Raw genomic sequence first — 72,089 nt, forward strand, 5'->3', positions numbered from 1 at the left:
CTAGCTGTGAGAGTCACTGCAGAATGACAGGTAGAACAATTCGAAGCTACTGATCTAAAGACAGAATAACAGCTTATATGTTTGAAGGGCTCAGAAGATGAAGAAATAAAACAGACTCAGAGATAAGACATGGTTAAACCTTTTAAATTTCATGCCCAATTGTCAGTATCATTTGAATGGTGGTGTACACATTTTTTCTACCCTGAAATCATGTGATTGAGGGAATTAATCCCATAGCTTATTTTATGCTTTAGGTGTCAGATTTTTTTTTAAAGCTAAATTAGAATATCACATATAGTATGGCTGTGTAATCAAAAATATATGTTACCGGTTTGCTAGTCTTAATGGTAAGAACTCATACCTGGGTAACGTTATGTTAGTAGGAAAATTAAGCCATCTGAGTTTTGCTTCGGTTTCAAAGAAGACATTTTCACGCTTAAAAGTCATTTTAATTTTATATTTATCTTTTACTTATTTATTTTAGAAAGTAAAGAAAATTATCAATTCTTTTTCCCCTCCCAATAAGCCCTTTTATCGGCGAAAGGACGCACTCCAGTTACTGCTGGAAGCAGTAATCTGTAATTGCTGCTTTCAGTCCTAATTTGGCCTGTCCTTACTTTTTCATCTCAATCTAATCTAAACCTATTTGAGCAAATAAAATGATATTTACCTCATCCTCTGTTACAAGCTTTCAAGATTACAGGCTTCAGGAAAAATCAATACAAAATACCATCTTAGCAGCAGGTTTGTGCTCAGTAAGAATGCTAACTTTTCTTCCCCATGTTCCTGACGCTCAGCTATCCTGGAGAGAAAGCAGAACTCACACCAGTAAAAAGAGAAAAAGAGAGGAAAAAATGGGGGGTGGGGAGCCCACTTCATCGGTGCGCTCGGCGCTGGGCTAGTGACCACTCTGAGTTTCCCACGCAAAGTGGAGCGTGTGGTCAAGCTCCCAACCTTTAACTCTTGTTCCTGCGACGGCAAGTCGTGCAGAGTTCACAAAAAGGAGGTTCCTGACCTCGCAGATGATTTCTTCAGACTCAAATACCATCTTCATTTATTATTTATGTGCTTCAAGCAGTTGGGACTTGAGGTATGATCATACCTGACTGGTTGGTTTAAGGAAGTGGCCACCTCGCTGCAGGGGAATCTCAGGAGAGTAAAATCCTATTACTTTCCAAAAAGATTACTTCATTTACTTCCCAGAATAAGCTTTTGATGAAAACATTAGAATGTTGAGTTTGTAAACAACCAAGAATTCTCAGAAGTATTACCCTTTTTTTTTTTTGATGCTTTCAATGAAAGCTTATTTTGCTTTTTTTTTTTTTTTTGGTTTGTGCCCTTTTTAAACTTAGGACTTGGTGAGCACAAATAGGTTAGCTCCTATAAGCAGAGTTCTTGCTGGAATATTGAACTCTAGCGTGTCTATGTTCTTTAGTGGTTGGCCAATAAGGTAAAACTCCTACCTTTTCAAACTTCTGGTAGGATTCTGCTTGTTTTCATTCCCTTCCATTAACCTCCCTCTATTTTTGAATAGATTCCGTTTTGAAGAGTATGGAGGTAGATTAGTTTGTCTCTATAGGGCATTAAGATGCAGGATTAGAATACTTTTTTAAAGCAAGCTGTAGACAAAAATTGTTGAAAAGTGATGTCATCCCTCACTCCAATAAGAAAAGTGGAGGAAAAGACAGATGGTTTTTGCTTCCCTAAGCACTTAAACAGAAGGGTAAACACTATAGAATTCTTGGTACATTTTTGAATAAGGAACATATGCTATTTCTTTCATGATTAATTGGCATTACTTTTAAGAATATTATATTGTACAAAAAAAATAAATAAACTACTATTTAAGGAAAGCTAATAGACAGAATACTATTCATTCTCATAATACAGACAAGTTCCACTATAACAAATACCATTATATAAATGCTACTGACTCAACAATATGTGACATTAGAAAGGACATTTTTCAAGGTATTGTTTAATAAGAGCTGTTACCCTTAGTATAAAGATGATTTTAAGGCTTCCAAACGGTAGAAAGAGTGCCATTCAATTGATATTTATTAGGTTTTCAAAAAAAAGATTAAACAAACATTTTCTGGTAACACGTTCTTTTATATTAAGGAAAATATGTGTTCAGTGATAACCTCAGGTTAAAGAATTTTCAGACTTAATTTGTTACATAATTAGTTTCAGAAATATTCAGTACAACAAAGTAATAATACAGCAAAGTAAAATAGTTTTGATTATACTTTGGTTCTTGTCATAAGGCAATTTTACACCTGCATTTATGGCCTAATTACTGGATAAATACGTTAAATTTTTTTCCAGATCTCTAATATTAATTCTTATATCACCTCTGAGTAATCATATCTAAAAATTCTCATAATGTAAAATCATACCCAAAATGTTGGATAAATATACAACATATCCAGTTTAAAATTTTATAACTAAAACATGGATATTTAAAAAATGAAATAAGACAGAGCAAATGCAAGGCTTTTAATTTATTGTCCACAGTTATATTTATCATTGCAACAACCTTAAAAAGTGTCCAGTAGAATAGAAAATATTCTATTGTGTGCTTACACACATATAATCTCTTATCTAAATATATTCAATGATCTTATATTCATATAAATCTAAAGCAAGATAGTAGTTTTTATGAATCTTTCTGAAACCTTGATCTTATATGACAAATTTTATCTATTTTATCATTTTAAATAGCTTATAAAAATGGTTAAATCACAAGAAATTTTCTTTTGGTAAAAACATTTATGCTGCTGCAAGAAATATAAAAGGATTTTTCTTATCACATGCTGCAGTTTAATGTGAAAAGCCTAAATCAAGCATTATTTTGAAGGCCATCAGCAATCACCTAGATATAAAAGGTAGCTTTATAGTTTAAAGAAAATAATGATTATTTGAATATGTTGGTTCCTCTGCATTTACTCTGTGCCATGTTGGTGGTGGTACAGACCTTACTGAACAATTGTGGAAATCAGACGAGAATCTATTTCCTAGTTTACATTCCTTACAGGTAATGTCCTCACAGAAAAAATGATGAGCTGTAATTAATGTCAGGATTATTCCATGATTCCTGAAATTATGAAGCAAATTGGAAAGTTTGAAATCATTCTTATTAGACTAGTAAAAAGGGAAATTCAAGAAATCAATGAAAGCATTTCTTTCAAATTTTAAATGATTGGTAAGAACATACCATAGTAGTACTAGAAATTATATATGAGTGTATTTATCAACATGACTTTAATACAATTGAAGTTTTAATTTTTTTGATGAAAGGAAATGATAATTTCCTTTTATGTGTGTTGATGGAAAAGCACATAAATAATATATGCACAAATATGTGCACACATGTGGCTATAGACACATTGCCCTTCATCAGAGTTCAGTGGGATGTGTCCCGTGTTTGGCCACAGCAGTTGTGAATTCTCCAGTGTTTGTTGGTTACATGAATACCAACATTATTTAACAGACGTTGACACTTAAAGTTAGGTGGTGGCTTTTCATATAATATTACCTATTTGGGGGCCGTTGTAAATTTAAGCTGAGAATTTTTATTGTATTGGACATTAAACTTTTGATGTCCATTTTGAATTTAATTTTTGTCTCTAACAGTATTTCTAAGAACTAAATGCATTTCTGAGTATTATTTTTTTTTAGTAAGAGAAAATATTTCTTTAGGAGTTTTCTTTTATTGAGTTAACCACCACAACAGTTTTAGGACTGTTTTTTTACCTAACTTTCATGGCTTTGAATATCTTACTAAATTTAGAATAATTCCTTAATATCCATTCTATATTCACATTACGCTGATTGTCTCAAACGTTTGTTTCTTATAATGGGTTCGTTCAAATAAGTATCCAACATCCACTTAGCTCACGTATTTTTTCCCAGTTTTATCAAGACAGTTAACATACAGCACTGTGTAAGTTTAAGGTGTGCTAGCTGGCATATTTCTAAAGTATTTCTATAACTCTCATTTTATTTTTCTCCTTTTATTTCTTCTTTTTCTTCTTTTTGGCCTTTTTTTTTTTTGGTAAAAACAGTCACTTGAAGAATATTCAATTGTTTCTTTCGGTATTGCTTAAAGTGTTCTTTTATTCTCAGTATTTGAATGGATTAGATTAAGGTTTAATTATTTTAGGCAAGAATGATTCATAGGTTGCTTGGCATCCTTCCTGCTGCATCCCACGAGGCATATAGTATTAGTTCATCTCATTTTGTGTCCGTGAGCTATTAGCACAGTAACACTGGTAGAGAAAAGAAAGCCACAGGTCTCAGTGGTGTCCAGGAGTGTTTACTCTGGGGGATCTGAGAGTCAGCTCCGCTTCAGCCCATCTGCACCCCGGACAGTGGTTATCTATCGAGGTCTGATGACTGAGGGAGCCCTGCTGCAAATGTCTCTCCTTCCCCTTGGAACATCAGCCTTACTTCTCACGGCATGGAAAGGGCATGGAGGGATAAGGGAAAACCCATTAAGTTTCTTAAAGCTTAGGCTTGAACCTGGCACAGTATTTCTACAAATGTGCAATTGGCCAAAGCAAATCAAATGGCCAAGCCAAGTTAAACTTGGCAATAAAAATGGATATAAAAAGGGCTGAAGAATTGGGACCATTCATTCAAGCCACCACACACTTTGAGTGATGCTAAGATGAATCACTCGGTTCATGTAGTATTATGCTTATTTCTCTAATAAAAATTTGCCCATAAGTTTTTTACAACGTGGTTTAGCACCTATGGATAATTGTTATCTAGGTGCATATATTTTATTTTTCAGAGGTGGTGCAACGCTTAATTTCTATTTTACCATTCCTTCTGCATTTAGCAGCTAGAATTCTTGTATAAAAAGAACTTTCTTTCATTGTTATGGATTGAAAATTTTATCCCTCCAAAACTCATATGCTAAAGCCCTAATGCCCAATGTGAGGAATTTGGAGATGAAGCCTTTGGGAGGTAATTGGGGTTAGATGAGGTCATGAGAGTGGGGCCCCGTGATGGGATTAGTGCCCTTTTAAGTAGAGACTAGAGCTTGTTCTCTTTCTCTTTGCACTGAGGAAAGGCCGTGTATGGACACAAAGAGAAGGCCACCTTCTGCCAGCCAGGAAGAGAGTTCTCACCAGAAGCCACACAGCCAGCAATTTTATCTTGAAATTCCTAACCTCCAGAAGAGAGAGATACATTTCTGCTGGTTAAACCACCCCGTCTAGAATATTAGCAGATTAATATATTCATAAACTATTTTATCATCCTAAAATATACTGCATAAAAGAAAAGCAAGATAAATGCTTGATAATATCCTTTTATTTATTAATTTCCTGAATAATATTTTTAATCCTGAGCCATATTTTTAATCTAGTATTTTTAAGTTCTAATTACATTAAGTATACATATTTAAGGTATTTCAATCCATTTTGCTCATTTTTTTTTTTTTTAAACTGAAATTTTTGCAGGTTAGACCATTTAAACGCATTTCTTTTGCCACAAACCCATCAGTGCTTGGTACCTTTTTTCTTTTAGGAAAAGCAAGATATCGCAATCTTATCTTTATACATTTTCTACCCAATACATGGAATTAGCCATTTGCCAAGCATCTCTGGTTCCTTTCCATGGGAAATGGTATTTAGAGACTATAATCTGAGTATTAGAGATAGGAAATACCTTTCTAAGAGGAAAAAAATCACAAGTTATTACCAGTAAGAAATCTTAGAAAGATTTTCTTTGATTTGTAAGCAAATAACATTTTCATTTGCATATAAAGATGATGCTACTACTGTCATTAATCTGACATGAAAGCATGTTTAACTTTTGAGTGGTTTATTGAGACGTCCCTGCTGGAGTGTGTGTGTGACTGTGTGTGTGTCTAATGCTGCCTAATTTAGATTACTGATCTGGACTATGCTTGAAATCTATGGCCATGGAGTCAAAAGAGTCTGGTGGTCCATGCAGTAACAATAGTCACGGCATAAACATCATTAAATTATAGCACTTTTAATTTGAAAATCACTTGAGAAAACATATGGTTTAATTATCAAATTTAAAAATTCAGAAAAAAGGAGGAAGGGCACAAGGGAAGTTTTTAGAGTAACACAAATGTTCTATATGTTTATTGTGGTGGTGGTTATAGGGGTGTGTGCTTTTATGACCACATTAAGTACATATAAAATGGGTTAGTACTATTGTATGCAAATTATATTTCAAATATAGTAATTTCAAAAAATCCTTTGGAGATCGCAGTCAAAATTTGTATGCCAAACATTGCCCTTTCTGATACAGTCGATTCCGGACTCCCCAAGTGAAGCTGTTGAGAACTAGTTACCTCATTTTAAGATGAAATAGGGGAAAGAGAGAAATTGGACGGTTATAGCCATAAAGACAAAAGTTAACCCTGGTTGCTATGGCTCAGCGGTTAGAACGTCAGCCCAGGCACCAAAGGGTTGAGGGTTCAAATTCCGGTCAAAGGCACATACCTGGGTTGCAGGTAGGTCACTGGCTCTAGTCAGGGTGCATTCTTTGGGAAGGCAACCAATTGATGTGTCTCTCTCACATCAATGTTTCTCTCTCTCTTCCCCCCTTCCACTCTCTCTAAAATATCAGTGGGAAAAAATTTTTTTAAAAGTCTGTAGACTCCAGTTGAGTGTTTTTCCTACAGTAACAACAAATTGAACTCACTGCCCTCTAAGCCTGTAACTGAAGTCACTTTTGAGCCTTATAATAATAAAATTGGTCAAAAACTAGTGGTGAAAAACAAGTCAGTCTGGAACTATTATCCAAGTTATTTTTTAAGTCTATTTTTAATTTATTTTTACACCTATTTTTGTAGGAATCCATGACTAATTATATTTTTAAACACATTCTCCTTTCTATGTAGTTGTAAAGAGTTCCAAATATCAAAAATATTTTAATGCTTTTGGAAACATTATGCTGCTTTTTCTGGAGAGAAAATACTTTCAAAGGCTATTTTTAGAATACTTTGCCTGAAGCAGATGGATTTAGATAAGACTGTTAAATAGAGAGGAGATGTGATATATGAAATGGCTGTGTGAGTAACGAATCAGTTTGAGAGAACCGTGAAATAATGACTGTATAAACAGCATCACTGTGTTTGATATTTGTACAATTGTGATTTAAAAATAAAGATATTGCCCAGCCAGCATGGCTAAGTGGCTGAGCATCTATCCATGAACCAAGAGGTCACGGTTCAATTCCTGGTTGGCGCACATTCCCGGGTTTTGGGCTTGGTCCCCTGTAGGGGGGTGTAAGAGGCATCTGATCAATGACTCCCTCATCATTGATGTTTCTATCTCTCTCTCTCCCTCTCTGTCTCTCTAAATCAGTAAAAACATATTTAAAAATAATAATTATAAGGACATTGAGACATCTAAGAAAATCTGAATTCCATGACAGTGGAACTAATCAGATGGTGGACTATTTTAAATTAATTTAACTGCTATTGACATTTAACATTGTTAAATTATGAACACGTGAATTACCTCAACAGAGTGCAAAAGGCTTGTTCAAACCTTGGTCCCTATTGTTAAAATCTTTACATAGTGAGGATCAGGTGCCTTCAGTTCACCTTGGCACCCACTAGATGGCACTCTGGCACTCAGGGGAGCATAAACCGGCCAACTGCTCTCCTTGGTTTGGGGAATTCTAAAATGTCAACCACCCTCCTAAACAAATTACACTTTTTTCCCCCTTTGACAAAATATATCCATGGAAGTGACTAATGATTTCAAGTTCTTTTCAATCCACTCTCCAAAGTTCTTTTCAATTTTCCCTTATGGTACTTACTGAACATACTTTCATGCTGGTACTTAGCTTTAATTGGAGGTAAATTCTGGCCACATTCTTAAATATTAAGTAGTTTCCACTCTGTTAAAGTCTCTCAAATAGAATATGGCTTCTGTCAAACTTGTTCCACCATAGTTAGTTCTCAATAATATCAACAACAGAAAAAAATATTCATAGCACATTTGTAGGGACAATGGTAACTCTACTCATGCCCAAATCTAAGAGAAGCACCTGATTTTCTAGCCCACTCCTGTAAATATTTTCTGAAATTCTCTCAGTAAAATATTTCTGATGGAAAATAATCTATTTTTCTTTATTTTATTACTATGAGCATTAATCTCTCTGAATTTTATGATTCCAAAGTCTGTTGAAAGGAAAATACATTGTCTTAATAGCCTATTACATCAAGATAACTACACTTTTCACTTAATTAAATAGCAATTTAAATGTTACCATCTGTACTCATTAAAGGTATAATGTTAAAGGAATCTTGTATTTTTGTCCCTTCTTCAAATCTTTTACAAATTCAGTTACGTAAGTCAAAATATGGGAACTTAAGCCCTGGCCTGATAGCTCAGTTGGTTAGAACTGCCACCCAATGCACTGAGGCAGCAGGTTCGATGCCCAGTCAGGGCACATGCAAGAATCAACCAATGAATGCATAAGTAAGTGGAACGACAAATCTCTCTCTCTCTCTCTCAAATCAATAAATAAAATTATATATACACACACACATATATATATATGTGTGTGTATATATATATATATATATATATATATATATATATATAAACTTCTGTTACCTCCTTAAACCCATGACGTCTCTGTTCACCTCTGAGGGGAAGTGGAACATGGATTAGCCTGGTGTGAGTAACCTGTGCTTTGTACAGCCTTTTTATATTATATCTGAATTCACCTTTTAAATATAGAAAGAATAATTTATTTAACACAATATGGTTAAAATAAACAAAATCTACCAAAGCTAAGATATAAAGTGCTTTTTAGTTAATAAAAACAACCTCTTGATCCAGCAACCTCTCTCCTGAGTAACTACCTGAAAAACTTGAACACGTGTTCGCAAAGATACATGCAGCCCTATGGTCACTGCAGCATCATTCGCGGTGGCCAAGACCTGGAGACAACCGAGGTGTCCTTCAGTAGAGGGCTGGATAAAGAAGGTGTGGGACACGTACACCATGGAACACTACTCAGCCATAGAAAGGGTGAAACACTGCCATTTGTGACAACATGGAAGGCCCTTGAGAATATGCTACGTGAAATCAGTCAGTCAGAAAAAGCCGAGAACTATATGATTTCACGCATATATGTAATATAAAAACTGAAACTCGTGAACACAAACTGCAGGGTGGTGGTTGCCAGAGGGAAGGGGCTGGGGGGTGGGAGGTGAGAGGGGTCTTAGCACATGGTGGCAGAAGAAGATATGACTTTGGGTGGTGGGCACACAGAGCAATGTACAGATCTTGTGACATAGAAACCCACACCTGAAACCTATATGTTCACAGTAACCACTGTCACCCCAATAAATTTAATGAAGTGTTTAAAAACAAACAGTTTATTTGGTAATAAGAACTTCTTACTCTGTTTCTCAAAAACAAAACATAGGCAAAGACAGAAAATACCATTTGCTCCGCAGTGCCTCTCATGAGTGGGTTAACAGGAAAACCATTTCCACAGAACAACTGTTCAGACTGTGCATGCTGCAGAGGACCAGGTGCTTAGTGTTCCAAAACTAGACTTTTGCAATTCTATGCAAAACAGCCCAAAAGTATTCCAAGTAAACGTTTCTTGGAAAAAATGAACTGACAACTTTTTTACTTAGCAAATTATTCAAATCAAATTTCTGATTTGGTATATAAGCATTACCTCAACAGTATTTTAATAATGTCACGATTGCATTATAATTGAAAAAAATGAGCAATATGGCTTTGTTCTGGATTCTTGGGATGGCAGAGCAGGACTTTTGGGGGGATTGGGATAATTACATATCTCAATAGATTATCTCTACATTTACTGCATTGGAGAAAACTCTTTACACTAACTTGGTGACTTTACTTATTTATTTTAACTTGGTGACTTTAGATGTGCCCTTCTCTCTACCTTCTTTTAACAATAATCTATCTTTGAATTTTCTTCAGGGAAAGTATTCAGTGAATTCAGAATTTTACTTTGATTTTGTTTTGGGCTTTGTTTTATTACTTTTCAATAGAGAAGATTCTGAAAGTAACTCTGTGAAACGCTGTAGCTGAAGCAGCCTGGATGAAAGAATCACCGAGGCCTCACTGGGGCGCTTCATAAGAAGGTAGACAGACAGGACGAAAGGGGACAGGCTTGGGCCCGGGCAGCAGGAAGGTGCTGGGCGCTTTCACAGGGCAGAGCTGGGCGAGTGGGAGCCGTCTTTCCTTTTTTCAATAATCATTATGCCTCCCCTATTTAAAAAAAATAAAAAGAAAATCTGTTTTAAAAAAGTAGTGTTGATAAGAGAAGGACAGAGACAGAAAAGGGAAACAACACAACCAATTCTCTCTCTCTCTCTCTCTCTCTCTCTCGGCCTTTCACAATTGTGTAGTGAATTCTTTTCTGTGTACCTAGACTGGAGAAAACAAGTTTGGGAATGAGTTAAGGATATTTTATGTTTCACAGCAGTGGATTAATAAAAACCTTAGTCACTGAATATATGAATGTACATAAATAAATTCTTTTATAGGGCAAAATTACTGGCTGTCTTATCAGATGTTCAACTGATGTAAAAGAAATAGAGTTTTAGAAACAGCTTTAAAATGTTTAGAATATTTTCCTTTATGTTCTCTAGAAAATTTGTATGTATATATTTTTATATTATCTACTGTGGAATTAGGAAAAAAATATAACAGCCTTTTAGATTTTTCATTCTGCTCTTCGACCAGAAAGTCATTTTTTTAACAATGTAATTTTCAGGAGATTATTGAGTACATTCCATATGCAACCCTTGATTTTTAAATAACTATGCTTCATGTTTAAAAAAGAAAGAAAGAACTATACAATGCAATATTGTGTGCACTAAAAAATACACTTGTTTAAATAGAGTCAATATCAGGTTCTGACATAGAATTTTGTTTTCTTTATGGGAGGAAAATGAATTTTTCCCTTTAATAGACTATGTATCCCAAGATGATTTCAAAGTATTTTCACTTAGAAAAGCTAGCGGCTATTACACATAAATTTTCAAAGCTGGCCAAAGCTTTGGAAAAATGATGAAAATTACTATTGCACGACCTTCAGGTTTTCTTTGTTTCACAAAGGGCTAAGATAGCATTTTTGTCATTTTTCTTTCAGCTCTGGTCTTTCATCATAAATATCAAAGCATGCAATTATGCCTCCTCCTACCCTACCATATTCTGCCTGTTTTTCTGTTTATGGTGATGCTGTTTTCTCTCTTTTTCACAATAATTTATTTTGTTTATTGAAACCTTAAAAGCAATCTCATAATTTCTTGAATAAAAGAAATTGTGAACATAATGAATATCAGACTCAAAAAATATTTTTAAAACAATAATGACATTTGTATGAAAGGCAACATCAGACACAGAGAACATTCTCTACCTGGCTGTCTCATGCACTGCATTAATAGTAGGATGATTGGACCGGTAGGTGGGATTTAATTATTAATGTTATTACGAGAAGTATGCTTGTCTAACCCCATGCAGTCTTGAATTTTTCTATTTTCACTTTACTTCTCATAGTAAACCTGCCTTCTAATGAGTCTTATTATTCTATCTCAATATATCACAAATATTTGCCCCTACACCTATGGTTCCCAAATGCTTATTTATTATACTTATCTTAATTGAGAACTATGCCAAAGAGGTCAATGTGATAAATTAGCAATAATTTTCTATTTAATTCCAGAAACTGTAAATTAAAATAGCATGCAAGATAGATTAAGGCAACAGACATAGTAATAGTTTTGCACATAGTATGTCCTCTCTCTAAGAATTAGATAAAATCCTGAACAGTTATAAATTAGATGACTACATATATTGGAATTTATTTCCACATTTGCTCCCATTATTATCTCAGAGATTACCTTTCTAAAAAAGATAAGTTGTCCCTCAGTATAGTAGAAATTAGACTTAAGCATTTGATTATTGACTGAAAGGAGAGAAAAGAGTATATAGCTGGGCTCTGCCTCTAGACAGACCTGAATTGAGTCCCCATTTCTTTTCTTATAAATGGACATCTTTTGCCAAGTTATTTAACCTTTGTAGGCTTCAGTTTCCCAGCTATAAAATGGACACAATAACAATAACAAGCTCATAAAGACATTGGGAAGATTGAGAAAATTCATCAAAGAATTTAGCCCAGCGCAAAGCAAATAATGAGTTCAATTCGTTACTAATATTAGTTACTGTCATCTTGTTGATCTTGTCGGTTTACTGTGCTCAGTTTATGCGTGTGAGAAATTTTGATGTATAATTAGGTAAAATCGGTGCATTTTATGACCGAGACCATTCTACCTCAGTAAGGCAGCTGGCTTTAGAAAGCTGAGCTGAGCCGAGAGAGCAGGCTGCTGCTGTGACCTAAGGTGGGGAGGTCCTGCAAAGGTGGGACAGCTGAAGTCAGGGGGGTCAAGCAACACGTGCCCGAACCTGACGTAGCGAGGCGTCGGGAAAAGCAGCGAGAAGGGAGGCTGGGTGAAGACAGACCCACGCAAACGCTGGAGCGAGGGGGCATCAGGTGCGTGCTGGGTCTGCGGCCAGCTGGACGGGGGGCATCGGGTGCGTGCTGGGTCTGCGGCCAGCTGGACGGGGGGCATCGGGTGCGTGCTGCTGGGTCTGCGGCCAGCTGGACGGGGGGCATCGGGTGCGTGCTGCTGGGTCTGCGGCCAGCTGGACGGGGGGCATCGGGTGCGTGCTGCTGGGTCTGCGGCCAGCTGGACGGGGGGCATCGGGTGCGCGCTGGGTCTGCGGCCAGCTGGACGGGGGGCATCGGGTGCGTGCTGCTGGGTCTGCGGCCAGCTGGACGGGGAGCATCGGGTGCGTGCTGCTGGGTCTGCGGCCAGCTGGACGGGGGGCATCGGGTGCGTGCTGCTGGGTCTGCGGCCAGCTGGACGGGGGGCATCGGGTGCGTGCTGCTGGGTCTGCGGCCAGCTGGACGGGGGGCATCGGGTGCGTGCTGCTGGGTCTGCGGCCAGCTGGACGGGGGGCATCGGGTGCGTGCTGGGTCTGCGGCCAGCTGGACGGGGGGCATCGGGTGCGCGCTGGGTCTGCGGCCAGCTGGACGGGGGGCATCGGGTGCGTGCTGCTGGGTCTGCGGCCAGCTGGACGGGGGGCATCGGGTGCGTGCTGGGTCTGCGGCCAGCTGGACGGGGGGCATCGGGTGCGTGCTGCTGGGTCTGCGGCCAGCTGGACGGGGGGCATCGGGTGCGTGCTGCTGGGTCTGCGGCCAGCTGGACGGGGGGCATCGGGTGCGTGCTGCTGGGTCTGCGGCCAGCTGGACGGGGGGCATCGGGTGCGCGCTGGGTCTGCGGCCAGCTGGACGGGGAGCATCGGGTGCGTGCTGCTGGGTTTGCGGCCAGCTGGACGGGGGGCATCGGGTGCGTGCTGCTGGGTCTGCGGCCAGCTGGACGGGGGGCATCGGGTGCGTGCTGCTGGGTCTGCGGCCAGCTGGACGGGGGGCATCGGGTGCGTGCTGCTGGGTCTGCGGCCAGCTGGACGGGGGGCATCGGGTGCGTGCTGCTGGGTCTGCGGCCAGCTGGACGGGGGGCATCGGGTGCGTGCTGCTGGGTCTGCGGCCAGCTGGACGGGGGGCATCGGGTGCGTGCTGCTGGGTCTGCGGCCAGCTGGACGGGGGGCATCGGGTGCGTGCTGCTGGGTCTGCGGCCAGCTGGACGGGGGGCATCGGGTGCGTGCTGCTGGGTCTGCGGCCAGCTGGACGGGGGGCATCGGGTGCGTGCTGCTGGGTCTGCGGCCAGCTGGACGGGGGGCATCGGGTGCGCGCTGGGTCTGCGGCCAGCTGGACGGGGGGCATCGGGTGCGCGCTGGGTCTGCGGCCAGCTGGACGGGGGGCATCGGGTGCGTGCTGCTGGGTCTGCGGCCAGCTGGACGGGGGGCATCGGGTGCGTGCTGGGTCTGCGGCCAGCTGGACGGGGGGCATCGGGTGCGTGCTGCTGGGTCTGCGGCCAGCTGGACGGGGGGCATCGGGTGCGTGCTGCTGGGTCTGCGGCCAGCTGGACGGGGGGCATCGGGTGCGCGCTGGGTCTGCGGCCAGCTGGACGGGGGGCATCGGGTGCGTGCTGCTGGGTCTGCGGCCAGCTGGACGGGGGGCATCGGGTGCGTGCTGGGTCTGCGGCCAGCTGGACGGGGGGCATCGGGTGCGTGCTGCTGGGTCTGCGGCCAGCTGGACGGGGAGCATCGGGTGCGTGCTGCTGGGTCTGTGGCCAGCTGGACGGGGAGCATCGGGTGCGCGCTGGGCCTGCGGCCAGCTGGACGGAACAGGCCAGTGAGGTTTTCCCACCGGGGCGGTGCGCGTCTGCTGTCACTGAGTTAGAGCATTTCAAGGCTAATCCGTGTTGCACGAGATGGCCTCAGACATCACTTGTGTGGGGAGGACACGAGGCTGGGACCTGGGCTACATCCTAGCTCACCATCCCCTTTACCATCAGTGTCTGTTTCAACAAGCCCGTCACCTCTCTGGTCCTGCTTCTTTGTAAACGGATGAGGCAGGTCAAGGGGAAGAGAGGAGAGGGAGCCTCGGTCAATAAAAGGCGCTGCCTGGGTGGCAGTGGAGGGGTCCGTGGCAGCGTTTCGGAAGAGTGAAGAGCCTGAGACACCTGCGTGTCCGCCACTGAAGGAATATTAGAACAGAGGACCTGACACCCATGCTGTTTATGTTAGGCAGGCATTGAAAGCACCCCGTCATATCTGCAGTTCCCAAGCGAAATGCTTCTATTGGAAGTAAAGCCAGATGTAAGAGACTGTGTTTACAAATAGTCCATTTTCATTTATTTTTATTTATTTATTGTTTTTTTAATTTTTGGAAGGAGACTTTTTAAAAAAATATATCTTTATTGATTTCAGAGGGAGGAAAGGAGAGGGAGAGAGAGATAGAAATATCAATGATGAGAGAGTCATTGATCAAGCCCACAACCCAGGCATGTGCCCTGGCCCCCTATCTCCTGGATCCGAGGTCGACGCTCAACCTCTGAGCCACGCCCGGCCGGGCCATTTTTATTTATTTTTAAAAAGAAGTTCTGGAAGGCTAAGTAGCAAAATATTCATAGTATCTAAGCTTGGAGATTGGAAAAGGAAGAAAAGAGAAAACTGTCACCCCTTAGTAAATTATTTGGATGGACATTGACATTATTTATATCTGCATCTGTATTCATACAGCAAGCTTTGGAAAAGCTGGCATTTCATGTAAATGTCACAACTGCTAAATATTACTAATTAAACAAATCATGATTAAATATTATAAATTACCAAGTATATGCACAAAGATTAACATGATTGGGAATGCCCAGTGCTGAAGAATATAAACCTATTTAGAGGTCAGCCTGCCAATATGTGTCAAATTTTTTTAAAAGCACGTTATTTTATTTAGGTGTTTAGCTTATGGAGCTTTATCCCATGGAAATAAATCCTACAGAGAACTGTACATATAATAATTCATTGCAACACTTTTCCTATTTTGGAGAAAATCTACATTTTGTTCAGTAGGAGATTATGTATGAATTGTATATATTGCATAAAACTGAATACTTTGTAGTAATTAAAAATAGTATGGCAATTCTCTATGCATTAATACAGAAACATGTCCATGATCATTTTTGGTGTGAAAAAATATGGTTCCAAAATAAAATTTAAGGTATAACAACATTTGTCATTGTGCTTTGGATGGAAAATTTATATGAATGGCCAGACTGTTTGATTAGGCCTGACACATGAAAATACCAGGGGTGGGAGGGTAGAGAGTTAACATTCTATTGTTCGTAGGTTGTGTTTTTAAAAATTACATTTATATGACTTTAGAATTTCAAAGCAATAAGTCCATTTAGGAGAAAAGAAAAATGAAGTAATGTGTTTTCTTCTTTGAAACGTGTAGGACAATAGAGGAAGAACATTAGCGTCCCCCCACACCCCCAGGTATCTTCACCTTCATGCCCTTCTGAGTAGGGTGATGAAATCACAAGGGCTCTGCTTCCTCCTGCCCCCGAGGTGACACATCCCTTTACCAGGGACCCAGCCTGTGAATCACTGAGTAGCCATCCAGGTTATCAGATGGACGATTGGGTATCACAGGGCTTGTGTTCAAGTCATTCTTATTTTACTTAATAAAGGCCCCAAAGCTCAAGGGTAGTGATGCCGACAATTCAGATATGTCAAAGAGAAGCCATAAAGTGCTTCTTTAAAGTGAAAAGATGAAAGTTTTTGGCTTCATGAGGAAAGGAAAAAATCTTATGCTGAGGTTGCTAAGATCTGTAGTAGAAATGAATCTTCTATCTGTGAAATTGTGAAGAAATGTATGATAGTTTTGATCAGTCGAAAGGTCAGTAGTAGCCAAATGCCAGCTCCTCCACGATGCCTATGTCATTACCTCACTTCATCTCATCACGTAGGCATTTGTTTCATCATCTCACCTCATCACAAGAAGAGCAAGGGTGAGTATAGTATCATAAGGTATTTTCACCGGAAACTACATTCGCATAACTTTTATTACAGATTATTCTAATTGTTTTATTTCATTATTAGCTATTGCTGTTTATCTCTTACTGTGACTAAGTTATAAATTGAACTTTATCATAGGTATGTATGTATAGGCAAATATACATAGTATATATAGGGTTCGGTATGATAGAGGTTTCAGGCATCCAAAGGGGTCTTGGAACATATTCCCCCAGATAAGGGGGCTGCTGTAGCCATCCGAGGAAAATCATCGATTGTAGGTGGCACTGTGACAGGTGGGATGAGAGAAGACAGACATGGAAAACCCAGGGAATCAATCCCCAGGGCAGGGAAAGCCAATCTCAAAACAGAATAAAATCAGAGTTTAGTGAGGCAAGGATTAACCCACAGATTTATGAGTATAGAAGTAATTTCAAAACCAAGACCCAGACAACAAAGGGAATGGCAGGTGGGTCATAAGGTCATCAAACAAAAGTAAAAGTTAGGCTCCTGATAAGTGGGGCTTCTCTCCATTCAGGGTAAGGGAGACTGGGGGAGGGGGGAAAGATCCAAATATAAGGTAAATTGGTCAAGAACAGGGCATCTAGTTGTCAGCAACAGAGAAACTGACAAGCTCTACTGCAACCAAAGCAAGGAAATATTATTCTGGGACAGGAAATTTAGAGGCTGAAGACACAAGAGAGACAGAGAACAATGACAAATTTACTTGAAAGAAAATTAAGTTTCCAAGAGCAAAATAGGCCTACCATTAATCTGACTCTGTAATAAATGTCTTTTTTAGTGTACTTTTTAATACCTTTAAATGAGTGTCCATGGTTGACTTCAACTTTTGAAAAAATGGTTAACCAGTCAGAAATATTAAAACATAGAACTGTATCCCTAATATTGTATAATTATATTAAATTATAATTTTATGTGTAATTTAATATTTATTACAATATTGCATGATTAAAGCCTCCCAAAATTTAGTTTAAAAAACAACAACAACCCATACTAGAGAATAGCTAGACATCATGGCTAAAATACAGGCAAGAAATATTTTTAAATGCCTTTCAGAAGGCACAAAAACACAAGGAAATCCTTCAGCCCAGAAAAGCACCTCAAGGTAAAAAGCAAAGTGCGAGTCAGTGTTGAAGCAACTGTCCTTCTGTGGAAGTTCACCAGGCCCAGGGCAAAGTCTTGGTTTTCTAGGATGTAAAATTTAGGACTCACACATGGTGGAAAGTTAGAACCATGACTTTGTTCATACATCAGAATCCTCAGAGAACCATTCTTTAGTTAGAGTGAGCTAGAAAAAAATATCTTGTGCTGGCCAGTGAAGCCAATAGGAAAACACAGTTCTCTTAACCTTAGCTCTGGCTGGGAAAAAAACAACAACAATCCTGCCCCTCTCTGCCTCCCACTCTTCCCACAGAACCCCCTGAGGATTTCTAAAATCCCTTTCTTCACACAGGTTTGGGATTTCAATGGCACTACCCACATGCAGGTGTATGTGTACCTTGTATATTTTGGGTATTAATCCTAATCCTTTATTGGATATGTGGTCTGCAAATATTTTCTCCCATTTCACAGATGGCCTTTCATTTTGTTAGTGGTTTTCTTTGCTGTTCAGAAACTTTTGAGTTTGAAGTAGTCCCACTTGTTTATTTTTGCCTTTGCTGCCTTTTCTTTGGTGTTAAATCCAAGAAATCCTTTTTCAAGTCTAGTGTCAAGGAATTTTTTCCCCTATGTTTTCTTCTAGAAGATTTATGGTTTTCTGTCTTATATTAAAATCTCTTTTTTCCATTTACATTGGATTTTCGTGTATGATGTAAGATAGTGCTTTAGGTTTCAAGTTTGAGTGTTTTTGTGTATTATTCAAGATACGAGTCTAGTTCCATTATTTTTCATGTGGACATCGTATTTTCCCTACACCATTTTTGAAGAGACTATTCTTTCTCCCTTACCTCCTTTGTCCAATATTAACTAACCAGATATGGCTTGGTTTCTGGGCTCTCTATTCTGTTCCATTCATCTATGTGTCTATTTTTATGCCAATATCATACATTTTTAATTACTATAGCTTTTTAATATAGTTTGGAATCAGGAAGTATGATGCCTACAGCTTTGTTATTTCTCAAAATTGCTTTGAACACTTGGGGACCTTTGTGGTTCCATATGAATTTTAAAATTGTTTGTTTTATTTCTGTGAATAATTTCACTGGGATTTTTATAGGGAGTACATCGAATCTGTATATCAGTTTGGGTAGTGTGTACATAAATATTCTTTTCCATTTATTTGTCTTCTTTAATTACTTTTGTCAGTTTTATAATTTTCAGTGTACAGGTCTTTGACCTTCATAATTGAATTTATTTCTAAGTATTTTATTATTTTTGCTGTTATTATAAATGGGATTGTTTCCTTAATTTCTCTTTCTGATAGTTTATTTTTGTGTACAGAAACACCACTGTCTTTTGAACATTGATTTTTTTTTCTACAACTTCACTGTATTCATTTATTAGTTTTAACAGATTTTTTAATGGATTCTTTAGGATTTTCTATATAACAACATGTCATCTGCAAATAGAGACAGTTTTATTTCTTCTCCTCTAATTATGATACCTTTTATTTATTTTTCTTGCCTAATTGCTCTGGCTAGGACTCATGATACTATATTGAATAAAAGTAGAAAGAATGGGCATTCTTGTTGTGCTCTTGATCTTAAAGACTTTCAGCTTTTCACTATTAAGTATGATGTTAACTGTGGGCTTGTCACATACGAACTTTATTACGTTGAGATACATTCCTTGTATAACCAATTTGTTAAGAGTTTGTATCATGAAAAGATACCAAGTTTTGTCAAATGCTTTTTCTGCATTAATTGAGATGATCATGTGATATTTTGTTCTTTTGCTAATGTGGTATGCCCTATTTATAGATTTGTATATAATGAACCATCCTTGCATCCTATGAATAAATCCTACTTGATCATGGTTTATGATCCTTTTAATGTACTGTTGAATTTAGTTTGCTAATATTATATTGAGGATTCAGTTCTTATACTTTAAGTAGTTCAGTTTATTGTATATTAATTTACTTCAATAAAGCTCTTTGAGAAAATAAAAAGATCTACCTTCTTACTAGCTTTAGTTTTTTTCTGAATTTAAAATAGGCTCAATTATATTGCCTTACTTCATAATTTCACAAATATGATTAAAGGAAAAATACATGAGAAGCATCTGACACTTTTTTGAGTGGTCAATAGATATTTTCTTTTGTGTTAAAGTATTTTGACATTTCTATTGCATTGATTTTTCTCCTTATTTGTACACTATTACTCCAAGAATTTTAAATGTATTACAGTTTTATAAATTCAAAATATACAGGGTGTCCCCAAAAATGTATACACACTTTGAATAACTATTCATTCCAATGGGTTACATGTGAAAAGAAAGAAACATCAATTAAGCTATCAGCTGTTAAATGTGTATACATTTTGGGGGGGTACCCTATATTCCTTAGGTGTCCTCTATTACTGTTGATTTCAAAAATGTATTTTCTACTTTTGCTTCGTAAGTTTTTCTTTACCATCACAAAAAGGATAACTTTGTCTTTTTCATTAGTGGCTATTTTTATTGAATTGCATTACCGTTTAAATTATTTTGAAGAATAAATATTATTATAAATGTATTTTTTATAATTATCATTCTAGATATTTTTAACCAAAAAAATTTTAATGAAGTTATAGAATGGTTATTTGTTGATATGATGCTGAACAGCTGGTTTAACTTAATTTTTAACATTTAAATCTGTTATTCAAAATTACTATATGAGGTGGGATTTAGTAAAGGAATTAGATATGTGCAGCAGAATCACCTTTTTGAATTTAAACTTGCTTCTGTTATTGTTTGTCATTCAATAGATCCTGCCACTGTAGCTCGCTTTGGAAACATTCTGTGCTGGATGAAAAGCACCACTGCATTTAGTTACTATAAAATCATTTTCCCCCCAGATTCACACTGAAGTCAAACAAAAGACCAAGCATAGATCATGGGAAGTCTCTCCTCCAAAACTTAACATATTCTGCTGATCTTTGTATCGTAGTCCATGGCTAGGAGTTAACACATCAAAAAGAGTTCTTAATGAAGACCAGCTGGTATCTCAGTATAAAATTACAACAAAGCTGAGATTTTCAATGTGTTCCTGTAAGAAAATGATCAGACTATGTGGACTCAGCTTATTATGGTACCTGCTGTGGCTATGACTGAAGTGAAGAGGCTGATAGATGAGCTTTGCCTATTCGGGTCTTAAGGGCCTTGAAGTCACTTAGATGGATGACTGCTTAACAAGAGCAACGCAACGTTTTTGTACAGGACCAGAAATCTAGCTTGGCGCCAATAGACTGCGATGCTTGCCTAAACTCAATATTCAGATCATGACTATTTAATTTATCTGTCAATGACTTGCTTCTGATTTGCATTATATCTATTGGCATTTACATGCAGAGAGTACAGCACAGTAGTTTTATATTCACGATAATATAGAGGGAGTGTTTGGAAACTTTAAAAAATGTTATTTTTCCTAATCCTATGTTATTTTATTGAGACATTTATATTTTAATTAATGCAGCTAGAAATTAGATATGGTGACATAGGAAACGAAACTCATAAATATTCATTTCAACAACCTGGCAGTCTCAAGGTGGTTTAAATTAAGATATGAGATTCAAGCGTTAAACCAGAACATAAAACAAAAAAAGTTAAAAAAGGGAGAGAGATTATTGCAAACAGGTCTGATATTATACAGAGAAATAAATTTTAAAATTTATCCTTGACTGGATAGCACAGTTGGTTAGAGCATCATCCAGATACGCCAAAATTGTGGGTTCAATTGCCAGTCAGGACACATACAAGAATCAGCCAATGAATGCATTAATAAGCGGAACAATAAATCAATGTTTCTCTCTCTCTTTTTCTCTTTCTCTCTCTCTCAAATCAATTTTTTTAAAAAGAATCTTTTTAAAAATGTATTTAATAGATAAATCCTGTTTGTAATTAAACAGAATATAAGGCCATATTCCTATAAACTTTTGGAAGAGTATGCTTCTTCTAAGTGATCATAGAACAATGTTAAATCATGCATTTATCATATCAAATAATGTTTGCCAATGGCTTGAATATATAAGATCGTGTTTAGTTTCATTTTATTTTAATAACCTGTGTTTAAGTTAAGTTATTATTAATTTGCTTTCTACTGATACCATAGACATGTGTAAACATCTGAGAAAACTGAGAACCGGCATACAAAATGATGGTTAGAATAATAAATTGTGATAAACATAATGTATTAGTCTGCTCAGGCTGCCATAACAAAATGCCATAGACTGGGTGGCTCAAATCAGAAATTTTTTTGTCACAGTTCTGGAAGTTAGGAAGTCCAAGATAAAGATGCCTGGAGAGTATTATGCTAAATGAAAGAAGCCAAGAAGAGAAAGACAAATATCACATGATCCCTCTTTTATGTGGAATCTAATGAACAAAATAAATTGATGAACAAAATAGACCCAGTGATGTTGAAGCATGTGATAGACTGACATAGAGCAGATGGAAAGGGGGGGTGGGGCAGGAAGAAATGAACCAAATAATTTATATACATATCTGCATAACCCATGGACACAGACGGCAGTGTGCTGAAAGCCTGGAGAGGGGGAGGGAGAAGGGTGGAGAGGGTCAATGGAAGGGAAAAGGGGACATCTGTAAAACTTTCAACAATAAAGATAATTTTTTTTTAAATGGGGGGAAAAAAGATGCTGATCAGTTAGACTGCATTCTGAGGCCTCTTCTACTGGTTTGTAGGCTGCCACCATCTCTCTGTGTGCTCGCATGACCTCCCTTGCATGTACAAGAACGATCCCTCTGGTGTCTCTCCTTATAAGGACACTAATCTAATCAGACCAGGGTCACATCCTCATGACCTCCTCTAACCCTCATTACCTCCCAAAAGGCCCATCTCTAAATAGCATCACCTTGGAAGTTAGAACTTCAACATATTAATATATTAATTAATATAATAATTGGAGTGACACAAACATTTAGTCTATAACATGTAAGAAGAGTGATAAACCTTTCCAATCATACAAGTTTGTAATAAACAATATATCATTGTATCAATTATTTATTATAGGAGGTTTGTGTAAGCATTATAAAGATGAGCTTGATATTTTTCTTGCTCTGTGGGCATTTATAGTCTAGTAGAGAAGGTAAATATGTATGGATCCAACTTTCATATGAGTTGAATTAAATGCTATAATAGAAATAGAAACTAAATATTTTCACTGCTTAGGGAAAGATTAGGTTTTCCTGAGATGGTCAGGAAAAGTTTACTGGCAGTGATCTCACCTCTGCTTGCTGTTCAGGATTGAATGTAAATGTTCTAGAACCCACATGAGAGGACAGACCTATGTGACTGAGATTAAATCCAGTTTAAATGAGCACTAGGTTGTGATTGATTGAAAAAAAGGATTTTATTATTATTTGTGCTTTTATTCTCTTCTCTCTCTCTCTCTCTCTCTCTCTTTCTCTCTCTCTCTCTATATATATATATATGATGGATTTTTAAAAAATTTTCATACTGAAACATGCTTTCCCTGAATCCATTTGTGCCTTCCCAACACATAAACATTTAGTCAGCTTATAAAATCCAATAAACACATCACACTTATTATTTATTTACTATATGGAAACAGGTAATTCATATAATTATGAAGAAACATTGGCAAAAATCACAAGTTTCAAACATAAATTCTTATACACCATGGCAAACAACTTGCCATTTTATCATTAAATATCATTTCTTTCCTAATAAAAAAAAAGTGTTGCCCTTCTCCTGTGATGTTAAGTCCGGCAGACATGGGCAGAAACTGGACAATGATTGTGACTCACTTTTGCCACCCGTGATGGCAAACAAAGCGTCCAGCGGTGGTATGCAGTCCTACTCTGAATCTTGCTTGACTTCTATACCATCGCTTGAAATTACTATGTTTGTAGAAATTAATAAAATAACGATAGGGGTAAATTGAAAAGTGTCCAGCTGCCTCCTATATAAAAGTCAAAGCTCAAACATCTACTAATTTAATCAGCCGTTAAATTTTTTTATTTGTAATAAATATTTAGCATCCTATAGAATGTATGACGGTATCTGTAATATTTGAATCTTTGTGAAGTTTCTTCCAGAATTGGTTTAATGTGATTTGAAGTGGTCAATTAAATAAGCTGTTCTATTGTTCTGGCTGAATAATGATTTGATTTCCCAAGCCTACTAATCCATTATTTTAATTAGCATGAAATTCATAAAAAAAAGAAAACCTAAATAGGCTTTAAAGGATCTTAAGAAGCCTGAAATAAATACCACAACAGCAATTATGAGAAGGAAAGACAATAATAACTCTCATTTGTGTAATAAAATAGAACTGCTTTCACAGAAAATAATTAGAGCAGTAAACCCGCTCTTTAGATGGATTTGAAAGTGTTTGAATGCCACTTGCATTACCGCCACCTTTAGGAAGATACTTGGAAATGTAGGTGAGAAGGAAGACATTTATTGACCTATTCAGTGCAATCCATGGACTTCACATAGAAGCGACAATCTAGTGTGAACTGGAAACCACCAAAGGCTCTCATAGACAAAAAAGAAAGAAAGAAAGAAAGAAAGAAAGAAAGAAAGAAAGAAAGAAAGAAAGAAAGAAAGAAAGAAAGAAAGAAAGAAAGAAAGAAAGAAAGAAAGAAAGAAAGAAAGAAAGAAAGAAAGAAAGAAAGAAAGAAAAAGAAACTAAATGTCAATCTATATCTCGGGAAAGGCATTCGGAGGCAATTTCTTAACCCAAAGAAGCTATTCTGATGTTGGAGGAATATAAGGCACCACAGCAGTGTATGTCTAACTATATGTCACTGTACCTATTTAACATCACAGAAAGCATCCGAACATGGAGAATTTGGGGAAGGAGACTCATGTAGAAATAGAGTCTTGAGAATCAAGTAAATAACAGTATTAACATTTTTGAATGTGCTGTTCACATTTATTATTTCCATTTTCTCATCACCTATTGACTTTTGACTCATGTCAATCCCTTATTCTAAAATGCCTTTTTACTTTATCTTAACTTTTTCTACTAGAAATAATGTATTATAAACAGTAATTTAGCTAAACCTCTATGCACATTTTATGTTTCTTTTATTGAAGATAAATTATTAGAAGAGTTCGGATGACATAGATGAATCATGCAAACATGGAATAAATAGGGGAGCTCATAAGAAGCAACAGATCTCAGTTTCACTTTGAATATTTCATAGAGATTCTTTAGGAATCCAGAGATTACCATAGGAAGGGTCCCCCAACTGCTAGGACCACCTGAACCAGATTAGTGCCTAGTTACGTGGGAAGAATTCTGATTGGTCAGTTTCTTGTCAAAAGATGCTGACCTGAAGAACCCTGTGCAAGAGGTTTATGAAGGAGTGCTGTCAGCAATAACACCTGTGACGGAGTGAGACAAAGAGGACTGGGCAGGACGACAAGGTGAACTTCATGCAGCTTATCCCACAGGCAGCTCTGACATTAGTACAGACACTCGGTGTTGTCCTGAATGGAGTTAAAGCAGCTGATAGCCTTTGTATCCCTGCATTGACCAGTATGGGAATGGGACAAACCTTTGGCAGGTAGCTCCTTTTTATAATTAAATTTATTGGTGTGACATTGGTTAATAAGATTATAAGAAATGTTTCAAGTGCACATTTCTATGATACATAATCTCTATATTGCATTGTGTGCCCACCAGCCAAAGGCAAATCACCTTCTGTCACCATGTATTTGACCTCCTTTTACCCCTTCACCCCCCCCCCCCCGCTCTCTGGTAATCACTATGCTGTTGTGTGTGTTTATGACTTTCAGTTTTATATCCCATATATGAGTGGAGTTATATTGCTTAGCTTTTTCTGTCTGGCTGATTTTTTTTTTTAAATATATCTTTATTGATTTCAGAGAGAGGAAAGGAGAAGGAAAGAGAGACAGAAACATCGATGATGAGAGAGTCATCGATTGAGCCCACAACCCGGGCATGTGCCCTGACCGGGAATCGAACCCCGATCACCTGGATCCCAGGTTGACGCTGAGCCACGCCCGGCAGGGCTGTCTGGCTGATTTTGCCTAGTATAATATTCTGAAGGTCATCCACGTTGTCACAATTGGCAGTATTTCATCTTCTCTCATGGCTAAGTGGTATTCCATGGTATGTATGTCCCACATCTTCTTTATCCAATCATCTATCGAAGGATACTTTGGCTGTTTCCATGTCTTGACCACCATAAATAATACTGCAATGAACATATGGGTGGATATATCTTTGTGAATAAATGTTTTCAATTTTGGGGGGTAGATACCTAGAAGAGGGATTGTTGTTTCATACGGTAGCTCTATTCTTAATTTTTTGAGGGACTGCCATGCTGTTTTCCATAGTGGCTGTACCAGTCTACATTCCCACCAGCAGTGAATGAGGGCTCCTTTTTCTCCACACCCTCTCCAGCACTTGTTATTACTTGTCTTTTTAAAAGTGACTCTAACATTTGTTATCACCTGGCATATCACTGAACATTTGACTTGCATTTCCCTAATGGTTAGTGAAGCTGAACATCTTCTCATATATCTGTTGCCCAGTTATATGTCTACTTGAGAGACGTGTCTATTCAGGTTCCCTGTCCATTGTTTAATTGGAATTTTTCTTTGTTTGTTTGGTGTTGAGTTGTATGAGTTCTTTATATATTTTTTTTGGATATTTACCCCTTGTTGAACTATTGTTTGCAAATATATTCTCCCATTTTGTTGGTTGCCTTTTTGTTTTGTTGGTGGTTTCTTTTGCTGTGCAGAAGCTTTTTAGTTTGATATAGTGCCATTCATGTATTTTTGCCTTTACTTCCCTTGCCTTTAGGGGTCACATTCATAAAATCTTCTCTAAGGCCTAGGTCCATAAGTTTAGTACCTATGTTTCTTTCTATGTAATTTATTGTTCAGGTCTTATATTTAGGTCTTTGATCCATTTTGAATTAATTGTTGTACATGGAGACAAACTGTAGTTTCATTCATTAGGTTGTGGCTTTTCTATTTTCCTAGCACCAGTTATTAAAGAGTGTTTATTTTCTCTATTATATGTATTTAGCTCCGTTATCAAAAATTCTTTGCCCATGAACATGTAGTTTTATTTCTAGGCTCTCAATTCCATTCCATTGGTCTGTGTGTCTGTTTTTCTGCAAACACCATGATGTTTTGATTATCACTGTTCTATAGTATAATTTGAAGTCAGGTGGAGTGATATCTCTAGCTTTATTCTTTTTTCTTAGGGTTGCTTTGGTTATTCAGAGACTTTGTGATTTCATTCAAATCTGATGATTTTTTGTTCTACTTCTTTAAAAAATGTCATTGGGATTTTGATGGGGATTGTACTAAATCTGCATATTTCTTTGGTTAATATGGACATCTTAACTATATTGATTCATGCAATCCATAAACACAGAATATCTCTCCATTTCATTGTGTCTTTTTCAATCTCTTTCAATAATGCTTTGTAGTTTCCAGTATATAGGTCCTTCACCTCCTTTGTTAAGTTTATTCCTAGATATTTTATTCTTTTGGTTGCACTTGCAAAAGGAATTTTTTTTTATTTCTCTTTCTGAAATTTTATTGTTAGTATATAGGAATGCAGTGCATTTTTGTACATTAATTTTGTATCCTGCAACTTTACTGTATTTGTTTATTGATTCTAATAGTGTTTTGGAGGAGCCTTAGCATTTTCTGTATAAAGAATCATGCTATCTGCAAAAAGTGACACTTTTATTTCTTCATTCCCAATTTGGATGTTCTTTATTTCTTTCTCTTGTCTGATTGCTCTGGCTAGGACTTCTAGTCAGAGTGGTGAGAGTGGACATCCTTGTCTTGTTCCTGATTTTAGAGGAAAAGCTTTCAGTTTTTCACCATTGAGTGTGGTATTAGCTGAGGATTTGTCATACATGAATTTTATTATGTTGAAGTACTTTCCTTCTATACTTATTTTATTGAGTGTTTTAATCATAAATGGATGTTGTATCTTATCAAATGCTTTTTCTGCATCTATTGGTAAGATCATATGATTTTTATCCCTTATTTTATTAATGGGGTGTATTGATCGATTTATGTTCCTTGAACCATCCTTGTGCCCCTGGAATAAAACCCACGAGATTGTGATGTATTATTTTTAATGTATTGTTGTATTCCATTTGCTAGGATTTTGTTTAGGAGTTTTGCACCTGTCGTCATCAGAGATATTGGTCTTTAGTTTTCTTTCTTTGTGCTATCCTTGCAGTGTTATGTTGGCCTCATAAAGTGTGTTAGAAAGTATTGTTTCTTCAGTTTTTTGGAAGAGTTTGAGAGGGATCGGTATCAGATAAATCTTCTGTGAATCTTTGGTAGAATTCATGAGTGAAGCCATCTGGTTTTGGACTTTTACTTTTTGGGAGGTTTTTGATGGCTGTTTTAGTTTGCTCACTGTTAATCAGTCTATTTAGATTTTCCAGTTTTTTTGTGATTCAGTATAGGAAGTGATATAGTTCTAGGAACTTTTCCATTTCTTCTAGGTTACTGAACTTGCTGACATACAGTCTTTCATAGTATTCCTGTCTGATCCTTTGTATTTCTGTGATGTCTGTGGTAACGCCTCCTCTTTTATTTCTGATTTTGGTTATATAAGTCTTTTATCTTTTTTTCTAGCCAGGGATTTGTCAATTTTATTTTTTCGAAGAATAAGCTCTTTGTTTTATTAATTTTTTTGTATAGTTTTTGTATAGTTCTCTATTTCATTCAATTATGCTCTGATTTTTATTATTTCCTTTCTTCTGCTGGCTTTGGGCTGTTTTTGTTCTTCTTTTGTTCTTTAAGATGTGATGTTAGGTTGTTTACTTGAGATTTCTCTTGTTTCTTGAGATAGGCCTGTAATGATATAAGCTTCTCTCTTATTACTGTTTACACTGCATCCCAGAGTTTTGATATGCTGTATTGTTATTCTCATTTGTGTCTATATATTTTTTGATCTCAGCTTTTATTTCTTCTTTGACCCAGTCATTTTTTAGCAGTATGTTGTTTAATCCCCACATATCTGTAGGTTTTGGCTTTTTCCTTCCTTTTTGCAGTTGATTTCTAATTCAAAGCACTGTGGTCAGAGAATATGCTTGGTATTCAATATTATTACATGTGTTGAGGCTAGTTTTGTGACCCAGCATATGGTCTATCCCTGAGAATGTTCCATGTGCCCTGGAGAAGAGTGTATAATCCAATGTTCTGGGATAAAAGGCTCTGTAAATGTCAATTATGTCTATTTGGTCCAATGTGATCTACCTAGAGCTGTCAGTGGAGTATTTAGGTCTCCTACTATGATTATGTTTTTGTCAGTTTCTCCCTTTTTTCTTTTAGTAGTTCCTTTATATGTTTCGGTGCATCGTGATTGGGTGAACATATATTGAGAAGTGTTGGGTTTTCTTGATGTAGCTCCTTTTAGCTGAGAGCAGCAGCCAAAACTCTGGGCAGAAGAGGGAATGACTTTCTCAGCCCTTAAAGGGAAACCTAGATGGTACCCCATCATCTATTATAAACACCTTCTCTCAACCAATACACCATTGAAGGCTGATGTTCAGTGTACAGACATGATTTTTAGGTGTGCTACATTTTATATTCGACATTTCTAAATCATAAACGCTTATTGTTTTCCTCCCTCCCAATGATCTCCTCCCCCCTCGTTCACCATCCTCTTGCTCCTACACTCTTTGTTGTACAGGGTTCCAACATCTGAAGAGACTTTATTTCTAAATTCAAAGTTCTTCAATATAAACAACATTAAATGAACTCCCAAGCCTAACTATCACACAAGTATCCCATTCTGCAGCATCACCTTTACTCCTAAGTCACATGTCCTAGACACTTCCAAAAAAAGACAGATTTATTGTACATTTTGGTATTAATTATCATTTTATTTATTTTTTCTAGAATCTTACCACTAGAATCATATTGCTATTGTTTTTTTCTGTGTTTCTTTTTCTGATTTTTTTTTTTAATTTATCTTTATTGTTGAAAGTATTACAGGTGTCCCATTTTTCCCTCCCAATTGACCCCCTCTACCTTGCTCCCACCCCCTCCCCAGGCCTTCACCCCATCATTGTCTGTGTCCATGGGTTATGCATATATGCATATAACTTCTTTGGTTAATCTCTTCCCACCCTCCACCTCCCTTCCCTCTTCCCTCTGAAATATGATCATCTGTTACATGCATCAACGTCTCTGGATCTATTTAGTTCGTCAGATTCTTTTGTTCATTATCTTCTTGTTAAAGAAGACCCTTTAACATTTCCTGTAGTGCTGGTTTGATGGTGATGAACTCCTTTAGCTTTTCCTTGTCTGAGAAGCTCTTTATCTGACCTTCAATTCTAAATGATAGCTTTGCTGGGTAGAGCAATCTTGGTTGTAGTTCCATGTTTTTCATCACTTTAAATATTTCTGGCCACTCCCTTCTGGCCTGCAAAGTTCCTGTTGAGAAATCAGCTGACAGTCTTATGGGTGCTCCCTTGTAGGTAATTAACTGCTTTTCTCTTGCTGCTTTTAAGATTCTCTCTTTGTCTTTAACCTTTGGCGTTTGAATTATGATGTGTCTTGCTGTGGGCCTCTTTGGGTTCCTCTTGTTTGGGACCCTCTGTGCTTTCTGGACTTGTAAGTCTATTTCTTTCCCCAGGTAGGGGAAGTTTTCTGTCATTATTTTTTCAACTAGGTTTTCAATTTCTTGCTCTCTTTCCTCTCCTTCTTGCACCAAGTAATATGAATGTTGGGCCTCTTGAAGTTGTCCCAGAGGCTCCTTATACTATCTTCATATTTCTGGATTCTTTTTTCTTTTTGCTCTTCTGGTTGGATGTTTTTTGTTTCTTCATGTTCCAAATTGCTGATTTGATTCTCAGCGTCCTCTATTCTACTGTTGATTCCCTGTAAATTATTCTTCATTTCAGTTCCTGTAACCTTCATTTCAAATTGATCCTTTATTATGTCATCGATTTTCTCAATTATTTTCATCATACTCTTACTAATATCCTTGAGCATCCTTATAAACAAAATTCTGAACTCTGTATCTGTTAGCTTGCTTGGATCTATTTCATTTAGTTCCTCTTCTAGAGATTTCTTCTGTTCTTTCCTTTGTGACATGTTTCTTTGCCTCCACATTTTGGCTGCTTCCAGGTGTTTGTTTCTGTGTATTAGGTAGAGCTGCTATGTCTCCTGGAATTTGTAGAGTGGCTTTGTGTAGTAGGTGTCCTGTAGGGCCTAGTGGCTCAGCCTCCTCAGTCACCTGAGCTGGGCCTTCTAGGTGCTCCCCTGTGTGGGCTGTGTGCACTGTCCTGTTATAGTTGAGCCTTGGTTGCTGTTGGCGTCACTGGGAGGAATTGACCCCCCGGACAATCAGCTGAGAGGACCAGCTGCAGCTACAGCCAAAGAGCTGCAGTGCTGGAGACACCCCTATGGAGCAGGATTTACTTCAGTGGGGCTTTGGTGTTCACCAGGTGCGCCCCTTGAGCGTGTCACTCGTGGATGTGTTAGGGCTGTAATCCAGCGTGGTCGAGTCTGACCACCAGGTGCACTGTCTCTGGGGCCTCCCGGGAGGTGCAAAGTCAGCCTGTGCCAGTGCCTTGCCCAGGGCCACCCAGCATGAGCTACACAGCAAACCGTAGTTGGCTGCCACTTGTGCTGGGCTTGGCGGTGCCCAGGAGAGGCCCAGCTATGAGCCAATGCAGCTGCCACTAGTGCCAGGCCTGGGGCCGCTTATCAAGCAGTATGGGGCCCGCTGTCGCTTGTTTGAGAGATTTTAGGAAAGTCCTAAGCCTGAGGCTAGAGAGGCCACTTGCACAGAAAAGCCCCTGGAAATGGCCTGGATGAGCTGCAGGTGGGGAGGGGCGGGGCCTCCGGGAATCACGGGGCGGGGCCAACGGTGAGTCAGGTGCTGGCGATTCAAATATGGCGCCTGGCTGCCGGCCCTGTGTGGGAGGACTCGCCACAGGAGCCATGGCCTCCGCCAGCCCTTCTGCCCGGGAGGAAGCCGCCCCTCCAGCTCTCGCCCGGATCTCAGGCAGGTTAGTTCCCCCCCGAGTGTCCCGGGTCCTTTCCGGCCGCTGCCCGGCGCTGGGCTCAGAGGGAGCGTCCGAGTGAGTCTGTGCCGGGCCCTTTAGAGGAGCTGCTGGGGCTCCGCAGCCTCCGCGACCCTCAGGGACAGTCCCCGCTGGTCACAGCCCGGAGTTGTGGGGATGTCTCTTCCCGGCCCTGGAGCCCTGGGCTGGGGGCTGCTGTGGGGCTGGGACCCCTCGCTCCTCGGGAAACCCCCACCGCCGAGATTCCCTCCCGGGTTTACCTGGAGGCACCGGGTGTGGGCCCGCGGCCGCGTCTCTGTGATTCAGCCCCGATCCGCCTGCATCTCTGCCCCCCCTTCCGTCTCTGTGCTGCTTCAGCTCCCTGGTTGTGGGGCTTCTGTGCAGCCGGATCTCAGGAGGCTCTGAGTGCTGGGGGTTCTGTGTTTGAGTTGTGATTCTGACGTGGTTGCGGAGGCGGCGGGTGCAGCCGTTCCCTGCGCCGCCAGCTTGTTCTCTCGTGTTGCTATTGTTTTTAACCCATTGAGATAGATGTTTGTCGGTGGCCTTGAGTTTCTGAAATGGCAGTGATGAAAATTAGACAATATTTTACAGTTTAACCATTTCAAATATGCTTAGTATTTAAAAATAAAACAAAACAACACTTGTAAATATAGTGCCATTTTCTCAATAGTTCTAAATAAAAAGGAATGTAAAACTCAGTGATACCTCAAACAGAAAACATAAGAATATCAAGGAATAGTTAAATATAAATACCAATTTGTATTAGCATTCTGTTACTTTTAAATAATTATTTCATAAATCTCTTAAAACATTTATTAAAAGGATTTCTAAATTAGGAGGTCAATAGTATATAAAAGGATGTTTTAAATATCAGTGTTCTTTATAAATTCATGTCATATTATGGCACACTGATCTGTTATACAGGAGAAAATATATCATATTACATTAATGACTTTGATCCTTGCACATAAATATTCATGAAGAGTCTCTTTGTTTCCTTCCATTCAGAAAAAAATATATATATATTTAATGCTACTTGCTTAGAAAACAGGACACCCTCATGTCACCCTCATCAGCCAAAGCGTTTAGTAAGCACACATATAGTGCTTTCCTTTGGGGATCACCTGATACAGGGCTCAAATTCTCTCACCATGGCAGTGTTTGATTCAGAAAAAATACTGAAAACAGGGCCTATCATGCCCATGACAGATACTGTGTTTAGGTACACAAATTCCTCACATAATGGGAGTATATACATTTCAGAGCCTGGACCAGCCCTTCATCATCATTATTATATTAATAGCCTGTGGCTGTGATAGTTACATATCCTAAATAAGTCTTTGAATAGCATTACCTAAGGAATTACTGTTTCCTAGAATAAAACAGCTAGACCAGGATGAAGTATCTGGTGAAGTCATCCTAACTCTATGGCTTTATTATTATTATTATTATTAGTAGTAGTAGTAGTAGTAGTATTAAGATATACTAGACACACAACATTATGTTAGTTTCAGGTGTACAATATAATAATTTGATATATGTATATATTGTGAAATGATTACCACAGTAAGGCTAGTTAACCTCCATTACCTATATATTTCATAGTTACAAATATTTTTTTTGTGATGAGAACTTTTAAGATCTACTCTCTTAGCAACTTGCAAACATACAATACAGTATTACCTATAGTCACCATGCTGTACATGACATTCCCAGAACTTATTTATTTTATAACTGGAAGTGTGTACCTTTTGAGCCCCTTCACTCATTCGCATCCCCCCCCCCCACCTCTACCAACCATCCACAATAAAGTATTTGGTTTTATTGAGACCTCTAATCCATTGACCACAGCAACTTTACCTTTCAACTCCCTCCTGGTATCATTACTGTTCTTATGTAACACAGATTTCACAGTCTATCATCATCTATACTTTGTTTCAAATAATCTCAATTTGTCTGCCCTCATTCCCATTATTTTCAATGCAGAAATCTCCACCCTGGAATGAGTTTTACTTGCCAACTTTTTCTAGCACACAGGACTACTTGGGGAAATCACCTAGCTGGCTCTCCCGCTGATCTCTTATTAAAGATCACGTATCACCAATGGGCGTTCAATACTGTTTTTTCTACTCTTAGATTTCCCTAAACCCCAATAATATTCCCAAGCCCCTTTTCCCTGTTCTCTTAAACCACCCACCTATTCTTCACTCTCACGTTCAACTAACGATCCATTCTTACCTCATACTTCTTTTAGAAATCACAATCAACCAATGTGAATTTCCATGTCTTCTCACCACCAAATTTAGAATTCTAATTGCATCTCCAAACTTTTTCTCTTTCCTGTTTCCTGTTACAGTGGACGTGATGTTTATCTTTATTGCACCAAATGCCAGTCCTGTCTTCAATGCCAGTCTTGTCCCCTGTGCTCTGTGCCATCCCTTCCCACCCAAGGATCTCTTTTCCTGAAGGCATGTCTTCTCCAGGTTTCCAGCCTTTCACTCTCTTCTGGTTCATTCCCATTGTTCATTTCCTAAGCTTATACCATCCCATGATGAATCATATTTGTCAATAAAACAGCAAGAAATCTATCCCTTTATTTATAGTATCCTTTTAAATACTATTTTTTCAGCACCCTCTCTAGGTAAAACATTTTAAAAGTGTTCTTGGATGTGTTGCCTTGGTTCACTGACACCATTTCCTCACCTCCTATTGACTTTTTTACTCAACCCAGTCTGATTTCCTTAACCACCACATCATTAATTTCCCCCCCCAAAATACCACTCTCCTCTATGTTGCCAGGTTTAAGGGAACTTTCTATCTTAAACTTACTAAATCTCCTATGAAAAGTTACTTGTTCACTATGCCCTTTTCCTTGACATCACTCTTTGCTTCAATGACACCGCATTTTCCTGTTTCCTACCTTTGTATTTGCCTGTATTTTCCCCGTCTCTATTTCTCTGTCAGCTCATAAATGATAGCATCCCTATGGACGTGGACATGGGTCCTTTACTTGGTTTGTTTTATAATATCTTCTCATCTAATTCCACAGTTTTAAATGCCATTATATGGGGACAGTTCATAAACTTATATTTCTACCCAAGATCTTTTTTCTGCAACCTAGATTAATATATTCAATGTAATAGTTAACATTCCCATTATATATTTTATAGCTCTCTCAGATCTAGCCTCTTCAAAATGACACACTTGATTCACAACATTGTCCCAAATTAACCCACATAGAGATCTCCTCATCTTAAAAAATGGTGGGCATTATAATCATTTCAGTTATCGAAGTCAGAAACCTGGCAGCCACACTTCCTCATAATTTACTATGCCTTCTAAATGTGCTTACGTCCATGCACTTTTTCCCATCTAGCCTGCCTCCTCCTTCGAAGTGTAGTTGACATCATCACTCGCCCCTCTTCGTAGGAGTTATCTTTTTGCCATATAAATTGAATCACGATGCTCCCAGCATAAAACTCTTCAACAATTTCCCATTGTGTTTATAATAAAATCCTGCATATTTAATGGTTTTCCATAAATATATACTCCCACTTCGAGGCGATTTCAGTCTCACCACAATCCGCAAATAGCCTTTATGATTCGCTTCCATCTTTATTTTCACTATTCTCTTTGGGCTCACTCTACTCCAACCATACTGACTTTCATTAGTTCACCGAATCCTTTTTCCCATCTTAGGGTCTTTTCAAACTGTACCAAGAACATTTCTACCTCTTTAGGCCGGTCTTTGCATAGCTTGCTCCGTCTTATATATCAGAAGGATCATTGGTGAATATGTTCTTCCACTCAGTAGGTTGTCATTTTGTTTTGGTGACAGTTCCCTTTGGTGTGCAAAAACTTTTTAGTTTGATGTGGCCCCATTTTTTTGATCTTTTCGGTGGCCTGACATTTGCCCTAGAAAAAGACATTATCTTTATTGCACTGGACAGTAAACAAACCTGCCATTTTCTCTGGAGAGATGAATATTTCTGTCTTTCAAGGTTGTTAGTTACACATTCTTGAAGAGGTAGTTGAGAACAAAAGCAGTCAGTACCTGTTACGAAACATGTGAAAATGCAAGAGACCTGTGGAGAATTGTCATCCACCACCGTCAAACAACAATTGATATGTAATGTGGGTGAGAATTAATCCTAATTGTTGTGAACCCCTGAGATTTGGGGGTCATTTTTAACCATAGCATAACCTAGACTATCTTGGATTGTATACTTAGAGACGTTGATTTAGGAACCCCATAAACCTGAAGAAATTAAGAAAAAAAATATTTTATTTACTTTTATTGATTGATTTTAGAGAGAGAAAGGGAAAGAAAGAGAGAGAAACATTAATTTGTTGCTCCTCTTATTTATGCATTCATTTGTTGATTCTTTGTGTGCCCTGACTGGGGATCAAACCCACAACCTTGGCTAACTAGGATGACACTCTAACCAACTCACCTATTCAGCCAGGGCCAGGGGTATTTTTTATATAACTATATACAAATAGTTATTTTTCCTTAGTTATAAAGTTTGTAGCATTTTTTAGGTTTTGAAGAATTATTATTCTCTGCCTCTCCCCCCACATTCTAAAATAAGGCAAAACATACTTGACAATTCCCAAATATACACATTTTAACTTTTCATTTATATCTAATCAGAATGGAAGTACATTTAAAAAAAAAATCAAATGGAAATATAAATGAGTGCCATGAAGAAGGAAAGTCCAATTGGAAACTGGTAATTTTCCTATTAATAAACTTATTTTCTGATTAATTCATACTGATATTTTATTATACCCAAAAGGCTATAAAAAGTTTAATTGTTATGTTTGGAATATGAATGTTTTCCAACCGATCACACAATGGTCATTTGGGTTGTATTTTTTCCTTTCTAAAGTATTTGAGATCACATACACTGGTTTTAAAATAAAATCACTGAAATAAGAAAATGTAAGCCAACAATTTTTATGTGCATACCAAACTACCAATTCTCTCTTAACTTTCTTTGAAATATAGTAAGATTATACAATGAAATGGTGCTGAGTAGAAGGATTTTTCTTTAAATCTGGAAATGTTTTAACCAAATTAAAGAGTCAAATAATAGCACCCATAAGTAAATATGTAGAGATGACATACATTTTTACTTACTGACCTTTAATTTAAAATATAGATGAGTGTGGGTTTCTATGTTATAAGATCTGTATATTGCTCTGTGTGCCCACCCAAAGTCATATCATCTCCTGTCACCATATATTAGATATTATTTAAAGCTAATAACCAAGCATATATATTATTTTATCAAAATTCTTTTCTTAAATAACAGAATCTATTTTGATATCATTGGTTTCCTTTGCAACTTTGCAATGTTTTATTTTATGAATTTAAAAACTTTGAGAAGAGGTCCATGGCTTCACTAGATTATCATAAGTATGAATGACATACATAAAAATTAATAACCACTGACATAAATGTGTAAAGCTTTAGACTATTCAAAAGTAAAAAGTTTAAAAATTTAGAAATTGGGTTGTGTTTGCTATCTAAATTCATAAGAGAAATATTCTGAATTTTTATGAAAAGTTTAAAATTGACAAGTGCATTCTGGTAAATGTTAAAAATTCAGAATTTATTTTTTGTCCAAAAACATGCTCTTCTTGCATATACACAAAGACATCAGTAATGAATATTTTCAAAATCATCAGAAAACTGTGTACTGCTCATAATTACATCACTGTGCTACATGAAAAGAATCCTGGTTTAGGAATTCAATATTCAAGAGTCCCAATTCTGCCTCTAATAATCTAATTTCCCAGTCCTCAGGCTTTCTACCTGAGCCGAATGTCCTGGGTGATCTCCAAAGAGTCTTCCAATTCTATGGTTTAATAATTGTAGTATTTTCTTTAAAAAAGGGTTATTTCTGGTTTAAATTTAATAACACAATGAATTTTAAAAAGATTTTAAAACTTCCTATTTGACATAAAATAACCATTTTTATTTAAATAGGACAAAAATATATGTACATACCTTTTTGAGGTAGCACAAATTTATAGCTGCAAAGAAAGATCATTCTTAATGATATACTAAACCTACAGGTTGCTTTACTGTTTTACCATGTCAATTCACAGAGACACACAGCTGTGCAAGAAGCGGCTTTTGCTTTGTAGAAAGAGCGAGAGGATCTCCTTAAGACAGACCTCTTCCAAGCTTAATGCTTCATGGATGCATATTATGGTTCACATACGTCAAATAAACATTTCCTAGACTTGCAAAATCCATTTGACGTTCTAATTAAATAACCCCTAAATAAACTAAGCTCCATGGATGGAAACTGATTAGAGAATATTGCTAAACTTTACCTGTTACCTGAGCTTTCAGAAATAAATGTTGGCAAAAAACTGCAACTCAAGCCGTGAGTCAGGTCTCCATCATGCCTACTTCCCCATGTTGTTCAATTAAAAATTGGTCTTCGGAAATGCTATGATGGAGAAGGTTTGCGGTCTGACCTAGATAGGCAGTCTAAGAATCATTAAGGAAAGGGTGGAAAAAGAATTTTTACAAAGCATTTGAAACAGTGTCCTCCTAAAATGGACAAGAATCAGTATCACCCAAATGAAAGGCCTTAAAACCCGTTAGCAAAACAAGATGGGGTGAGATGCAGTTAATGAATCTAAATTGTAAAATTGTTTTTAAAAGCGCCTTTCTTATTACATCTAAATGCGATTTTCAGGACAGAGGCATTGTAACCTGACTCTGTGAGCTGCACTGTGTGCACAATAAAGCCGCAAAATTAATCCCTTCCCCTGACGACCTCTGGAAATGAAAACCCATTATAGTCATAATATTTGTACATGGGTCTTGATGTTTTTGTGCTGAATTTGAATGCCGTGAAATGATTATATGTAGTGGCTGATGTGGACGTATGTGCAGATAATTATATAAATAATCCTCTCTACATATGTGCAAGGTGACATTTTAGATCGAGTAGAAACTAGTTGCAACCTAATAAAACTCATAATAATTTTCTTTACTGCTGCAGCATGAATCTTACTATTGCAAAGGTTGGTTAGAGATATTTTACTTTTCGCAGAGATCCACTGACAAAATTTGACTAGAAGCTCTGCAGATTGGAGACATGGGTTACTGCATTGTATGTCAGAGCCAATCCACAAGGGGCTTCCACTTGGTTCATGAGCCTCCTCGGTAGGGTCATGGATCTTACAGTGTTTTTCACTCTGAACAGGAAGGTAACCTACAGGAGTGTGAAGATGAGCTTGATACAATTAATGTTTACACCAGGGTATGTTTCTCAGGTATAAGAGATGTCCCGCTGGAACCAAAGCACTCAACTACACGTGTTGACCCACCTTCCATTTTCCCTTAGCCGCTACAATTTCTTTTTTAACCTGTGATATGAGAGTTGCTTAGGTTCTTCACATTTTATTAAAAAAAATAATAATTCTACCCTGTGGCCTTACTTTCTTAATTATTCCCTCTTTTTATCATATTGCAAATTCTCTTTCAAGCCTCTTATTGACCAAAATACCTACTTTAAAAGTAGCCAATAATTTTCTAGCACAATACATTATCTTCCCCAAGCCTTAGTCCACTTGGCATAGTTTAAGTATTTTTTTATGTAAACCTCCTGCTTTCTTATAAATCTCCCCTCCTCTACTTTCCATAAGCGTTGAATAGTTATTTGTTGAGTGAATGAATGAATGAATGATTCTGTTCTCCTGGTTTACCTTCCAAGTAGTTCTCTGTCATCTGATGCATTGCCATGGTTTTAACATCTGCCTTTACAGATAATGCTTACTTTTCTTATTCTTTCGCCTCCAGGCCTATTTACCAAATTCCAGATTCTTAAGTCTAAATACCTGTTAAAAATTCTCTGTATGATATAACCATCAATAGATTAAGTTCAGTGTGTCTCACGTGCCTTTACAACCCCAAATAACTTCTCCGTCCTGTATTTGATTCACAACATTAACATCACCTTAGTCATTCAAGCTCAACATCTCAGTTTTATTTTAAACTTGTACTTTCCATTCAGACTTTTAGTCTTAAAGATTTTTCCTCTGACTTTCTCTTGTGTTTATTTTAATTGCCAGCACATAGTTTGTTTCAACAGTATGTTCTTTGTTAGCCTTCATCTAGTCACATACTTCGTTACCTCTCTGAACCCCTGGTACAAAACACTGTATATAGCATATTGTCATTGCTCAGGAGAAAGAACATGAAATTAATGGCTTTTCCTACCTAGCCTCTTCCTTTTCCAAACCTCCTCTAATGAATTTTTCTTCCTAAAAAACCAACTCTGATGATGTCATTCTCCAGCTAATAACAAAACCAAACATTACAATAGCTTCATATCACATAACGAACAAAATCCCAAACAATTTTGTCTAGTAATTCACAATCTTTCCCAACACTAACCTTATTTCCCAAACAGTAATCCCATCTATTTTGCTCTCCATCCCTGAACTACTGCTAACTTTTTTACTGTTTCAGTACCCACCAAAGCTGGCACTTATGTAAATTGTGCCAGTCTCTTTTTCAGAGATTAGAACTTTGATTCTAACTCTAAGGCTGTGAGTTTGAGTTTGTGCGATTTCTAAGAAAAATGTACTACCAGCATGGATTCCCTAACAATGGGCATTCCTCCCACCTCACTCCGCTTATATAAGTTTATAATAGTAAGTGTCTTTCTGTTTGTACTCACCATAATCAGAAATTGCCTAACATTCAGACACCAAAGTATACTAATTGTCCACCAGATTGAACTTGGCTGTCAGCATAAGGAATAAGTTAGTTTCCCCAAGAAGTCTTACCTCTATCCTGCCTTCCCATCCTACTATAATTGACTCTGTCTACAGATAGCTTTCTTCTGCTAAAATATCCTAGGATATGTTTTATTTCATTATCATAACAAAAATAACAAGCCTCCGTGAAGCTGTGAAACTATAAACTTATTAAGAACAAAGAATATGATTTGGTCTTTATAGTGTTGTTCACTATATTTTGTACATTTTCTCATACATAGAAGACACTCAAATATTGATCTAATGAGCCTTATACTCCTTTTTCCCTCTCTTTTACCCTTGCTCCACTACAACAAAGTTGAAACTGCCTTTTTATCTCTTGACTTAGGGAGGAATTTAGTATAGATACCTGGTCACGATTGGTCCTTGACTGAAAATATGTCCTAAAATAACTTCGGTATTAAGACATGAAGAGTCAGAGCTCTTGAAGTTTCACAGAGAAGACTGAGGATTATTGATGAACTTTAACATTTTGATGAATTTTGAGAACAAATTTGTTTTTTGTAGGACATTGTGAGGTTGCTCTATAGTACATTTTAAATTAGTGATATTTCTGTGCACGTGTAAAATTATTTTGTATCTATATAGTTAAATTCTCTATTTCTCTTACTTAAAAAACAAGGAGAATCACAGAATTTTAGAGGCAGAATAACATTTTCAATAAACTAGTTCAAACCTTTCACTTTGCCAAAGAAAAAACTAACACAGAAACAGAGTGACTTCAAAGCTAAAAAGAGCCAGAATTTGAACAACTTAAGGAGAGACTGTGGGATTTGCAGATTAGAAATGAGAACGCACTTTGAGAGAAAAGTCCTCAAAATAGATACAATTAATTTCCTCCTAGTTTTTTTTTTTTTTTTTTTAATATATCTTTATTGATTTCAGAGAGAAGAAGGGAGAGAGAGAGAGAAACATCGATGCTGAGAGAGAGTCATTGATCGGCTGCCTCCTGCACACCCCCCACTGGGGATCGAGCCCCACACCCGGGCATGTGTCCTGACCAGGAATCGAACTGCCCAGCCGGGCCTCCTAGTTTTTATTCCCTCCTGCCTAGGAGCTGCACAGGCCCACCATCTCAGATGACATTTGGAAGGGTCCCTTGTAATCGTCGTGGCCCCGTGATTAAAATGCTTGTGCCTCCCTTGCTCTTCTCACGCCTTCCCGTGGGTTGGAATGCAGATCGGGTTGAAAATGAAATGTTAGAGCCACAAGAGAGAAAGAGACCGGCAGCCTCCACGAGCTTGTTCAGAGCGGCCTGCCCAGGACTGCCTCCTTTCATACTGTCCCACAAAGAAGGATCTCGTGAATGTTTCAGCCACTGTATTTTGAATCTCTCTATGATTGCCGTTTACTCTATACACTCACACCATCTTTAGGGAAACTGGATAGACAAACAGAACAGAATTTTAGTGGTAAATGGGACCTTAAAGAATTTCTCGCCCAAACATTTATCTCTTGGTTGATAGATGTGCAGTTAGGTAGAGTGCTTCTTGAATTAATTGCAACTCAAGGGAAACATCTCGTCAACTGATTACCTCCAAGTTGAGTTGTCTCTCATGTTTTCCTCCACGGAAACATCATGTTAAACATCTATGCCAATGAGAGCTGCAAACAAAAATATCAGAGAAATTTATGCTTTCACACTACCTGCTGTTCCTCTGAAGCATGTATAACTTTTCTTCTGAAATTAACTTATTAATTCTATTCTCAGAACTATTCATTCATTCAAACATTGGTTCACAAATAGTGAGTAATTACTACAAGCGGAGCTATGCTTCGTGAAGGAGACAGACAATGCTCCCAATCTCGCGTTTGATAGAATGAAGAACACAGTCATTAAAAATAGTTAAAGTAGCACATATAGGTGCCGTTATTAACAGGAAGCACCAGGGTAGTGTGGAGTGTGAAACAGGAGGTCCTAATGGAGTCAGGTGTTGAGAATGCTAAACACTTCCTTTGTTTTAGTACAGACTCCCTGGTGGCAGTAATGTTCTCTTGTTTTTGCCTTTATCTTGGAAAATTAATTAGAATTTTGAGGGCATAGAGAGGAATGTGAAGACAAGCCGGCCGCTGTCATGGTGTGGTGAAGAGAATCATAGCTGTGGAGAAAGGCAGCGGGAGGACTTCAGACACGGGAGGGGTGGAGAGGCATCGAGGCCCATCCCAGGTGGAAGAGGGAAACACACACAACACATTTTAAGCTGTCTACCCGGAAAATAATGCCTGGGTTCCAACTGCCCTTTCTGCATCAAATAAGCCCAATTATGTAACTCTTTGAGTATGTGATTGTCATCACTTTGAGTTTTAGAGTCACTGGAAAAATTAAATATTATGTGTGTGTGTGTGTGTGTGTATGAATGAATCTTATGTAGGATGTAGCCATTATAATATAGTAAAATGATGACTAATTTTATAGATTAAAACTTGATTTCAATCATTTAAAGTCACTCAATCATGAGTTTTATATTCCTAGACATTAAAATTCAGTGAAGAACTGAGTAAAAATGTGACGAAAGGCATATATTGTCTAAATGTTGACTTGCACTTTTGAACTCTGCCTATTACTCCTAAACCAATAACAATAACAATAACAATAATGATGATAAAGGAGAGGGGAGAGAAAGGAGAGCCAACAGTCTTCACGCTCGCCCCTTTAAATCCGCTACTAGATCTGTACTGTAGGGTGGTCTGTGAAAGTGAAAGAAAGGAAACAAGCGAGGACAGATGGCAAAGCAGAGCCCAGCAGAAGCTTGTGTAGTATCCGCTGAAAGGAAAATGCTTCATAATTGGTAAATACTATAATAAAATATCTTAATTCACATTACAGGGATTTAGGAGTCAAGGCCCATCTGTGTGAAACAAAAATTACCAATAAAGATGTTTTCCCACCTGGATTATCAAGGGATCAAATAGTGACTTTGGCCACATTTCAGAAACAAGCCATATGTTGAAAATTCTCTCACTCTTCACGGGCAGAGGCATGTTATGCCCACATATTTTCAGAAAGAATCAAGAGGATACTTTGCGACTCTTATTTCCTGATATTTTATTTTCAAAGACTTTTCACGGATCTCTTGCGGGTTCATGCATCTTCTAGCTCTGCAGAGTTTAAGAGATGCTGTTGAAACTCTCTAAACTGACATTGTTATTTCTTTCATAGTTTCTGATTTTAAAAGGATGCTAATGGGATTGGTATCACCCTCAGCCTCTCCCCTTTTTAAATTTTAATTTCAAACATTTCTAGAAGCCTAGGAGATCTGCAACTGTTCCTTTTGGGGCACTCTGCCACACAACTAAGAGTATATTATGAAGTAGATCACTGCTCGTGCAAAGATTGTTATATTATGCAAAAAAAGTCTGCTTGTGAGGGTGAGTGCACGTTGTGTGCAGAAAATGCTACGGTGGGTGGACCATGTTCTCTGCTGATGGAAAATATGTACCTGCTTCCAGCTATGAGTCCAAAACCCAATTTACTAAAAATTAGCGATCCATCAGATTGAGGGGCAGAAAGCAATCTTCACTCTTGGCGCCTTGAAATATCTTGCATCAGTCACCAGATCATGATTTACTAATAGGGTTTCAGGGCTTGCAAAATAGCACAACTCGAACCACGTATTAATATTTAATCTGGCATTTTAAGTGCACCTAACAAAAGACCCCAGAGCTGCTGACAGAACCCTAAATTGTGAATTTCTTAAAAGGGAATTGAGCAGGTCCATGGTGATTCCATGAAAAAAAAAAGAGAAAATAAATGGATTCCAACATTTCTTATGTAGACCTCACAAGCCAGACCTCTCATTTTTCTTACAAGTATTTATCATGCATTTTTAGATGCTTTATTAAGAGAAGCACAAGGCTGTTTCTGGCTGCGGGCTGCAAAATCCACAATTAGATGACAGTAGATGCATTTTGGTTAATACATTTTATATTAGACAACCTGTTCCTAAAATAATTCATTGGCACTTCTAAAATGTTGCTAAATGAGAGAAGATGTAGCCTATAAATCACTTGAATTGCCTTATTACATGCTTTTAAGCAACTGTATCTGTTCTGAAGTAGTAAGTTGAAGAAGATACTCCACAGGCAAGTGGCTTTGCTTTGAAACCCTATTTTCAGGGCTCAGGATGACCCTTAATGCCAAGTTCCAAAGCCACGCAGGCCCACTTCAAGTGAGGGCATGCAGAAGAAGAGAGAATGGCTCTACCTGCTGATGCTATTGAATACATATAATTGTTATCTAGAGTTTAGGATAAGTGTACGAAATAGGTGTTGAATTGCTTCCATTTGTGACCAAAATATGCCATAATTTATGAAAGATGTTTCTGTAATAACAGGATGCCACCTGTAATAACAGAATGCTTATTAGTGTATGATGAGGGTTATTAATGATATTTCGTATCCATGGAACAAAACACAAAAGACAAGTTATTAGCAAAAGATGAATTGCTTAGCAAGATCTCAATGAGATGCTAGGTTTGTCAAAAAGTAAAAATAAAAAGCTTTTTATTTGCACAGACCAATGCCTTTATAATCCATTTAAAATAATATACTTGCCACTAGGTGGCTATTTCTGATCAGATCATTTTACCATTTTAATTACATTTTTAATATCCTGGCTGCATAAACAAAGATAAATTACAAACCCTGCACAATCTGGCTGCTAGCTCAGGCATAGTCAGTAATAATATCAGCTTTTGTTTGTGCGCCCTCTAATTAGATTCTGAAATCGAGGCTTTGTCAATCAATAATTTTAATTTTAGAATCGCCTTTTGATCTTGCATTTCATGTTTGTTTGGGAAAATGATCAGTAGGACAAAGCTGATAATTTATGCAGAAACAATCTTTCAGCAAAGCTACATGCACATTCCTCCCATCAACAGAAGCCTGCAGTCTAAGCTTGACACAGGTCTAATTAGCATGCAGATATGTGTCGCCTCATTGGCAATTCAAATTGCTTTTTTATAATGTACCTCAAATTGTGCTACTCAAACATTGTATTTGATTTCCAGAGCCCCCTGGGCATCCCATAATGTCTCCCTTCATCCTGGGTATGAAGCATTTATTGAACAATCTGCTGAGACTGGCTGTCTTTTCGAAAACACCCAAACATCGTATTTCTGGGACCAGCTTTTCTTCTTGTCAGAGAGCAACTTGTCCTTCTGTGGAATTCCTTGTGCCCCATTTGTAGGCTTAGAGACGACGCGTCCCTTTCCGAGTGGCTTCTCCCACGTGGTTGGTCTACAGAGGGCTTCGCTCGTGTGCCACTCATTTTTAAAGTGGAGAGGGTGTCTGCTGCTACACATTAATATGCGGCACGTGGCCACCTCTCGAATGCCCGTCTCCCCGTCTTCATTAAACAAAAATGGCTGGATCGCAAGGCTTGTTTTTCCTTTCTCCCACATGCAAACGCACAGACCCTTGCACTTGCTTTCCCGGGCACACATCCATGCACACAACCTTCTCACGCACCTACACACCCACCCGAGACACCCAGAGCACGTCACAGTCAGCCCTGAGATGTGCATGACACTTGTCTGCCGCACACATGACAAATAAGGAGATTCCAGCAGACACTGGGGCTTCTTTCTTCCCTTTTTTTTTTTTTTTTTTTCACCATCAGCAACAAGTGGCAGAATCAATGGTGTACAGTTATTCAGCGATGTAATTCATTTCACTGGCTTTGGCTCCTAGCCAGATCCGCCATCTGTCTCTAGCTCTCCGTCTCCCCCTCTCTCTCCCTCTCCCTCTCCCTCTCTTTGCTTGAATTTGTCCTACATTTCGTAATGTTACGTGCCTGCCATGCTTATCCTATGCCAGAGGTGCAACACCGCGCTCACCCCCATTCCGGCGTGGACTTCTCTGAGGTCGGTGGCACTTGAGGTACTTCAGTGCCACGGGACGACAAGGGTAAGCCGAAAAGCAGAGGGTTCATGCAAAAAAGACATGTATGTGTGTAATGTTCTGGTATCCAACTGCTCCTGCTTCAGCCTTTTATCGGAGCCTAGAGATGGATTTGCCTCTCCAGGAACTTTGCCTGCTTCGTTAGAGCATCCGCGTCGTCTTTCTCAGGCGCTGGCGCTCCCCACCCGAGCAGGGCTCCATGCGACGGACGCCTGCTGTTGGACACTTGCCGAGCTCTGCCACCGAGCACCCTCCTGCACTGGAAACCGGGGGAGTCCTCCAGGATCGTATGCGTGCTTGCTGTTTGAAGCTGCAGAAAAGTGAATAATCAATTAAGTATTGATTTCTTGTAAGATTTGGTAAATTTCAAAGGCAAGACAAAGAGGATGGCTTAAGGAAACACTGCAGGGACTTGGAGTAAATTAGACACCTAACGGAAGCGCAGAATAAAATAACACCTCAACTGAAGATTTCCTTGGAAGAATTAGCACTAGCTATTGGAAGACAATGGTGGATTTAATCAAAACAGCAGGCATGCAAGAATTTTCCCCGTGAACCAGAAAAAGGAGCTAATTATAACCACCTTTTTAATGGAGCTAATTTGACTGAATGGATGCAAATGTGCTTTATTTATGGGTGACCAAGCAAGCCTTACTGCAATGATCTTGGGATCATCGTATCTGCTCAGCTTTGCAGCTCCTGTTCCCTTCAGTACATTTTTATTTCCGGAGAAGGTATTTATATGTAAACAACAGCTAACCATGCAAAAGATTCATCGGAACAATATACTATGGTAGATGAGATATAATCATAATTTTGCAGCCTCTCAGGATTTCCCCCTAACTCGGGGGTTTTGCAACCTTTGCGTGCAATGGGTTATGGTAAACAATAAATGAATGATGCTAAACTGTTGTGATTTTTCAATGTGTAGCTTATTAATTTTAGCTTTCTTAACATGTTGATTCAGGATTATTTGGCAATTAATCCATAATGAAAGGAAGGAGGTTGTTGGGTGGGGTTTTTTTTTTTAAATGCATTTGCAGTCTTCTTAGAGATCGGAATGTGTAGGTCCCACCAGCCCATGAGCTCTATAATTATAAAAGAATGGTAAAAATGTTTTACAATTTGAAGAATTGGTTTTATAATGGGAACAACGTGTTATAATCAGTAAAAGGAGAATTGTTGTGTTTTCTCTCTGGGTAGAATGTTCTTGAGTGGTTAACTCCTCTGTTGCTGATGGGAAGTGAATGTCTTATAACTGCTGGAGGGAGAGGTGGTAACGAGGGTGCTTTGTTCCTGCGCATCCTCACGTTTCAGGCTAAAGTGCATTTTAAACATGTCCTTCTATTTCTATTATTTCCTTTCTCTCTATTTTTCTTCTTTTCATCTTTTTTTTTTTTTTTTCTGTCTTGCAATCTATGTTCCCTGAGCAACCACAGGAAAACCAAGTTACATTAAGCTTCAACACAAAGACCTTGTAAGAATAATGAATCCTCATTTGCATCGACATTTGTATTCAGATTTGCCAGGCTATAAACTTGGCAGATCAAGCGGAATATTAAGTAGAAGCTTCCATGGTAAATTGTGGCTCTTGAAATTGCTAAGCCCCTCCCCACCCCCATTTTTTCTCTCTATCTGTGGTGGCAGGTGAAGTCTCATGACTACTTGCTTCTTAAGAAACGCGTTGGCCCCTCCATCTTTCAGTGTGTGGTGTCAGTTTCAAGCAGACGGGGGAAATCAAGTAGTAGGTATTCTAGCTGGAGGTGCATTAACTCTAGAGGCCAGACCTCATGAGAGACAGGCATCTGTAAGCAATTGAAGGGTGTGGGAAAATTAATTATCATGTGTGGGAAAGGTTTGATTTGGGGGGGTTATATTCAAACTATAGTAATATTATAAAAGTTCACGCTCATTTTTTAAAGTTTCTAAAGGATATACAAGGACCAAAGCAGCTCTTCACTCATGAAATAATTTAATTATGTCATTCTGAGTCATTGTCGCTGGTCTACTCACGCCCATTCTTGAAATACTTAAAATGCCTTCTTTTAATTAGTCACTGTGGATTGTCTGATCCAATCCTTAGCTTTGCTTGGTTCTGAAATGGCAAAATAGGAACCATCAGAGTTACTTCTGTGTAAGTTCAGAATTATGATCTCAAAGGTCATATCTACAGTACAGTAAACAATGGGGTAAAAAATGCAGATGATAATTTCCATGTTTTATCCAATCTATGTGATGCCAAACAAGAGAGTAATTGGAAACACTTGTGCAAGACTTAATTTTGCATGCATCATCCCATTGTTTCAGAATCTTGTAAACAGAGCCTAAAGATTCATGACCTATGAACAAACTCTCACTTCTTGCCATCTTTTTTTCTCTCAAGAACCCTTCACTAGTGAGGAGCTATAAAATATATTAGATCAGCCTTGCAATGAACTTACAATGGGCATCTTAAGGATTATTTTCTTTTTTAAATGTTTTTAAAAATTTAAGTAGCATAAATGATGAAACGTAGACTGAGTTTGCTATGGACATTCCCTTATGGTATATCATAAGGAACTGTGAACTTTTAGTAGCCACTGTAAGCAACTGACTTAAGTAACTCTTTAGGTTGAGGTAAGGGTTAGCTGTGTGTGGAGAAATGAGAGGATGTTTCATGAAAAATACTGGACTTTAAAAAAAAAATCACATGTACCAGTAAATATTTAGATGAAGGGACATTTTGTAAGCTTTCATAAAGTTGTAAAAATTGTTACAAGAATCCTGCCAAAAACAGGTATAGGTGTATGATTTATATTAAAATATTGCAATGCAATATATTATAAAGTAGGTATTAGATATTCCTAATAGTAACTGGGTTTTAGAACCTGAAAAGTAAAATGTAAATCATGACTTTTTGAGGATTACATGTTTGGATTTCACAATCTCATCCTTTTTAAGGGAAATAAACTATTAGATAATTTGATACAATCACAACTATACGAGAGCATCACCACTATCTGGCTAAATTTAACTTTTATATTACTCTTTAGTGTGAAAAAATGAAGCATGGTAACTATATAACGTTGCCTTGATCCAGAACAATCAAGGTAAACAACAATTTAAAAGATTTTTTTTCTTCCAGAGGGGACTTCATAACACCTCATGATCAAATATATCCATCAACTTTACAACAAAATGCAAGCAAAGGTTAGAGGCTGAGCAAAGTCATCAATGCATCTTTTTAAACATACCTGCTATTTCACATGAATGTGAAATTCAATTTAATAAGCTTAAAGTGGTATTTTTACCAATGTGGATTGGGGGAGGGGAGTTCTGTATTGAGCCCTTTTTCATAGAAAATGTAAAAATATACTTGATTGTATCCAAAAATACATTTTGTTGTGTATTGAAATAGGATTTAGAAAGGAAGAGATTTACATTTATACCTTTCTTCAACACTGCCCGTCAATTTGAAACTGTCTTCTTTAATAAACATTAACGATTTGGTTGGTTATATTTGTGCAGGTACTTAGCTGATGAATCTTATCAAGAAGAGAAAGTATAGCATCAGCTCTTTTGTGTTCTAAACAGCAGGAGTGAGACTTCTCTCCAAAGTGATATTATGATATTGTTTTAACATCCACACAGGGAACTATTTCTTGCCTGCCTTCTCGGGGTTTCTTAGACAAGGCTCCCATTCATTAGCTATAGTCTCTTCCTACTGTGTAGGAAGAAAAATGAATGTATATCCTAAATTAGAACTAAAACAAACAAAAAACACACATTTAAAATGCAGTACTTATCCAAGTTTGAGAAGGGAATAAGTTGTAAAAGCTTTTTTTCCTTCTACAATAGGAAAATAGCACTCAGAGCAAGTTCACTATGTTCTGTTACTGTTTATATTAGAGGATTTCTTTACTAACTGGTAAAAATGCCATTACGGTAGGCTCCCGCTATAACTTACACAGCCACTGTTATTCTAACTAGCATGTTGATAGCCACAGGCACGATGCCTAGAGGACAGGCTGGGCCTCCCGGGCAGGGTAGTCCTTGTTCTGTAAAGGTTGGCAGAGCCTTATATGTGTTATCCTGAGAAACTGGGCTTCACTGAATTTTAAGTCCATGTGTTTCGTTGGTCTCTCTGAGCAGCTTGGCTGAGGGCTCGGCTGTGTTTATGCAGCATACAGAATTGTGAGACTGGGGCCACATGACAGGGTCTATGTGCGCTTGCGATTTGACCTTTAAAGTCAGTTCAAGTTCTTCCTTTGACCTTAGAGGGAAATAATCAGCAGCATGGATTTGATCATATTTTCTTCAGTTCCTTCTGGCCAAATAATGGAGGACAGCTTTCTAGAACACAGATATGCACATAGAGATACATCTCTCTATATTTGAAATGAAGGATAGATATAGATGATAGATAGATTAGATAGATGATAGGTGATAGATAGATGATGATGATAGATAGATAGATAGATAGATAGATAGATAGATAGATAGATAGATAGATAGATAGATGATAGATAGATGATTGATAGATATAGATAGATGATGATAGATAGGTAGATAGATGATAGATGATAGAGATAGATAGATGATAGATAGATAGATAGATAGATATAGATAGATGATAGATAGATAGATGATAGATAGATGATGATAGATAGATAGATAGATAGATAGATAGATAGATAGATAGATAGATAGATGATTGATAGATATAGATAGATGATGATAGATAGATAGATGATAGAGATAGATAGATGATAGATAGATAGATGATAGATAGATAGATGATGATAGATAGATAGATAGATAGATGATAGATAGATAGATAGATAGATAGATAGATAGATAGATAGATAGATGATAGATAGATAGATAGATAGATAGATGATAGATAGATAGATAGATGATAGATAGATAGATGATAGATAGATAGATGATGATAGATGATAGATAGATAGATAGATAGATAGATAGATAGATAGATAGATAGATAGATGATAGATAGATATAGATGATAGGTGATAGATGATAGATAGACGATAGATGACAGATAGATATAGATATATGTGCGTGTAGTATCTATAGATGTATGTAAAGCACATATCACTTTCCTCTCTGATTTTAAAGTATATGCTTTATTGCTGCTCACGGAAAGAGTAACAGTTTGTAACTACAAACTCTTTTACTTAAGAATAGAAAATGTGTGTGTACATATATGGCATACGTATTCATGAACACATGCACAGCAAACATATGTTTTGATAGTACGAATGGATGACGGATGTATATAGACATCATGAAATGGAAAGAAAGACAGAAAACAACCCAAATGTGTGGGATCAAAGAAAAATCATTCTCACCTATAGTCTCACTTGACAGTCTCTATACTTAACTAAACACCAGGTTTAATTTTTATATTTAAATACTTGGTCTGCTCCTTTTATAGATGATTCACAGTAGAGGTCATTCCAAGAGTGAGTAGGAGGCCTTAATAATATTTCAGTAACATTGAGATTATTTGGGAGATTTTGTTTTAAACATGAAATAATACATGCCATTCTGTGATCATTGAAATAACGTAATTGAATTAAATTAATGTGCATTTAATTCTCTACCTTAAGAGCTCCTTTTTATATTCTAATTACTTATCATTAAATTTGAGTGAGATTTTACACACATGTTATCTGCTTTCTGTTACCAGGTGTTGTGTAAAACATTTTAAACAATAATTCATGTAGTCTTTTTTATAATATCCCTGTTTCTGACTGTACTAAAAAAAAATGTTAAGCATAGTAACACTCATCTAGGTAGCCATAAAAAACAGCTGGGAATTCCTATTTTCATTTCAAAATCATTACCTTTTTCAAATTGGACTGCAGGCATTTTTTTCTACCTGCCTCGGGTGGAAGGTCAAACAGCTCTGCCCCTAACTCCCCACAGATCTCACCTAAACCGGGTTCAATGAGATTATCACCCATCGGCTTCTCGCTCACCTGTTGGGTGTAGTGACATCAGTCCTCAGCTTCAGGACCCAACTTGAGGTTGACTGCCTCTCAGAAAACAAGTCTCCTAGTTTTCTTATTTTGATTAACCTCAAGGACTCCCTGAAAGTATCTCAGGGTTTCTCAGAGGTCTGAGGTCATGCTTTGAAAACCACTGACCTTGAAGAACCTCAAACATAGGTTCATGAATCGTTATGTAATAGTCAGTATCATCTAAGGATTGACTAGGATTCATGACCACCTACAACAGCAACACTTAACACTGACAGATTGTTGCACAAATAATTTTATACACATATTATACTGTTTAATTCTTTCAATAAGCTATCATTATATTTTAAAAGAGAAAATTACAACTGCATTTAACTCTTCCAAGGTCACAAGACCTATAAATGACAAATTCAGATTTATATCCCGTGTTCTGATTGTACCATAGCTGTCCAATAGAACTCTTTCACAGCTTCCTAAAAGTTGAGCAATAGTGAATAAGTCCTACCATGAGCTGGATAGCAAGTCTGTATTTAAGTGCTGCGGGGATATTATACATATAAATCTTGTTCCCATTCCAAACCCCCTATGGCACAGAAGTCTAATTTTTCGTGGATTTCATCACAATCCAAAACTTTAATTACATGAGGTCTCCCAACATACCTAGTCTTTTTTTTTAACTGCTATAATAATTGATTGCTGATTTTGTCATGATATTAGCTAAAATAATCACTGATCATTCCAGTGAGTCACTGACCAGTTATTCTGACCTTCACAATCAGTCTATCAAACCCGTCTTGTAATCGAGTTAGCTACCTACAGAGCAGCTGTAATTGTGCCGACCAAAAAGAACTTACCTAAATCTTAGGGGACATGGGGACACAGGGAACAGAAGTTTAAAAAGTAATTCCTGAAACTATGAAGGGCTCTTACGTAAGACTTTTAATAGCTATGTAAGTTAAGAAAATGTTAACAGCAGCACGTCTTGCTTCCCTTGTCCATTTAATGAGAGGAAATTATATGATCTCGTTTCAGTTTCAATTTCAATATCATATGCTTTTGATATAGAAATGAAAGTGTTGCCCTTTTTGGCAGTCATACTTTTCTTAATTTATAATTTCTCTTTGCCTGACACTCTGTCTTCAGACTCTATGCTGAAATCTTCAAAGTCCAATTCATTGCTCAAATTTATTATTCAATATTTTATAAAAGCTATTTACTTAATCAGCCACTTAAATCCCTTAAATATACTTAATAAAATCTGTGTGTTTTCTTCCACTGAAGAAAATTAAAATTATTTTTATCCTATGATAAAACATTTATCCTATGATAAATTTGGGGTGGGGGTTATAGAGATTGACTCCTTCCCTAAGGAGTAATTGCAATCCATCCTGAAATATTAATAAGTAAACCCTAGAGCTGTGTTGGGGGGAAGAGATGAGAAGGAAGTTATGTTTGCTTGTAATTTCTGAAATTATAGAAGCAGAGGTCTTCCAGAGACAAATATAATCATTATGACCTGACCTGGAAAGAAACTTTTTTATTTCTGCAACCAAGGGACAGCAAATTATTTGTATTAGGAGCCTTTTTTACAATAAAGTATCCTACTTTGCATAGTTATAATATTTTTATTTACTTTAGGACACTTATCCCTTTTATCTAATGTTGACATCAGAGACACCCTGTTGTCACCCAGACTGTGTTTCAAATCAGCTATGCCCTGGAACCGGGCTTTGCAGCTTGGAAACCACCTGAGTGTGGTCTGGTGACTGGTCCTTTCTAAACCTCCACGGAAGAAAATCAACCAAGTGTCCAGGCTGCTGAGGGCATGTGACAGTACACACATGGTCACTGCTGCATCTCCAGCACCTCTGACGATGAGGGCTCACAGCACAGGAAGGGGCAGGCCCGGTGTAGGCAATCCCTGCACCCTGGTTCCCTGGAGTGTGCATGTGTATCCGTAAACCTAAATGGGGAAGTGTTTAAAAATGGAAATACCATTTTCATTTATAGAGTGATGTGGAAACATGGTTGTGAAAAACATTAAATAAAGATAGCAAATAGCAGTTTGTAAGCTATTTTTTTCAATTATATACATGAAATAAACAGTGAGGGGAGGCCACTGAATGGTCATGACTAGGATACTGCTCAGACACATTAAGGTGTATCACTATAATGGAATACTATGTATAATTTAAAGTAAAGCTATCACGTGTTCATATGGAGTGTTTTCCAAGATATGTCAAATGGAAAAAAAGCAAAGTACAGAAGAATGTATATAATTTCTTTTCATGTGTGTAAAGACATGCATATACATATAAATATACAAATGGCAGATGGATTGCAAACTGACAAAAACAGTTGACTTTTGGGGGAGACAATTGTCACTGAATATGTTTTTGCGTAGTTTACTTTCTTTAAACACATGTACACTAGTTACACTAGTTTTAAGATAAGTAAGAGTTAAAAATTAATGTAAATAGAGATGACATATAGTTATAAGGTGAATCCTTGATATGCTCTGCACCCAAAAAAGCAAACAAAAATTGACAAAGGATCGGGTTTATCATTACAGTTGCTTAGCATTTTTTAAAACCAAATAAAGGCTATTATTAAATATCTCAACCCATGAATACATTAATTTGCAACAGGCAGAGCCATTAATACAGAGTAGATAGAGCCAAAATATATGGTTGATAGGATTGCCAGATAAAATGTAATATTTGTATTTGCTGAATCTGTCAACCTTTAGTGTTTGTTGAAAAGGAAAAAGTGTTCTGAATTCTTAGACTATTATGTATATTCACTGCCAAACATTAAATGTTTTCAGGTAGTCAATCTTATATTATTGTTGAGGTGATATAGACTCTGCTCTTTTAATTGACTTTTTAAATATTATTTTTGAAAGTATAGAAAAAATAGTAATGACTCTCCCAAGTTTAAGGTATCAAAGTTCATGCAACACGTATTGTGGCTCCAATGTATCTTTTCAAATGGACACTCCAATGCTTTCTTATTAATACCATTATATTACAGACAAGCAAATTAATCCTACCTGTCTTGCAGTGAACATGCCTTATTCCTGAATATTTACTCCGACTCTGACTCACACCTTCCTGCCAAGCTCATGCTGTCCATGCATCAGAAATGACTGCACGAGCTCTGTTCTAACAGCTTCAGCCCAAAGGTTCTTCCCATCCTCTGACCTCACTTGCGTAGCCCTGTTTCACAATGTCTTCTCTCATGGGAATGTGTGTACATGTCAATGTTCCTAATGGATGAATAGAAGTACCATGAAAGTAGGAAGTAACCTACATGCACATCTTTCACCTTTGATGACCGCAGGAGCTCCGGCAGCCTGGCCACAGGATGCCGCCCACGGAGTTCCCCGGGTACAGGGGCCAACGGCAGTAGATAGTTCAGCCTCTCTGAAGATTAAACCCCGGTCAACTTGGAATCTCACAAAATAACCCCACCTTGCAGTTGAAAATAGTTCCTGAAATGATCCTCAGCCTATTCTTTCCAGGCTAAAAAATAAATAAGTTCCATGCCTTCTGCTTAAATTTCCATATCCTGTAATCATTCAGGCATTGCTCACATGAGCCTCAAGTTCCTCAGTTGTCCTTTGGCTGTGGGGTGCAGAGCGGGGCCTGGTACCCTGGCAAACCACACCATTCTGGATGATTTCCTTCTTCATGTTAAATTCCTCTGGAGTCTTCGCAGTATAACTTTTATAAAATGGCATATTAACTATTCTCTAGATCTAAACATAGTCAATTCCTATACTGTACTTGGACAGTTGTTTTTCATTTAAGTGGCCCTTGCAGATTAACTCAGTATTTTTTTTTTTTTAAGCAAGGACATTTGGATTGTAAGTCCTAAACTACAAGGGGCTATTTATTTCCTGATGCTTCTGTAAAACACCCAGGATGCGCAGTTTGTCTTGCCTTTCAGTCAATGATGTTTAAAACAATGATTCTTAAATCCTAGACCGATGCTATTTCTTGATGAAGTTTACTCTTCTCTATGGTGATAGAATAATAAATGCACTGTGATGACTTTATATTAAGCCACCTTTGTTCATTTTTATGTCTTAAAGTATTTCTCTCATATGCATGGTAGTGATTATTTTTCTTCTGTCACTAAAATATTGAATACCTCACATGAGGTCCCAGCTTTTATTTTTTTATTCTTCTATAGAATGCCAACTTTGATGCCACTAAGCTAATAATAGTTGTAGAAGTAGCAATAATAAGAATAAGAGTAACTAATACTAAAAAGTTACTTGTAGGCAAAGGATTGATCTAACAACTTTAGATATATTAACTCAAAGCAACAGCTCTCTGAGGAACTTACTATTGTTAAAACGTTAGAGACAGGCTGACTCTCTTGTTAGAGGCTAATACAGCTGATGACTTTAAGTTGAAGCCAGTGCTCATTTACCAGTGTGAAAATCTTAGGGCCCTTAAGAATTGATGCTAAATCTTTTCTGCCTGTGGTCTGTACATGGAACAACAAAGCCTGGATGACAGCACATCTGTTGACAACAGGGTTTACTGAGTATTTTAATCCTCTCTTGAGACTCGCTGCTCAGAAAAAAAAAAAAAAGAAATCCCTTTCAAAATATTTCTGTTCATTGACAGTGCACCTGATCACCTAGGTGGTGTACATCTGATAGAGATGTACAAGATTGATGCTGTTTTCATGCTAACACAACACGCATCCTGCGGCTCATGGATCAAGGAGTAGTTTTGACTTTCAAACCTTATTATTTAAGAAATATATTTCATAAGCCTTTAGCCACCATAGGTAGAGATTCCTCTGCTGGATCTGTGCAAAGTGACTTGAAAACCTTCTGGAAAGGATTCACCTTTCTACATGCCAGGGGAAGAGGTCAGAACATCAACATTAACAACAATTTGGAAGAAGTTGATTCCATCGCTCATGGATGACTTTGAGGGGTGCAAGGCTTCAGTGGAGGAAGTAACTGCAGGTGTGGTGGAAATAGCAAGAGAACTAGAATTAAAGTGGAGCCTGAAGATGGGACTGAATTGCTGCAATCTCATGATAAAAATGTAACGGACGACGAGTTGCTTCTTACAAATGAGCAAAGAAAGCGATTTCTTGAGATGGAATCTACTCCTGTTGAAGACGTTGTGAAGATTGTTGAATTGACAACAAAGAATTCAAAATATTACATGAACTGAGTTGGTCAAACAAAAGCAGGTTTTGAGAGAATTGACTCCAATTTTGACATAAGTTCTACTGTGGATAAAGTGCTATCAAACAGCATCACATGCTACAGAGAAACTGTTTGTGAAAGGAAGTGTCATTGTTGTCTTATTATACGAAATTGCCACAGTCACCCCAACCTTCAGCAACCATCACCCTGATCAGTCAGCTGCTGTCAGCATCATGGAAGGACCCTCCACCAGCAAAGATCACGGCTCCCTGAAGGCTCAGATGAGAACTGGCACTTTTAGCAATAAAGTATTTTTAAGTGAAGGTATGCACATTGCTTTCTTTAGACATAATGCTATTGCACACTCAATAGACTACAGTATAGTTTAAACATAACATTTATATGCACTGATACACCAAAAAATTTGTTGCCGTATTAGCTTTATTACAAGAGTCTTAAAATAAACTCACACTATCTCTGAGGTGTGCTTGTACTTTATTAATTCAATGGACAAAACAAGGAGACAGGAAAAGGTAGGAGACATGAAACGATGCTTAGGAAAGAGATAAGGCTAACTAAATACTAAAGAGCAGTAAAAATAGTTGAAACTATGTAACAATGGTATGAAGAGTGAGAATGAGAATAATGGCTATTAAATTTATAGTCCTCAAGTTGTTCACTCTGTTGTGTGGCTCACTGCTGTGTCCTCCATGTCAGGAAAGTAGTAGGTGCTCAATAAACATTTGTCCAATGAATCACAGAATCCGAATTCCATAGCTGAAGGTGACCGGAGATATCATCTTCAGCTGTGCTCCTTAGATTCTGAGAATCTCATGCAGTTTGCTCAGGGGTTATTTGAGGTGTATCAACGGGCTTGGTGTTTAAAATTAGGCAAGTATGTTACTGAAAGTGTGGTAGCCCTTAAGGTGAGCATTTAGATCTGCCTTTGAGGGAATATGCTGCACCAGCAGGGTCCTCCGACACAGCTGCCACCTGTCCTTTAATCTGAGACTTTAACCCCTAGGCAGTGCTACGCAGGTCCTGCTCCCAGCACTGCTGAGCACATCGTATGGGGGACCTAAAGTGGGCCATGTCTGCCCCGGGCAGGACTAATGGGCAGGCATCAGTTTGGACAAGATTTTCTGAGCCTCGCTGCAGACGGAAGCTCATTCTGCCCAACCCTTCTTTCTGTCTGTCTTCTCTAATGTGTCAGACATGCATCGAGGGCTGAGAGCTCCCTCTGACTTTTCCCACTCCCTCTCCCTTTATTCTGCACAGGAAATTCCACCCATCTCTTTTACGTCTAATTCTGTCTTAGTGTCAGTAAGCAGCTGGAGGAACCAAACCAACATATCAGGGCAAGAGGGTGGATACTGAGTTAGACCTACCGGATAAACAGCACGGCCCATTCCTCTGAAAGGACAGTGGTCATGAATATCTAGGGACACTCAGGGAGGACACTTGCCTTATATCTCAGGTTTAGGAGAAGTGAGATATCCTTTCAGGCAACAGAGTCTACCTGGGCTAAGACTTGCTCATTTACTCAACCTATGCTCTAAATTGGGAAGGTGGTTCAGTCTTAAGGACCTTAAAATATGTTACCCTTCTATTTTCCCCGGGGCCTTATGGAAATTAGCTCTACAACCTGACCATTCTCATATGCGGACATCCTCCCACTCACTGAGATTATGTGGAGTGGTCAGGTCTGGGGGGCCCCTTTCAAATCTTGCCATCCCTCGGCGGTGATCGTACTTGTGTGTCATTTGTAGGGTACACTAGCATCTAAATGTCGTCCCCTGATCTACTTGGTACTGTAGATACCATACACTATCCCTAAAACTTTCAGTTCAACTTTTCCATGTCTGAACTCAGTCTGTTCTGCCTCCAGCTTGCTGACATCAGTATGTCACTGCTCGTGTTTTTGTATTTTTTTTAGCACCTCCGGCCATGCACCCTTCTATATTCTATTATTAGTACCCTGTTGCCTTCCTACTATATCCAGCCTGGATTTCATGAGTTATTTCAATCATTGTTATGTTTTGAATTTTTTATATCTTTGAAACACACCATAAGCAACAAATTGAGTAGTAATTGGATAACAGAATATTAGTAAACAAATTCCTGTAATTTCAGGATTTTTTGGTTGTGATCTTTGTTCCTTATTGCAATGAGATGAGCATCTTGAGTGTTTAGTGGGATGTAAGGATCCCTGGCCTAGGTCTTATTCTCAATGTAAAATATGATTTTTTCTGTTGTTCATAATCCAAAGCAATATTATTTCATTGTGTATCACTAGAATGTATCTTCATTATAGATGATACTATTTCAAAATTTAGAGTCTCATAAAAAGATGAAATTTCTTCAAAATGATTCTAAGTTGTAATTTGAATAAACACTTTTTCATCAGTTCTTTCAATTTTTAGTATTCTTTCTACCACATCCATAAGATTCCTAGTTTTTTCACTCAGTCTTTAGTAAAGACTAGTTAAAAATACATCACTGAAAAATCTCAGCCTTTTTTAAAAAAATCATCTTTCTTTCATGCACTTTGTTAATGTACCAAAGTTGTTTTGACATTTTTATAGTAATGTTTCTCTCTGGTATATTGCTGGAGCCACAAGGATAGACACTCTGTGAGTAAAGTTCTCTCTTGTACTATTTCTTCTATGAGAATGATAAAAACATTGTCCCAAATAATTCAACCTTAATTTATGTACATTTTTAATTAGTTCAGAAAACATAGGAGAACCATTAAAAATTTGTGGTTGCTAAAGCTATTTATGTTCACTAACTTCTTTGAGATTATTTCATTACATGTACAAGCACCTCACTGCCAGACTTATTTATGAAAATCTTAGTTTGCTAAGATCACGGTAATCTAACAATGGACTATTTTTAGAAACATAAATTATCCAAAAGTCCAAATATTAAAACAACTCTTTCTGCTTTGCCTTTTGTGACTCTAATTCATAACAATAGAGTGTCTATTGCTCCGTCCTCTTATGTCTACTGCCTATGAATTAAGAGACTATTTTATATCAATAGTCAGGACTTTTAAGAAATTTTTTCTACAAATTATAAAGTAAATCTTATAACCTCCATAAAGGCAATTTAGTATCCCTAATATATATGTTGAAGCTTTTTATTTTCTTTAAAAAGAATCCATAGGTGGCAGGGAGAACTAGTCATATAAGGGGAAGTAACAATTGTCATATTTGTTCTGGGAATAAAGGTAATGACAGATTTTCTGCACATTTTCCTGTAACAGAACATTATAGTCCTATTAAATAAATAAAGCTTCATAATTAAAGGTACATGCCTCCAGATATAGAAGATTAAATCACAAACTCTTAGAAAGCAAAGACTCCAAGAAACATGTGGACCCCAGATTCTTATTAGTAAATTACTTCATATTAGCCTTTGCCTCCTATGCCTAAAATTACCTATTTTTTCAGACATATTATACATTTTGTTACATGATCTCAGCCATATGATAGATACTCATTATGTACTAAAAGTAGATGTTACCTGAAAACTGTCACTTGAAATTCAGTTTTACGATGTGCACAGAAAATGTGGAAACTGAAGGACAGAGAGATTAAGTAACTTGAGCAAAGACACACAGCTAATAAGTAGTGGATCTTGGATTTGAACCCAGGCAGGAGAATTCTAGAGTCCATGCTCCTTTTTAAATATATTTTTATTGATTTTAGAGAGAGAGGAAGAAAGAGGGAGAGAGGGAGAGAAACATCAATGTGAGAGCAAAACATAGATCGACTGCTCCTGCATGCTCCCTACCAGGGATCGAGCCTGCAACTGGAGCATGTGCCCTGACCAGGAATTGAACCAGCAACTTTTCGGTGCATGGCTGACGCCCAACCAACTGAGCCACACCAGCCAGGGCTAGAGTCCATACTCTTAACTTACATGAGACAACCTTTCAAAATCAGACATTTAAGAAGGTTTAAATTAGCATAAATTCAGATGTAGTTTTATGAAACACATGTCAAACAGCCTGAGCACCAAAATATGAGTTATGAAAGGACCAGAAAGAGACCGGGGTACTTCGGTAAATAGAGCAAACAATCCAGAGCTCTCCATATTTGCTGTTAGAATTTGCTCTTTGGGGAAACACGATGGATTCTTCTCTCTCTTCCATCTCCCCCTGTCCCGCTTCCTCACAGGCAGCCTCTGTAGGAACCCCTCCTCCACAAACTCTGCCTCACAGATGGCACTCAAGCTTCTAAACACACCCGCAGGAAGAGAAAGAGAGAACATTGCAAAGTCTCAAATTAACTTAGCCAACTCTTTCATTTTTATAAGAAAAACAAAATCCAGGGAGCCCAATGGCTTGACAAAGGTGGCACCTATTGGTGTTGCAGCTGAGTCTAAACCCCGGGCTTGCTACCCTTCCACCGTGGAGGTTTCCACAGGCCAAGGCCAAGACTCATAGGACAGATTCTGCCAAGAAGGAAATCGAAAGAAGGAGGGATTCACGGCGGTGCCCATCGGTGACTGGGAGGGAGAGGGAGGCAGTCTACTGTAGTGCTTCCCAGATTTCTAAACTTCACGGAGCAGTGACATTTCAAATAAATATGTAAGTTCCATCATTGGGTTGCCAACATTTTAATTTTGCCAAGAAAAGACATTCAAAAACAAACAAAGGCCAAACAAGTATAAACTGCTTTCACCACCATTTCGCACAAGAGCAGAATCGGCCGTAGCAGAGTTTAAGGCACCCCTTTAAATGAAATTAAGTCAGCTCTATGAAAAATTCACCTTCTTGCGGCTTTTCTCCGTTTAGCTGAGGATGAATGCATGCTTCATCACGGGCCAGCCCCAGGCTGGCAGCCAATGTTTAAGCACTACCAGAATATGGAATAAGCCCCTCGCTGAGGGCCAGAGAACGGGGCCTCCGTCTGTCACCCCAGGACCCTGGGTGACAGGGACCAAGTCACCTTCCAAGGCTCTGGACCTCTGCTCATTTAGAAAGTGAGACCTTCTGACCAGCTCTGCGGTGTGGGCACCTAAGAACACGTGCTTCCCCGAACCAGACCAACTCTGCGGATGCTCCCGGGAGCCTGGCTCCTGCAGAGAGCAGCTGCGGGTCCCGAGCCTCGAGAGGAAACACTGGCCAGTGGGGAAGGCCTAGGGCTGCCCACCTCGCACCCAGCGCCTCCCCTGGCCCACCAGCCCCTCTTCAGTGCCATTTGTGAAAAGAAATGCCAGACGGGCCGGGGCTGTTCTAACCTGCTCAGTCGCCCTGTTTTTTATGGCAACTATGATTCCTGATGTCACTGTAACACTAACTTTGTAGGGAAAAAACAAAACAAACAAAAACAACAACAGAAGGAAGCTGGGAGGAAGGTGGGTGTAGAGAAAGGAGAGGAGAGAAGATGAGTCTTACGACATGAACCTTACTTAAAAGTAAGTCACACCAGGCACAGCTCCTTACAAAGGGTCCCCAGTCCCAGTGTCACTGCTGGTGCACTCATCCCCTGTGTGTCCACCGATGGACAGACCTGAGCAGGAGAAGGGGGTGGAGTTTTCCAAGGTATCATTGGAAGAGCTCTATTTCATCCCGCTGTCCTGGGGTCTGAGGAAGGGAGGCAGAAAACCTACCTGCACAGGCAGGTAAATCCTAGTGAAGCCTCGAAGAGTTAAGGTAGACCTTTTGGATCAAATACGGTTTAAAACTTGAGAGAAGAAACCACAGGAAGCCTAGAAGCAACAAGGTAGAAGCAGATTTAACTAAGAATTTCCTTCCCTCGGTCTGTGTTAGTCACACCCATAATATAATTATAACCTAGCATTTGCATTTAATTACAGTGTTGAGAAACACTGGTCTTTATAGCAAAGCTGAACCAAAGGCAGAGCGTTATTGCCAATAGGTTTTGCGCCTCCATCGCAAGGAATGAACCTCGGAGCAGGCAAATGCAAATCTTGGCTAAATAAGACAGAATGAAGATGTTTATTGTCATGCCAAACATGGACACATTTGCACACAAAAAAATGGTGCAAATAACCAAATGTTACAAATTGGCTTAGGCAAATAGTAAACTCTCAATAAACATTAGGTGTTATTATCATCATCATATTTGCAAAACATGATTCAATATTTTTTTTGCTTCCATGCCCACTAAATAAAATCTACAGGAAGGTTAGTGTCAGGCCTTTGAGCTACGTTTTTTACGGGAAACCCACAGCGTTCAGTGGAGCCGTATACACCTCCTTTGGTGTTATCCCACTTCCTTTTTTCCTATCCTAAACTCTGGAGGTGTTAAAAAAAATGGGTAAGGTCTTTCCTTGGGGTGGATTTTGTGGTACCGACCACAGGAATTTCGCATGACTTGGGTGCATAAGTAATTGCTATCATGAAAATTCCTGATTTTTCAAAACTAAATGATGCATAAAAGGCACATAAAAGTTCAGTTAATAAGTCCCAACGCGCTCAAGAACATGTCTTAGCTCAGCCAACGGAACTAGTCTTTTATTCAGTGGAGGCCTCTTAAATGCATTGCCTCGGTGCACAGTAAATCTATTCTTTTAGCAGGTTTATACCTTTATCTGGTAGTCAATTAAGTGGCCTTTCATGAAATGTAGCAATGACATACATTTGTGGAGGGAGGCATATTCTTATAACTTGTCTGATTATCTTTGGGTGTTAGCATGTATTATTTATGAGTATTATTTCTCGAGCAGGTTTATGCCTTCATCAAGTAATCATGAGCACATTTTAGGTATAAATATAAGTCTACTGCAACTGGAAACCACCACGGTTTCAACAAGGTTCATTCTTGCACAAATATCTCATTCAATTCTGAGGGAATTGTATTCTGCGAATAAAATTTATTTTGTCATTTTCCCCCCTCGCTTTCCAAATTGTAATACCTATGCTACAGAGGAAAGCAATCACCACTGTCGCATGCATCGACTAAATATTTCTAGCTCTAGAAATGCCATCAGCTTGTTTCATACATCTAAGATGAACTGAGAGAAAAGCTTTTAAAATACAACGGCAACAGTGATAATTCCTAAGAGGAACTTCCCAGAATAAATGGCAGGAAATGTATTGATGCACATGTGGGAGACAGACTATAATCAGATTTTTAATGTTCTGGATATTAGAGTTTTGTTCTCACTTGTTTTTCTTAAACATTCAATCTAACTGATGAATCATTTTTCCCTGCTGCAAAGGAAAAGAAAAAAAATAAAGGGTATTATTGTATCCTCAGAGATCAAATCTTTAATTAAATTTTGCACAATTTATTCTGCATGCAAGCAAAACAATTGAAATATTAGATGAATAAAAAATTGTAATGTTTGCCTCTAATGTGGTCATTAAGCACCATTTTAAGCAACCACCCTTTGTTTAACTAAATACCTTTTAAGCCACTGTTATTTTGGAAATAAAGTAGCTATGTGGGTAGATGATGTTATAACCCAACACTGCTGTTATCTTTTCAGGGTAGAACCCAACCTCAATCTACAGATGAATTAGCTGTTCTTAAATTAAGGAATATTATGTGTCAGTAATGGTATGACATTCTTTTTTATGACTATAGCTCGGGTTATAATGTGACAAGAAAAAAAATGTAATGTTTCCAAAATGACAGTTTTTTAGATTTGTGTTGCCTGAGGTAGTTCAGCTGAACAATAAACTATAATTTGATTGATAGGAAATTGAAGTGGTTCATCTAATCTGCCAGTCTACCCCACCTCGGCTTTGGCTTTGCATGTGTGATGATGTATCGCAGTTCTCAAGATAATATTGTTTGTATTAGGCAGGAGATTTTCTTCCTTCCACGTCCAAAAGGAGAACTTGATTACATAGGAATGATCCAAATATGCCATGGATTAGCATGGAATCAAATTTGTTGAGGTATAAATTTATAAGTCCAAACTACATGATATTAATAAAGCTTTACCATAGTTATTTGTTGGGGGTAAACTGGCCATGTCCTGGCTGTAGAATTACTCAGTCTCAGGTAGAGCGACATCTGCACCTGAGAAAAGCCAACAGACTCGACCTATTTTAAACAAATGCTGCTTTGATCAAGAGAAGTCCTATAGACATCAATTATATTAAGACGCCTAAACTGTAGAGAGAAAAAAACGCATTTATTTGAAAAGATAATAGAAAAGTCATAAACAAAGCTATGCACCTTAAACACATGCAAATTTAAATAACAGACTGGTAATCAAAGAACATGAGGCTATTTGTAATTGCCTGCTGAATATTGATGATTCCTTAGATTTAACCAGAGCAAATTGAAATTAAGGTTTCTGAGTTAACTTTAGAGTATAATTTTTTTGTTTAGTTTTACATTTTTTGGTTTATTTATTTTTCATTGTTCAAAATATTACGGATTTCCCTTTTTCTCACCATTGACCCCTTCCACCCTGCCCCACCCTCCTTCCCAGTCCCCCACCACACCACTGTTTGTGTCCCTGGGTTGTGCTTATGTGCATATCAGTTCTTTGGTTACTTTCTCCCCCTCCAACCCGCCCCCCTTCCCTCTGAGGTTCGTCAGTCTGATCTGTGCTTCCATGTCTTTGAATCTGTTCTGTTCATCAGTTTATTAAGTGTTTTAGATTCCATATATAAGTGAGATCATGTGATATTTGCCTTTCTCTGCCTGGCTTATTTCACTTAGCATAATATTCTCTAGATCCATCCATGCTGTCCCAGAAGGTATGAGATCCTTCTTCTTTACAACTGCATAGTATTCCATAGACTATAATTTTAAAAAGGATGGTCCTAATTTATCTTCTGTTATTAGCAGACAGTTGCAACAACTTTTATTAGTTATATAATTCAAAAATAATAACAAAAAGTGTCCAACTATTCTTGTCTTTCAATTAATACAGAAGAGTAAATGTATAAATATGTCTCAAAATTACTATTAACTTACTAACAACATCCAGGAATGCTAAGCAACGAATTTCAGAATATTTCACTTAGGAGCACATTTGCAAACAGAGAAGATAAATATTTTAAAAGAAAAATTGTAGGATTGGAATTGGATATTTCATACATCATTTTCTCAATTCAGTAATGAGTAATAGTCATTGAAAAGGAAACTAATAAAAAATTGGGGGGTTCAATATCACTCTGGCCTCTATGATTTATTCAAAGTAAAATAACAATGGAAGCATTTCCATACAATTCAATAAAACATTTAAAAATTTTGTTAACGTGGATGGAAGGATAAATTAGTAATACCTTTCAAAAAGCAAACTGAAAATATTAATATCATTTCTTGAATACTTACGACATTCTGGGCACTGTGCTATTCATGTATTTGTTCAAATATAAGTTTTATCAATTTCTATCAAGGGCCATAAAAATGCGCATAGCTTCAGACTCATTAATTCTAATTTTAAGACTATATCTTAAGAAAATAAAAAATAATATGATATATGCATATATTCATTGCAACACTACTTACATGGGAAAAGTTGATGATAACCACCATTCTCAGAAATTATTTAATTATGCTATATCCCTTTGAACATAAACTATGATTATGCAGCCATTGAAAATTATTTCATGTTGAAGATCTGATAGCATGCAAATTGTATATTGTATGTCAGGTTAGTAAAGCAGAAAACAAAATTGTATTTATTGTATATATTAAAAGAAAACTATGCAACATTAGAACCCCAAAATGTCTGAGGAAATAGTTGGTGTAAATGTACAATTTTTCTTTTCTTTGTTGAACTGTTCAATATTTGATCAGTGTGCCCTCATTGGAAAACTGATGGTCTCCATTACTTTAACTTTATCCATCCCTGCACTAGGTAGCCTATAGCCTACGCTGGCAGAGGGGGTCCCTCTCAAGAGAGTAGGAATAGTATAAGCTTGGAATACCACGGCAAACCTGTTGGGAGTGCCAGCTCCAGTACTTACCAGCTATGTGGCCCGAGCACGTTACCTAACCTCTCTAGGCCTCAATTTTCTCATAGGTAAGATAAATTAATTAATTAACTTACACAAAAGATCCAGAGAGGACAGACTGATCCACATCAATGAGGAAGAGGGTCCTGGAAAGGTTTCAACAGGGAGAGAGTGTGTAAGTAGTCCTGGAGTGTGAGCTGTCATTCCGATGGAGGCCAGAGACAGACTGGCATGGTCTGTAGCTGTCTCCAGTCTCAGTGTTGCAGAGCAGCAGATGCAAAAGAGCCACCAATGGAAAGAACACAATGTTCCATATCAGGATGTTAAGGGAGTTTTTCCAAATTTATTTTTTAAATATAGTAGCTTCACTGTTCTACTTCTTTTGTGTGTGTGGATAGATGATAGATAGATTATATAGATAGATAGATAGATAGATAGATAGATAGATAGATAGATAGATAGATAGATAGATAGATAGATAGATATAGATAGATGATAGATGATATAGATAGATAGATAGATAGATAGATAGATAGATAGATAGATAGATAGATAGATAGATAGATAGATGATAGATAGAGATAGATAGATAGATGATAGATTAGATAGATAGATAGATGATAAATTAGATAGATAGATGATAGATAGATGATAGATGATGATAGATAGATAGATAGATAGATAGATAGATAGATAGATAGATAGATAGATAGATATAGATAGATGATAGGTAGATAGATAGATGATAGATTAGATAGATAGATGATAGATAGATAGATAGATAGATAGATAGATAGATAGATAGATAGATGATAGATAGATAGATAGATAGATAGATGATAGATGATGATGATAGATAGATAGATAGATAGATAGATAGATAGATAGATAGATATAGATAGATGATAGATAGATGATAGATAGATAGATGATAGATAGATGATAGATAGATAGATATGTTTTTATTGATTTTACAAAAAGGACGGGAGAGGGAGAGAGAGATAGAAACATCAATAATGAGAGAGTTGTTGATCGGCTGCCTCCTGCATGTCTCCTACTGGGGATCAAGCCCACAACCCAGGAATGTGCCCTGACCGGGAATTGAACCATGATCTCCTAGTTCATGGGTCGACACTCAACCACTGAACCACATCGGCAGGGCAGTTTCCCCAAATTTAGATATCACTGCATTCAGAAATCAATTTTTAATTATTTTTTTTCCTAAGTAAATTGACTTGTGCAATTCTGGAAAGCTTTGTTTTGTTTGTCTCTCTCCCAGAATTCATAAAACATAATTGGATTATGGAAACATAGAGATAGAAGAGGCATCACACTACCACCAAGACCACCATCACCTTCAACAGATGAGAAAAATAATACCTAGAGATTGAGGATTGGCCACAGGGCTTGATACTTTCATAAATGTTTGCAACATAAAGGTCGTTGGTGTTTTTTTGTTTGTTTATTTGGTTTTGGTTTTGGTTTTTTGCTCCTTTAGCAACCCAATTAGTTTACTTCTCCTTAGAATTTGAAGTAATAATCTAATTTCCCCTTTAGAATATTCAACATTTATTGCTTTTTGCTTTTATATCCAGCAAATTATGCTGGAATTCATGAGCATTTACTGGTCTCCTGTTATAGTTATTTTTTGCAGTTTTACAATTTGCATACTTTAAAAACAAATTTTTTTAATCCTTATTTGAGGATATTTTTTCCCATTGCTTTTCAGAGAGAGTGGAAGGGAGAGAGGGAGAGGTGGGCATGAGAGAGAGACAGAGAGAGAGGGAGGGAGGGAGGGAGGGAGGGAGGGAGGAAGGAAGGAAGGAAGGAAGGAAGGAAGGAAGGAAGGAAGGAAGGAAGGAAGGAAGGAAGGAAGGAAGGAAGGAAGGAAGGAAGGAGAAAGAAAGAGAAAGAAAGAAAGAAAGAAAGAAAGAAGGAAAGAAAGAAAGAAGGAAAGAAAGAAAGAAAGAAAGAAAGAAAGAAAGAAAGAAAGAAAGAAAGAAAGAAAGAAAGAAAGAAAGAAAGAAAGAAAGAAAGGGAAGGAAGGAAGGAAGGAAGGAAGGAAGGAAGGAAGGAAGGAAGGAAGGAAGGAAGGAAGGAAGGAAGCGAGGGAGGGAGGGAGGGAGGGAGGGAGGGAGGAAGGAAGGAAGGAAGGAAGGAAGGAAGGAAGGAAGGAAGGAAGGAAGGAAGGAAGGAAGGAAGGAAGGAGAAAGAAAGAGAAAGAAAAAAGAAAGAAAGAAAGAAAGAAAGAAAGAAAGAAAGAAAGAAAGAAAGAAAGAAAGAAAGAAAGAAAGAAAGAAAGAAAGAAAGAAAGAAAGAAAGAAAGAAAGAAAGGAAAGAAAGGAAGAAAGGAAAGAAAGAAGGAAGGAAGGAAGGAAGGAAGGAAGGAAGGAAGGAAGGAAGGAAGGAAGGAAGGAAGGAAGGAAGGAAGGAAGGAAGGAAGGAAAGAAAGAAAGAAAGAAAGAAAGAAAGAAAGAAAGAAAGAAAGAAAGAAAGAAAGAAAGAAAGAAAGAAAGAAAGAAAGAAAGAAAGAAAGAAAGAAAAACATCGATGTGAGAGACATCGACTGGTTGCCTCCCACACACGCCTCTGTAGGGGAGCCTGCAACCGAGGTGCATGCCCTTGCTCAGAATGGAACCCTGGACCCTTCACTCCTTGGACCAACACTCTAACCACTGAGCCAAACCGGCTAGGATGCATAAGTTTTTTTCTGTCAATTTATCATAGATACTCATGATCTTTTATATTTATATTTTCTTTTATTACTCCAACAATTCATCCTACCGAGGCTGCACTTATTTTGCTTCTACTTCTTAGATCTGGAAATCAAGGACCTTCCAAGGATGCCCAGTTTGGCTTTGATGTCAAATTTTGAAATAATGTTTTCATGGTATAAGAACAATATCAAATGCATATAATTGAGACAACATTGAAATGTTTCTATAGTTTGAGATGTATATGTTTTAATTCATATGATTACTACTGTTTTCATGGTATATTTCCACAGTCTAAGTCAAGAGTGGGTAGCTACAGCCTGCTGGCCAAATCCAGCCCATTGCATCTTTTGTAATAAAGTTTTATTGGGACACTGCCATGCCCAGTTTTTGTTTTAGTTCTATCTGCTTTCTCGATACAGTGGCAGAGCTGAGTAGTTGTGACAGAGACCACAGGGTCCACTAAGCTGAAAATATTTATGATCTGGCCCTTTACAGAAAAAGTGTACCAACCTCTGATCTACACAATCAATACCATTTCAACTAACTGAAAAGATACAGAGGTTATCTTTAGAGGCATTCATTTCAACCTCAGTAAGTGTTTCACCACCCGAACACTCAGTAATCAGTAAAAGCATTACATCTTATAGAGTTAAAACTTATGAATTGTCTATTTCTGGAATTTTCCATTTAATATTTTCAGACCATAGTTCAACTCAGGTAACTGAAAGCTCAGAAACCACGAATAAGGGGGAACTCACACCCAGTAGTGTGTGTGTGTGTGTGTGTGTGTGTGTGTGTGTGTGCACAGAGACAGAGGTATACTAATAGACACATGAGTCAGAAGGTCCAAGACCCTCCCTGCAGTGGAACTCAGGGCTCTAGAGCAACTAGTGTGCTGCAAGAATTTTTAAAACATGCAACACCTGACTATTTAGTCAGGGGCACAGGCCTCTTTTCCCTTAGATTAAGTTCAAAAATGACAACAGCCAACCCAAAAGCCTTGCCATGTGAATGAATCAAAATCATACCTATTTTTTGTCAGACCAGCAAAAAAAATTTTTGGGTGTGCCGCAGAATTCTAGTAATTAGTGTATGTGCCATGAGATAAAAAGGTTGAAAATCACTGCCCTAGAGACCGTGCTGACACTCACTAGCACAAAGATTCTGTTATGAGAGTTGGTCCTAGGAGCAGTTGTCACTAGACAGTAAGACATAGTTTATTAATTTTCTTGTCATTCTCTACAGTGCCTCTCTCCTTCCCTCTTCTACCTGCCACTCTTTTCCTACATGCGTATCTCCAGTCTGCTTTGATAATCATTTAGGAATAAGAGATGGGTTCGGTCTCCCTTTCTCAACACCCTCTAACCGCTTCTCTCAGAATTCAGCCATCAGTGTGGACCCAAACCTTCACCTCTCTGCCTTGCTTCTCTGCTGTTACAGAAATAATCTGCATAAAAGCCTGTCACAACTATGAAAATTTGTAGCGCCAATAATTTATTGACCAAGAGTTAAATACTATAGTTTCAAATTTAGTTTAAAATTATTCTAAGATTGCTCTCTGTGACAAACCTGTTCTTAGGTATAGTTAACCAATCTGCATCATTTGATTCTGCTGATTGTATTTTTAAAATAAAACCTTATTGGTGATTTTCCAGAACAGTCTGGGCTGACGTGATGGTCTTTAAAAATGTTCCTCATAACCAGCATTGTGGGTAGGTGAGGCCATGATGCAGGAGAAGTGAGAGACCTACGGCATATCTTCTTGGAACATTGATTTTATATTTAAATTTTTTTTAGAAAACAACATAAAACAATGCAATGCCCCTTTACATTTATAACAATGTTGGGGAGCAGTATTAGAAGTTCACACTACTTTTTAAGAACACTCAAGCCAAAAATGGGCTTCGTGGATGTTCCTTTAGACACCCC

Source organism: Miniopterus schreibersii, assembly GCF_964146895.1.
Source record: "Miniopterus schreibersii genome assembly, chromosome: 17".
NCBI classification, from domain to species: Eukaryota; Metazoa; Chordata; class Mammalia; order Chiroptera; family Miniopteridae; genus Miniopterus; species Miniopterus schreibersii.